At 41.0% G+C, this 60,948-nt stretch overlaps 1 protein-coding gene across 2 annotated transcripts; it reads right to left on the bottom strand.

Annotated features, from left to right (window-relative positions):
* Positions 1-319: 319 nt before the first annotated feature.
* Positions 320-49,784, bottom strand: abcc9 (ATP-binding cassette, sub-family C (CFTR/MRP), member 9). 2 transcript variants are annotated; one of them, XM_084710553.1, is made up of 41 exons: positions 49,603-49,784; positions 44,096-44,237; positions 43,735-43,856; positions 42,982-43,148; positions 42,611-42,712; positions 42,259-42,399; positions 41,970-42,161; positions 39,052-39,216; positions 37,874-38,029; positions 37,649-37,783; positions 37,387-37,549; positions 37,133-37,173; positions 36,886-37,028; positions 36,489-36,597; positions 33,290-33,397; positions 29,235-29,307; positions 27,484-27,589; positions 25,466-25,504; positions 24,106-24,144; positions 21,743-21,844; positions 21,545-21,629; positions 20,812-20,892; positions 19,601-19,738; positions 19,363-19,488; positions 18,916-19,015; positions 18,645-18,718; positions 17,925-18,152; positions 17,024-17,175; positions 16,702-16,771; positions 16,426-16,583; positions 16,051-16,143; positions 14,095-14,197; positions 13,614-13,727; positions 13,321-13,441; positions 10,986-11,116; positions 9,581-9,659; positions 5,976-6,084; positions 2,955-3,058; positions 2,731-2,864; positions 2,541-2,603; positions 320-627 (listed from the first exon to the last, which is right to left on the bottom strand). In XM_084710553.1, the coding sequence occupies exons 1-41, from the start codon at positions 49,748-49,750 to the stop codon at positions 490-492; spliced, it is 4,794 nt and encodes a 1,597-aa protein (XP_084566679.1). In that variant the 5' UTR covers positions 49,751-49,784; the 3' UTR covers positions 320-489. The 2 variants fall into 2 exon arrangements, with proteins under 2 accessions (XP_084566679.1, XP_084566680.1); XM_084710554.1 differs by lacking the exons at positions 24,106-24,144; positions 25,466-25,504 and having other exon boundaries at positions 17,024-17,178.
* Positions 49,785-60,948: the final 11,164 nt, after the last annotated feature.

Genomic DNA, 60,948 nt, shown 5'->3' with positions numbered 1-60,948 from the left:
AATAAAGCCTCATGTGTTCAGAATTCTCAGTCCAAGATCACAAGATATTTCCAGACCTAGTTTTCTCTGATGGTGTATATTCCAATTCTGTCTTTGTACTTTAAGGTATTAAAAACTTCTCTGGGTTGTTTGTAAATGTGCAAATTAAATCAAGTGACTGATGGACTTGGTAACTCTTTTATCATTTAAATTATATGTGACGTTTCTAGAAAAAAGGCAGTATTTTATTGGCTGACTGAATGATTCAAGTTTTCAAACATATCAACTGGTGACTGACGGTGTTTCTGTGTGTTTTCCATTAAATACACAGAGAAGCGTCTCGGTAAAGAAACACAGTGTATTATTGGCTTCACTGGAGTGTTGCAGTGTCACAGAGGTCTGTCGGCCTCATTAAGAAAAAACAACAACTCTACATTAAAAAAAAAAAAAAAAAGATCAACCGACTGATCAGTCTGTCAGCTGTCGGCTGCGCTGACCGCTCGCGAGTCTCTACATGTCGGCCTTGACGAACGAGGCGAACATCCCGTCCTCCTGCTCCAAAAGAGTCTCGGGTTTGTCGTACTCCAGAATGTTCCCTCGCTTCATCACAATGACCAGGTCAGCTGTCAGGATGGTGTGGACACGGTGCTGCGAACACAAAGCCATGGAAACAAGGACAGTTAGGTTCTGGAAAAGTTGTGAACTTCAGTAAAATACATTTAATTCAGCACACACATTTACGGTCGCATGATTGAGCCTCGTAGATGGACGAGTTTAAGGTTTTAAGAATTATTTTTTACACAAGACGGTGCATTATAACCTGACATCTGGATCCTAGAACCGGTGTGTGGGGAATTATTTGTTAAAGGCCAAAGGGCTGACTAAACAAAAAGTTCCTGAATCAGTAGACCTTTGGGAAGCCACTGTCGATAACTCTGTCTCTATTTCTCACATTGTCTCAAGAGAAAACGCCCAAAAGTTCCTCAGAACTGAAGCTGCCTTTAAAATATTCTGCATAGAGACTGAAACAAAGCAATCTGAGGTCTGAACGGTGGGATCTCCGTTCCGTTTCTTTGCAGATGATGTCGCTCTTTCTGTTTCATGAGACTCGGATCGCCGAAACGAGGATTAGCAACTCAAATACAGTTCCCTTCTGAAGAAAGCCTAACTTGTATTGAAGGAGAATAGCGAGGGATTCAGGTACACCAAGGTTTTACCGAAGCATAAGAAAGGTTTAGAATTCAGCCGTGTTTCTATCTAAATGTACTACAAATTTTTAAACAAATCGGCCAAAGAAAATGTGAACGAATGCTTGTGTCTTAATCAACCACGTTTTCCTTTTCCCCTCCCTTCGTTGGACGCCAGACCGAGAGACTGTTTCAACAGGGACCTTTTTCTCGTAATACTGTAGTCACCTCTGCACTGCTGCTGTAGTTGCCACCAGCCCTTTAGCTCAGTTAGCGATCCTCTTAGACTGAGACACGGTTTAACCATAAAAATATACACGTACATGCCACATTGGCCGATTCGACGGGTTGCGGCAGACCCATACGTCAACGTCGCTGCCATTTTCAGACCAACACATGCAAACAGAGAAGGTGCAATTTTTCTGCATAAAAAGTACTGTGACATTCACATTTCTCAACTACTTTCATGGATTTATGTTTTTAAAATAATTCGTTTCATTTTTTAAATTTTAGGAGATTCCTCGGTGCACCACCAGAGGGAGCTCTAGTGCCACCAGTGGTACCACAGATTGAGAATCAAGGCTCTAATTGAATATTGAAAGATTTCACTGCATGCACATGAAACTGAAAGAGCATGCAGCAGTTTGTTTTTATACCAACCAGGCTGTCAGTGGCAGTAAGGCTTCAGCAGACCCAGACTCAGCCAGGGAGAGAAGAAGAAAAAAATACAGAAGCAGGTGGAAAAATGGAAGACAGAGAGAAGGCAGAAGAGAGTCGTGCAGAGTCTGATCCGGGTCTACTTGTGAGTCCTCACTAACACACTGAAGAGGCTCTCCTCCTGTGCTAGCAGGTTGGGACCAGAGGCGCTTTCCACCAAGATCCCCGAGGAGAAGACCAACACCTGCTCGGCGTCCAAGATAGAGGACACGCGGTGCTGGCGACGGGACAGAGGGACGGAGGCAGAAGACAGGATAGAAAGGATAGAAGGAGGAGCGGTGGGTGAAAGCAGAAAAATAAAGGAGGGAAAAATAGTAAACAGGACAAGACAGCATCACAGGGACAGAAAAGATTCAGAAAAGGAAAGCAGGTGAGTAAAAGAAGTGGCTAAGAGGACTGATTTTACATTAAAGACGCTAAATGCATCTGGAACAACAACTATGTTAGATACTTTATGGAAAAACAGTTAGTGTGAAAAAGGAAAAGTCACAGGAAAAGGATGTGCGATGCATCCAGAAGGAAAATACAGTCTGACAGATGCACACGTGTGTCACATATCTGCATCTATCAGCAGAACGTAGAACCTCAGTCGGCTGCAGGACTGTGGTTTGTGTCCCAAACAACAAAATCAACGGAAGAAAAGACAGAAGGACTTACTGCGATTGTAACGACAGTTCTGTCTGCAAACGCAGTCATCACAACTTTTTGTAAGATGTTTTCCTGCAAGGAGGGAAACCATCATCATTATTCTGATTATCTGAGATGAAAAATCTTTAAAAACAAATAGAAATGTGGGCTGCTTCTTTAAAACTAAGCATTATCTGAGATAACACACACAGACACACACCGTGGCCATGTCTATGGACGCCGTGGCTTCGTCCATGATGAGGATGCTGCTCTTTCTGACGAAAGCTCGAGCCAAACAGAAGAGCTGCCTCTGACCGACGCTGAAGTTCTCTCCACCTTCTGTCACAACCGCGTCTGGACGCAAAGAGAAAAGTTTTAAATTACTTACTTTTCCCGCAATGAAAGTAATTTTTATCTCGAGATGAGGACGTTTGTTTTGCGTACCTAATCCTCCAGGCAGCGCCTTCACCATGTTCTTCAGCTGAGCGATCTCCAGCGCCTCCCAGAGTCGATCATCAGTGCATGTCCTCTCTGGATCGAGATTAAACCTGCAACAGAGGACGCAGTTTACACTTTACGAGTTAATGTGTTGGTATCATCAGAAGTCAGAGGACGCTGAGCAGGTGGATCGACCTTTTCTCTAATTAAAGTAATTAATTCATTACTGATTTAAAGCTCAAGAGAAACCTGAAATTCTGAAAACTGTTTCCATCAACTTGTGCAGATTTCTTTAGTCGCTGACAGTCAGGAGTCTGCAGGAGTTAAAACTCAGGTCAAAGAGGACATCAGTTAGGACCAAACAAACTTCAGAGACACCGTCAGTGTCAAAGACAGTTTGTGGTCGTGGCGTGAACAATTTTTAAAACAATATATTTACAGCTATTGTTATCATTCTGCTGCCGATACCTTGGCTTTAATACTGGTGTACTTTTGTACTGCGAACTATAAAATCTTGCTTGGATCCGACAAATTCCAAGTCGTGGATCTCTTCGGAAGAAAATCTAGTCCATCCACACAGATTAGAGGACATAATTTGTGCAGGAGACCCTCCTCCTGACTCACTGGGAAGGGAAATGAGGGGAGATTGTACAGGGGATTATAAAATCACCAACTGTTGATGTTTAGATGTGCACGTGTCCCTGTGTGTGTGTGTGTGTGTGTGTGTGTGTGTGTGTGTGTGTGTGTGTGTTGTTTGTGTGTGCAGGTGCATGTGTATCCCTGTATCTACATGCATAATAAATTAATTTAAAATACACATGGATATGCATGTTTGTATTTTTTCTGCATGCTGAGTATTTTTGTGTACATGCATGATATAATATGAATTAATTAAAGTTTAATTTTTAAATTAAGTTTTAATTTTTGACTCCCTCTGTAAAAATGAACGTGAGGTAACAAAAACACAACAGTTCTTTATACACTAATGAAAACACACTTACGAAAATCATCTTCCATTTCTGACATATTCTTCGATAAATCCACATAAATCTTACACTCTGGACTTTTTAACTTTTGGCTCCCTCTTTGAGATTTTGAGGAAAACCGCAGACGTAATCATGATGAGACTTTATCTGTGTGTGTGTGGCAGTCAGAGTGAGTCAGAATAAAAGAGCAGAGTCTAAAACAGTTACTGTCGACCATTCACCCCGGGCTTATGTTCACGTAAACAAGAGCCGGTGGAAAAGCCAGGACACACACTCTCACACGCACAATTATCTAGAGCACCGTATCTGTCCAAACAAACAGCACATGCTCTTTGTCTTTTATAACAAACACGGAGTCACCAAGTCTTCTAGTAACACAAACACACGGAGGCCGTGAGTGTGTGTGACAGAGGAGGAGGAAGGAGGAGACAGAAGAGGACGCAGGGTCCTTCATCCCTCCGGCGACCTCCTCAGTCCGTGACGTCTGTGACAAAAGTCAGATTAGGTCCGAGCCAGAGTTCCCACTGTGTTTTAAACCACTAACCCCACAGCTGGGACTTTGTGTCGTCATGTGACAAAAAGAAAAAGAAACTCACACTACAAGTCCTCTCATTTCAGTGAGATGAGCGTGGTTAATCGAACGGCATGATGTCCAGCTACGGCTGAGTTCAGAAATCACTTCCTCTCTTCCTCTTTTAAAATTGACCGAATTCCATTTTGGGGGATTTGAGTGGACGTTCACTCCTGTCCCACACTACTCCCAAACAATACTCCTGTCCTGTTCCATTTTATGATTCCCGCGCTGCCTGCCTCCGCTGATTTTTTCCACGTCCCGTCCCAGTCCCTTGATTAATAGTGAAACTGACTTCATGCCATGGGAATCCCGTGTCCCCAAAAAATGACTCAACTACGTTGAAGCTTTGCCGGGAGAGAAGGAACAAAGGCTATCACACTTTCCTAAAACACATCACCGCCATCGGACCGACAATTGGCACAAACGTCCACGTGAACTCAAGGATGAAAGGACTAGATTTTAGTGGCAAAAGGTCAAAGGTCACTGTAACCTCATGTCCATGCTGCTCTTGCGAACGTGGAACCTCAGGAATGTTTGGAGGGAAACTCTTGGCATTTGGTACAAACGTTCACTTGGACTCGAGGCTAAACTAAAATAAATTTCGGCAAACGTCACTGTGACATCATTCCACCCAACGTGATCTCAGGAACGTCTGGAGAGAATCTCTTCAAATTTGCAAATGTCCGCTCGGACTTTTGGAGGTCAAAGGTCACTGTGACGTCATAAAACACGTTTTTGGCCGTAAGTCAAGAATTCATAAGCTACTTAACTAAGGAGTTACATCCAGATATTGTTGTTTGGTTGCCTGGTGGAGATCTGAGGTCTCTCGTCTGGAGTTTATATTTTGATATTACTGTCACTGTGAGTCTGATGAGAGATGAAGACGGGGGGGGGGGGGGGGGGGGACATCTGCCACAGCGCACACAGAAGTGTCCCCTCGGGACTTTGCAAAGATGCTTTTTTTTTGTGCTCTAAAATCACGTGCACGTTTTTTTTTAAGTGCACGGGTTTTGACATTAAACAAAAGAAGACAGGCTCTCAAGGATTCAAGTGCTCATTTGGACAACGATTACCATGGCAACGGTAGAAACTTCAAAGCATTCGGGTCACGACCATAGTCTCTGTGACTCAATGCAAACCAGCCAGCATCTTTACAACTTTTGAAGTGTAATTTCTGCTCTCTGAAACTCTTCTCCAGCGCTGACGTTTTAAAATAATCCTAATGTTAGGCTTTATTTCATGTTGTCTTTGCCGTCGCCTCCCTTTAGCTTCAGATGGACGATCTGGAGCACAGAAAGACCCTTCTAGGTTTATTACGCTCTGAGAGTCTTGTCAACACAATTCACAAATCTTGTGTTATGGTAAATAAACAGAGGAGCCAGATCTTAAGACTCTGCATGATAATACTTCACAGTTTATTAAACAGGACGACAGACTGAAGCTTCGTTCGAGTGTGTGTTTGTGTACCTTATCGATCCGCTGAACAACACGGGATCCTGCAGGATGATGGAGAGTCGCGACCTGAGTGTCTGCAGAGGAAGTTTACAGATGTCGATCCCGTCGATGACGATCTTTCCTGCAAACAAGAAAACACATGCTCACATCTCTAATCTAAGTCACAACAGTTTATTTACTACAATTATAAATATAATGATACTGTTTGTGATGTTTTGATAAATATTCACTGTTGTTTATTGTGAGGTTGCTGTATCTTTTCCAGTATCTCTCTGTCTATCTGGTAACTTAACTTTCTTTTATTTTTTTAATGTACAAAATAAAATCAAATTCATCCCCAAAGACTTGCAGTTTGTTTAGATGATAAATGTTTCACATTGTTTAGATGTCTAACAAACAATTTAAAATTCAGAAATGTGCAGCACAACCTGAAACTGACTGTTGTCCATCTCTTCAGGGGCTCCTTTCTCTTTAAACTACAAATGACTGTAATTTAAACAACAAACTAACACGCTCTGTTATAAAACACAATGTTTTATGACAGAGATATTAAAAACACTCGATACAAATGTCCTGTGCAGAGATAATACATCACCAGGGTGAATACTTCAAGAACGCTGCTTTGGCATCGGTTCTTTTGGCGCTGCCTTCACAGCAACAGTGAGTTGTGTGTGTGTGTGTGTGTGTGTGTGTGTGTGTGTGTGTGTGTGTGTGTGTGTGTATGTGTGTGCGTGCGTGCTTGCGTGTGTGTGTGTGTGTGTGTGTGTGTGTGCACGTTCGGGTGCATAAGAGGACTCGTGTGGTTTAGAAATTGAATAACTAGAGCAAGACAGAATATTATGGTCATTTTGTCTTACTGGGTTGAAAAAAAAAAGACTGATCCTTATTTGGTATTTTTAAACTGAAATCACCCTCTTAAAGGAACAGTTCGGATTATTTGAAGTGTAGTACAGTAGATGGACAGCCTTCTTTGATGGAAAACTTTCTGTTATATAAGACAAACATCACTCTCTCCACACCAACCAAACTCCACTGGCAAAAATAGTAATTTTACCTCACAGAACACAGGAGTTGCTGTGTTGTGTTCTGCAAAATAAAATCACTGATTTTGCCAGTGGAGTCTGGTGGCTTTGGAGAGAGAGCGATATTTGGCTTAAACAACGTCAGTTTCCCACATTGCTTAACTTCCAACACCTGTACTGAATCTCCAAACTGGGGGCGTCGACCGCCATCTGCTGCAGGTAAAACACTGACTACGCATAAGTACCTTAATAAGCAACTGCTCCTTTAAAACTTTAACTCCTTCACTTGTTCACAATGACTGAACACATTTGTTCTGTTGAATACAAAGTTATATTTTTGGGCTCATAAAATCCAGAATGTTCTGTACAGTCCAGTCAGGAGAGCCATCAGCAGGACGCTGCTCTGGTTTTATTTCACTGCTTTATAAGGAAATGCTGCTGACACACACTTCTTAATTTACTGTTAAATGAAATGTCTGCCCAGCTGTGTGTGTGTGTGTGTGTGTGTGTGTGTGTGTGTGTGTGTGTGTGTGTGTGTGTGTGTATGGAAAAAGTGACTGTGTAATCTCATCTTTGTCCGAATAATCTGTCTTGGAGCGTCATCTTCATCCAGACTGAAAACAGAACGATACGATTACGCCTCACTTTCACGGTCCAGTAAATAAAAATGACAGTTTTAGGACTTTATGCCTGCTGTCCTGGAGAAATATCACCCAGAACTCGCAAATCACACCAGAAAACGGGCTGCGTCTACTGTTACGTCCTTATTTTAACCCTCTGACTGAAGAGTCTACTTCAGATCCTCACGTCAGGAATTTAAAAGTGAAACAACGCACACGAAGAACAAAAAACCTTCAGATTCTCACACCGCACAAGTGTTTAAAAAAGCTGAAACGTAAGGAGGGACAGTTAAATAAACATTTCTACAACATCAATATAAACGACTATACTACAGAGTGAATGGGATGATTTCTTTTAAGGTAATCTGGAGAATTTATTTACCTCCAGCAGAATATCTGTTCTGTTGTTTCTGCAATTAAATCATCTCAACCTACAAGTGATGGGCCTTTTCCACTGGCACTTTTGGCTGCGCAGAGTAAAAGTGAATAAGAAAACCCACGAGCCCTCGTCACATTTTCCACATGTCTAAGATTTGTGAGCACAAACCGAGAGATGTTTGCTTCTTAGATTTTAAAGGTCTGATGGCATAAAACTTTCCAGTGTTTGAAAATAAAAAGGAAAAGTTCATGGAAAAGTTTTTAAAAAATGAGTTTGAGTAGCATTTTTCTTATTTTATAATCTTTAGGGTCCACAGATCCATCTTGTGATCACTTGGGATGTCCAGAAAAAAATAAAAAATCTTAAGTACAACCAGGCTGGAGGAGTTTGTGGTGACTCAAAGCTGCGAACGTCAACACTTAAATCACAGAGTCACCGCTGTGGAATAAACATTTCAGTCTAATATCTTTTAATGTATAGGTGAGACTAAACAAATGAACGGACCACAGTCGTGCTGTGCAGCGGTGGTGAAGAGGAGCTCAGAGCGAGCAGGTTTACAAGAAGAAAAGGTTTATGATTACCACTTTAGAGAGGAACCATAAACTAAAAGGGTGATTTAGTTAGAAGGAGCGCATGTAGCTTCGTTAGATCCGTCATGATACCTGAGTCAAATGACTATAAATATTTCTGTCTCGTCCAATCTGCGCTCTTAGTTCTAGTGTTTCTGAAGATAAGAGCAGATTTCCCAGAAAAGTTCTCATCCACTTTCCTGAACAGATGGTGGAAGAACATTTTCCATCTTTCTTTTGTGAAAAGACTGAAAAACTTTTAGTGGTGCAAAAACAAACCAGCCATTCTGGTGCTGATTTAAAGCCCCGGCTGAGAGCATGGTCAAATGAGACTTAAATAGGTGGTTTAATAATAATAATTTTTGTACGGCTGGTTGTTTGGACAGGACAAGATTAAAGGCGAACTTAACTTACACCAAGACAAAAGAATACTGTACTGAAATACACATTAACCTCAATGTTTTGCAAGAGAAGTTAAGGCCTCAACATGTTTTTTACGCCTCTGCTCTGTTATGTTCTTATGCAGCGACTAGATGCCAAAAAATCTGTATCATTAAATCCTGAACATGCAGAGAAAACTGCAATACTGAAAATACTAACAAGCAGTGCAGAGAACTGTTCCACAAGCTGGTCTTCAAAGGTTTTTAAAAGGATTTATTATGATTTATTATATCATTTATACTGAAGTACATCTTCTTTAACTTATAAGTGGATCAGAGGAGAAACATGACAACATAAAGACAAAACAAGAGATCAAAATGTTGTTTTGTTTTGGGGATAAAGTCGAACTCGGGGTCAAGAGATACTCAAGACAACAACCCTGAGGGAAATCCTTCAGCGATGTTCCCAAACACGCAAGAGATCATCCGCCGCTTTAATGAGACATAAACACACTCAACCAGCGAAAGACAGGGAGACAAAGAGAGACGAGACACTGAGTGCAGGAACAGAAACCAAACTGAAAGATGAAAGAGGAGGATAAAACAGCGAGCTCCCTCTCTCTCTGTGTGACAGGAGACAGACCCACCTTCAAATATGTCCACCATGTTGAAGAAGGCCAGCGACAGGGAGGACTTCCCGCTGCCCGTGCGACCGCAGATTCCCACCTAAGAGACAGCGGAGACACAGTCAATAAGCTTCGCTGTGACACTGCTGCGAGACATCAGACACCTGCGTGAGAACAGAGTGGCGGGGACGTGCCGAGCGTGGACAGAGTTTGGTCACCAAGTGTCAGTTCACAGTTTACTGGAGGCACACGGCTGCGACTTCAAAGGAAAAGTCCACAGTCTTCTTATTAGCCTCCGACGTTTCAGACCGTAGCTGTTAGTTTAAACATTCAGGCGTTTCCCGACCAGAGGAACTTTTTTCGTAGTTCTAAGAACAGCTGAAGAACCTTTGGGCTCTCTGCAGTTAGTTTGGACTCTTTGGCGACACCATCAAACTGACGCTGACTCACATGAAAGTTTAAATAACAGGCAGAGTGCTGAATTCTGCTGACTCCTCGTCTTTGAAGAAAACTTTCTGACTCTCTGTGCGACGTGCAGCAGTAACAGGTCACAGTATTCAGTCCCTCCAGGAAGCTGCGATGTTGCGACTGCAACAATTCACGCAAATTCAACCAAACCCCGTGAATTCTGTGTGAGCTTGCAGCTTTGTCCAAACTTTGCAACTCTTCTGCAAAACTGGCATCAAACATGTTCGTCTTAATGAACGCAGCCAATGTTTTGTTTAATTATTCACTAGTTTTTTGCATTTATATTTTATTATTTTGTCACAGGCCCTGAAAAGAACAGAAGATTTGTCGCTGTTACTGACATCAACACTGACATGTGATTTGTTCTCCCTGGAACGAGTTCCCTTTGATTGATAAAAAATCGCAACTTTCTTTTGCAGTTTTCACTTGCTGCTGCAATTTCACTGAAAAAAAAAGCATAAAAGCATTGCAACATGCATCACAATTTTTTTTTAGAAAAGCTGCCGTGAAATCAGGCATTTCAGGCTGCAACAGATCCTTCTTTCTCTGCATTACAGTGAGAATTACCTGACATTTATAGCAGCTTCACTACATGGATTAATGCAAAACTGCTGGTTAAACTTCAGGTTACATAAACATCACTTGATGATGTTTGACTGCATTACTTTCTTATTTTATAACTTATCAAATCACCCTAACTTGTTCTTTACCCAAACAGCAACATTTGAACTGGTCACCATAAAATCATTCACTGATAGTAATAGATTAATAGTCTAATAGAGTAATATCCTCCACTACATTAAGAAATAAGAGATCAAAAGATATTTGAAGAAAAGATAAACAGTGAATATGACAGATGCTTGGTTCTCTCTTGGCCTTTTCGAGCTGTTATGTAACTCTTACACACAATGATCGCCTCAGACGTGCCTCGCTCTCTTCGCGGCTTCGTGTTAATTACCTTCTGGCCTGGTTCGATGTACGCGTTGACGTGTTTGAGCACCGGTTTGAGCATGGGATCGTAGCGCACACACAGGTCCTGGATCTTTATCTCACCGTTCTGGGGCCAGTTCTCGGGTACCTGAGAGGTGTCTGCGGGGAGAGAAACACTCAAGTCAGAGCCCAGTCCTCTCCGATTTTAACTCTCGCTTGACCAGACGACACCCGAACGCACCGTCTGTAGTTTGAGACCAACAAGAAACAGACGAGGAGCTGCAGGCCAGTTGTCTATGTTACAGTCCTGGCTGGTGTAAACAGAAACACACACACCATATGGAACACGTCATAACACTGCAGATAAACTGCGGGACAGTTTTCCTATTAAAGTGCTGCTGAGATTCTCCGCTGACATCACAACCATACAGAGTTTTATTAGTTTAAACTTATTATGATATGTATACCACTCCTGCTTCTCTGTCTCTGTCTTTAATCCACAGGAGAGACCACTGTATCTGTTTCTAAGCCCATGCATGCATCACTCTATTTGCACGACTCTGCATACCAATCATGCAGTATTAGTAATTATTTTCAGGTGTAATGTTATTCCACACTGTGCAATATTTCACTCAGGTGAATTCTTAATTTTTAATTCCAATCTGCATCTTCTATCAGACCTCCCACGCCCGGAAAAACATTTTGAAACCTCAGTGCCCCCAGTTTGTGACGCAGGCTTTGTCTTAAAAGTAATAAAACTAAATATAAACTGAAGTGAAGTTCCCTGCAGAGCCACAGGGGAAAATTTACAACCGCTTTCGAGGCTGATGAGTCGATCTGCCATGAAGAAACACACTGACGAGATAAGAGACTCAAAGTTAGTTTGTTCCTCCCTAACTTTGGACAGTCTTCTACTTTTATCAGTTTGCTGGAAGCTTCCATGATGTCAGAGAGGAGGAATCTTTCTGTTTTCTGTCAGTCAGAGGTTTTGGGATTGTTTTATGGTTTCGTGGCTCATTTACTGTAAAAGTCCATGAGAAGAAGAGGCAATGAGATAAATGACCTTAAATGAGACGCAGACATGGAAACCCCATTTTCTTCTCTGATATTTTAACGGAATCCGGAAAAATAGCATTTTCTTTGGTTCTTCTTTTCACCTCCTTTGATATTTCCAGCCATCCTTCAACCTCAGGAATTGTTTTTGTTATGTTTCCAGAAATAGCTGCTCTGTCTCGGTCCTTCAGGCGGATCACTGAAGGGTTTTTTTTCCTTTTTTGTTCAGGATTTGAAAAGATTTGGTTTGGTTCGATTCGATTTGGCTCGGTTAGATATTAGCTATCTCACCCTGATTAAATAAAAGTTCTGTGTTCTGATATCTGTCCTGCCAGGAACAAATTCCAGCAGCATTTGTATTTCACCATGGCAACAGCACATCCCATAAAGCCAAAACACAGCTTCTGGACTCTTGAGCAAAAGATAAAACTGCGCGCACACACACACACACGCACACACACACACACGCACACACACACACTGCTCAGTTAGATCAGGTCATTCTGTTCCATCCAATAAATCAGGACTCATCCACACATCATTATCTCTTTTCTGTTCGGGAAAACAAAATCATTCCGAGGTCAGAGGTGTCTGTAATTCTTGAAATATTAATCAACTGGAAAACAAGCGAACACGAAGTTGTTTCAGTTTTTCCCAGTGACGTCCTAACCTGCTCCGTGCACCACTGACGCTCGCCCCGGTTCTATTTTAGCAGAGTTTTGAACGCTTGCTTTGCTTCTGACCCGTTTTCTCTGGTGAGAATCGACGACTCTGACGTCCTCGATGTTTCTGTTTCCCCTCCGGTTATGGTCCTTAGCATATCTTCAAAGGTTTGGGAGGAAATCAGGGAGGAATATTTGTTTTCTAGTTTAAGACAGAGATGTCAGATAACTAGGAATAAATAAAGAAACAATTGGAAATAATAATAATTGTTCATTTTGACCCTGTAGTTGCTCAGAATGGCTACATCAAACACATTTTATGTGTGTTTCTGCATTTTTATTGTGGATTTTTTTTTAGCATTAGCTTTGGATAATACCTAATACTTATTTAGGTATGCTTGTGCAACATATGAAGAAAAATTTAATATATTTGTTTGGGTGGGTGAATTGAACCTGAGGGTCTCTGTTTTTGTTTTGTTTTTGTATTCTGTATATTGGTAAAATCCTAAATAAAATATATATATTAAGAAAAAAGAAATGTGGTTCAGATGTGGTTCTCCTCTTGGACTCATCAGGGTCTGTATGATGATGTCAAAACACAGTGAGATGTTGTAGTGTTGATCAACTGAACTACAAGAACTCAGTTACCCATCGATCCCTCGTAGTTCTCTGACTCTGTGCCGAGGAAGCTGTTGACCTTCTTCACAGCCGCCATCTGGACCTCCAGGTCTGCCAGGTTCCTCACAACCCAGTTCAGGTAGTTGGTGACCTGCAGGACACAAGGCAGCTCGATCATGTGACTACTGTACAGCCAATCACGCTTTAGCAGCACTTTGAGAACCGCTGCTTTAGTAGATAAGCAGACCGACTGATTGAAAAGAGAGTGCAATGGTGTGATAGAACGTTACACATGAGAACCGCAAAACAAAGAGAAAACTCACGGTGAGGGCGTACGTGAGCCCGAGGCCCACCAGACCCGAAGAATGCAGACCGTATCGTAAACTCCATATGGAGGCTCCTGCTGCTGTCAGAACTATCACCGCTCCGAGGTAATCCTGCACAGAGAAGAAGAAGAGAAGAAGAAATGTTCACTCGCAAAAACAAAGAGCATTTCGTTTATTATTTTTTTTAGCCACTGCTGCTGTTGTCGCCATGTTTTTGTCCATCTAAACTAAAACATGTAGTAACTTACTAACCAGGTTTCCGTCCAAATGCATCGCAAATTTTACTGAACTTACAGCAAGTCGACAAAAGAAGACGAGAGCATAAATCAAAAAAACTTTGTTATAACGGCAATAACATCAGGTAGTCATGACAGACCCCAGTGCACACTAGTCTTAACATGTACGAACATTACCCGTCTATTCTTCAAGTTATTATTCATTTAACTGAATAGTTAGAGAGAATATAATGATTCCTCACCGTTCGGACCTCCAGCCAGCGGTTTGCAGCAGACAGAAACAAGTAGGCTGTGTTGTTGGTGTCCGTCAGCTCCAGCATTCGCTGTTTGAAACGAGCCTCGTGTCTGAAACAAACACACACAGCAAAACATCGAAGCGAAATTGAAGAATAAAGGTAAGACAAAATATTTAAGTTGTCTAAATCAGATCTTAAAGTGCTAATAAATCTAGCTCACGTTAGATTAAAAAGCCGAGCAAAACAATTAGTTGCTGAATCTCTTCATTAAAATACGATGTTGGTGTTTGGCTGTTCTTTCTCCTGTTGCTATGGCACCTGAGAAAACGGTCCACAGAAGACAGAAATATCAATAAACAAAATTTCAAATAAAAGAATAAAATAGTCCTCCTGATATTCAATCTTTATCTAATCTGAAGGTTTTATAATCATCTGTGTTCAGGAGTAAATCACTGCCATCGAAAACCAGACTTGGTTTGGAGGGAGACCAGAGGATAATGATAATGGGAACTATCCAATGAGTGCCAAGAATCTGTCGCAACACCAGATTCACTGTTTCTGTGTGTGTGTGTGTGTGTGTGTGTGTGTGTGTGTGTGTGTGTGTCAGTGTTTGTATATTTGTGTGTGTGTGTGAGGAAGAGGAAGTCCTCGGGGAGGACAGGAGAAAAAAGCGTGAGAGCTGTTTAATGTTGGATTAAACCGACGATGGGAAAAAGAGAGTGAAGACAGAAATACAAGACGAAACTCCTGCTGATAAAACTACAACTCAAGTTTCTGTCACTGCGTCTTTGAGGAAAACCACAGCTGCTAACACTAGTTTGAAAAGTGGACCAGTAGCCTGGCATCGGCAAAACAACTCACAAGTGTAAATTAATCCGGATCTTCTCTGTTCATTCTACATTTATGAGTGGTGTTACTGTCGGATGCAAACCAAAATGCCTCTGGTTGCAACAGGAGAGATCTACAACCAATCAGAGCGATGAAACGTAGGGACGTAGCATCACACTTTTCAGCTGTCCACCCACGATAGCTTAGATTAAACACCGGTGGGCCTTTTCTACCAGTGATTTTGGCCGCGTCGAACCAAACCGCACCGTGCCGAACTGCATTTCCATGATCACTCTCTCTGCTCTGAGGATTCTCCCATTTTTTCCCCTGTGAAAAAGATATTCAGGGAGTTTTTACTGTCTCTTTTGAGGGTTTACATGACAGGGGGTGTTGCATACTGTAAAGACTGTAAGCCCCTTGAGGCACATTGTGATTTTGGCCTATATAAATAAAATCTGACATGACTTGACTTATAGTTACATTGTGGGGACTCAATGTAGAGAGCAGAGGAAGCTGTGATGAGGTTATTTTAGGGTTAAGACTTTGTTTACAGTAAGAATTAAGCTTTGATTGAATTTGGGGTAAGGGTTGAGGTTAGGCATGCAGAGGTCACTCTTGTGGCGGGAGAAGCCTCCAGGGACTGAATGAAACAACTTGTCAAGTTATTTCCAGTGTAGTTACAAATGTAAGGTGGAAGAAAAGAGACAGAGAGCATTTAAAAAATCGCTTTTTGTCAAATGTGAGTAGATTTTCCACTTGGCGAATAAATCCCAGAAGGCTGTTGGCCACACTGGCTAGTAAATGTTTGCACAAGGGGCGAGGACTCTATGGTGCATTCAGTTGCACCCCATAAACTCTAAATCTACATTGCTTTGTACAGCAGAATACATGGGCTCTGACAGGGATGTCGTGGTGCATTCAATTGCACCTCGTAAACTCAGAAATCTATGAAAGGTGTTTAAAACAGGAAAGTTTCTATTTTTATTTATAATTTTTCTTCACTGAAATACATCGGCCTATCTAACTTTGGGATAGTTCTTAATCTTTTATACTTATAGTTAATATATCAATGAGTGTGTGTGTGTGTGTGTGTGTGTGTGTGTGTGTGTGTGTGTTTGTGTGTGTGTGTTGTACCTGAATGCTCTAATAGTGGTGAGACCTTCAGCGGTCTCAGAGAAGTGACAGAGCAGAGGAAGCTGTGTGGAGTCATCAAGGTCCTGAAGGTCCCTGAGAGACAGAAAATATTCACAGTATGTGGTTTACAGCAGTTTCTTATGAATAAATGTGTATTTTGAAGTTATTCCAGTGTGGATCTACATGCATTATACGCCCAGTGATATTATAATTGTCTGATGTGCGAGATTTAATGTGTGCATAAATCCAGAACTTGATGTTTCCTGTTTCCTGATGCCGTTCAATCAAACTAAATTCCCAGATAAGTCTGACCACAAAAACATAATAAATAATAATGCACTCTGTCTACAACAAATCTACACACTGTGGACTCACTTGGAGGCCACCCGGAAGTACTTCTGGATGAAGTAGAAAGCCACCGCCAGGGGGACTAAGGCGACGATAAAAGCCGGAGTGATGGAAGAAATGACCCCGATGGCTGACAAGCAGAGCAACGTGGATCTCGTCAAGGACTCCAGCGTTGGAGGAATATGCTGAGAGAGGAAGAGACAAAGAAGTCAGAGTTTAGATTGCAGATAAAAGTATTAAAATGCTACAACGCCGCTGCAAATATTTGATGTCATGCTAATGATCCCGAGATTATGAACTTACCTGGTCTATGATGTTGGTATCAGCTGAGAATCTGTTGAGGATCTGACCCAGAGGAGTGATGTCAAAGAACCTGAGGAGGGAAGAAACAAACATATCAAATAATACCTAAAACATTTTAGATGTTTGTTCCTGCTCTGACATTTGAACAAAGGTCATCTGACGTTTCCTCCCCACCAGAAAGAAAAGGGGAGACAGACAGAGAAACCACACCGTTGTTGTACAATCAAAAAGTACAATCATAAGATACAGAGACAAACGATGAGCACAGCAGAGAGAGTCTTCTTACGTCCAGCGCAGACACCTGACTTGTCCCAGTTGTTACCTGATGGGGGCGTGGATGATCTTGTTGAGCAGGTTGTGGTGCAGGTTTGTGGCTGCAGAGAGACCCAGAAACTCCACAGTCAGAGAGGTGATGAGACACAACGTGATTCCAGCTGCACACAGGATGATAAACACCGGCAGATAGTAGGAGTCCTGCTGTGGGTCACAGACACACACACACACACACACACACACACACACACACAAAAACAAGCATGTGAAACCTGCTGTGGAGGTGGCAGGCAGTGGGAGAGACGGGTGGCTTTAGCGGCTTAAATAGACCGCCAGAATGGAAGGGTGCGTTTGGTTTGTACTACAGAGTGTGAGGCGCGTCACGTGTGATTGCGGTGCAGCTCGCGGTGACTTCCTGAACGAGCTCGCAGGCCTCGCTACGTTTTATGACTGTTTTCATTACATCACATAAAACTATCATATGTGGTTGGTTTTGACATTGGCTGTTTTGGGAATATTAAAAGTGCATCATGAATATTTTCCTTGGACTCGTCATAAAGATGTCATTAAGTTTTATTACACTGTCAAATGCTTTTATAACATGAATAATTCAGCTCGACCTCAAGCTGAAAGATCTCCTGCAAAAAATGTTGTTAAATGTTCAAAGTTAAGGTGATTTACAGAGTTTCCTAATGGACAGACTGCTGGTTTACTTGTTTCTAAAGTAGGCTATCTGCGATGTGCTGCTAACTGTTGCTGGTGTTAGCTAGTTTGCTCAGCTAGCCAGCTGACTCAGCCGCCGGGCCGCCACGAGTCAATCCCAGCGAGAAAATCACCTCGGTACCGTATTCCCCGGTGAAGCTGGCCACCATTTCAACAAAGCTGTGAATTTCTAATCATAAAGACTGAAAATACCTCAGAAAAAACCCTTGTGAGAAATCTTTTACCACATCCTCCGCAGCAGTAGCAGCGGCGGGCGCTGTGGCGTTGACGCTGTAGGACAGACTGGTTCCATTGGACACGTCCGTTCCTCTTCCTGCGGTCTGGTTGATTTTGGAGGACGTCCAGATGGCCAACCAGTAGTCGATGGCAACAATGACAGAGTGCTTGAGAAGTTTAGAGGAGACCATGAGGAAGACCATGAAGAAGCCACCAGAGGACAGGTAACACCAGCACACCTGAGGATTAAATCAGAAAAAATCACAATCAAAATTCATATTTCACAAACCATCTATGATGCTGGTAATAATTTGAATTAGAGGTGAACATTCATATCACCGATGCAAACTGAAACGTCTACCCATATCATCATCTGTGAGATATGCCTTTATTTTGAAAGTCTTTCTGTTCAAATGCACCTCCTTCCTAAAAAATTCAATCAAGGGAAGCAGCCAAGAAAAAGACAAGAATATTTAGTCCGTAAATCAGCAGGTGAGAAAATATATGGGAACAAAACTGTTAGGGGATAAAATACTAAAGAAAGATCACCTGTCAATCATCTACCGTGATACCATGTAGCGGCACGTCCATCAAGCGTCCGAGGCCGAGACGCGCCGGGACACGAGTGGATATAATGTCACACTGTGATAAAACTTGTGATTGACACCCCTACTATTTTTGGAGAACAGCTCTATAGAAAATCTTGTGTGCAGCTGCATCGATGGATTTACCCTCCATGGGATCTTTGATCTTCTGTTAGTGGTTGTGGACATGTTGTCATCATCTTCCTCCTCCTCTTCTTCCTCTGATAGGATGAAAATCACGTTTTACATTCGATTCAATCAAATAAAAAACTACAAAACAAGCTGAAACACCGATGCTGTTGAAGGAGCGTGAACCACCAGAGAGTTTTTATGAAGAAGAAAGCCAAAAAAAGTTATATTTAAGTCATGAAATCAGCCTCGAGGAATGTCTTTAAAAAAAAAACAGTGAGTCCATTACCTTCGTCCTCGTCGTCTATCTGGTTCTTGGCCTCTCGGGAGTAAAAAGCTCTCCTCAGTGTTTTCCTCTCTAGTGTGGTTTGACTGTCCTGCTGTGTGTCCTGCAAATAGAGACACAGTGATTACTGAAGAGATGTCACATTAGACAAAATAACATTTTGAAGAGTTAAAAATTAAAATACGAAATGTAACCAACAGAGAGACTAATCTTTTCTATAAAGATGCAAAAGGAAAAATTTAAGGGAATGTGGTCAGAATGGGTTTGATTTCATTGGGAGACGTGACGTAACTGATGTTCAACAATAGATTTTGATAAGGCTTAATGCAATTACTTAAGTCATGTCTGTATTACTGTATTTATGTAACTGTGATTCATGAACTCAAATGTCTTGCAAACCTGGACTGTGAATGACCTCCCTGGTAAAAAATAAAATTAGTGTCACTCTACCTTCTCCAGCTCCTGGTCCTGTCTGTTCATCAGCGTCTTCCAGTGATCGTAAAGCTCGATGTCGTGGGTCTGAATGTCCTTCAGGGTCCCCTCTCTCAGCACAGACCCGTCCTTCATGGCGATGATCTGGACAAAACGGACAAAAAACCAAAAATGATTCTGATTCTGTAGAAGCTCCACGGAACAGTACTGTCATTTATTTTGCGTGTTGTGATATACATAAGTTCAGGCTTCGTACCCAGTCTGCGTGTATGAGGTACTGCAGTTTGTGTGTGACCAGGACGACCGTCCGCTTATCGTCCTGCAGGAACTTGAGGATTCCTTCCTGCATCAGGTGATCACTGAGGTGGATGTCCAGCGCTGAGAAGGGATCGTCCTGTGAGACAAATGAGGTTCAAAGAACATTAGGCACGGACTGTTCGACTCAGCTGGACTGCCTGTGGTTTACTGACTGTTTGGATCCACATTTGTTGTTAACTCAGCAACAGCTACACAAAGAACAAACTGCAAACTGCTCTACAGATTTTTTGGGGGAAGTCTGGAACATTTAGGGACTAATTTGTCACAGAAATCAGTCTCTGCCTGTTCGGCCTCTCTTACTGTCACAGGTTTATTACTGGGATCATTTCCTCTTCTTATTCGATCTTTCTTGTGAACACATATATCTGTCCATTAAAGTTTATCTTCCTGGGCGGGTCGGTACAACAGAGTGTTCGCTATAGAGTGCTAATGGAGTTCTGGCTCTCATTAATTTATGTATTTCATAATGAGCGTCCATGATGACGCATATTTCAATCCAGAGATCAGATATGAGAAGCCCAAGCAGCTGCACTTTTCACAGTGAAATAACGTTAATTAAATAAAGAAAAACAGTCCCTCCTCATTTCACGTTACCACGTTTTACCACTGCAGACGTGACAGAGTGTTAAAAGTGTGATGCGTGTGTGAAAGAATGACACCGAAAGCTTTTTAATGGGGAACGTCTGCTCGATAACCGAGTGAAACCTGCGGTGGCAACAGGAAATTATGCAACCACTCAGAAAGATAAACACATGACAGCATGACGGAGAGAGAGGTGAGGAAGAACCGGACTCCTCCTCCTCCTCCTCCTCCTCCTCCTCCTCCTCCCAGAGGTCATGTGTTGTATAATACAATCAATCAATCATAAAGAAATGTAAGGTTAGGATAAACTAATCAGTCAGTGAAGAAATGGGGGCACTTTCTGTTGGACATCGATGTAATTCAGCTATAGACAGTAAAACTGGAGTATTACAGAAAGTATTCGACGTTAAAATGTTTTTAGAAGAAGTTAATGGCTGATAGAAATTAGCCTCAATATAAACACCTTAATCATTATATAATAATGAGTCTTTCTGATGTGTTATTGAAGATGCATTAGAGAAACAGCCACTGATATCTCCAGTCTTTCGTGCGGCCTTGTGAGCTCACCAGGAAGACGATGTTGGTGTTCTGGTAAAGCGCTCTGGCCACACAGATTCTCTGTCTCTGACCTCCACTCAGGTTGATGCCCTGAATCACAGCAGCACATGGTGAGAAAAGACATCAATGCAGCATCAAAAATAAAACCTCTGATGGATCGTAAATGTCCTGTATTTGCAGAATATTCAGGGTTTACTTGAAAGCAAATTAAAGGTGCGATATGTAAGAATTGGCCACCTGTCGAGGTCATACTGCAAAACAAATAGGAGGCAGCGCATCACCACGGTAGCTAACCGCTGCTAACTGTACCAAATGAGCCCTACAACCGCAGCTGGATGTGCGGGCAGCAGAACTGGGATCAGCAGCCTCCCAGTGAACACTGCAAGACCAGGACCAAACACAAGCTCCGAGATCTCAGTGCTGTTGGTCAGAGGACAGACTGGACTGTGACTTTCTGTCGCCTCTTGAGGTACAAAGTGGTCTTACGTGACACAACAGGCTGAAGCTAGCTGGTTAGCATGCTAACTTCAGTAGAGATCTCTGCAACACAACACATAGATGTCTTTTACACAACATCAAAACTGTCATTTCTACACATTTGGTTTTTAATTAAACTTAATTTTTCGAATGTTTTGAAATAATTTTCTTACACATTGCACCTTTAAAAGACTCATCCTAACCATGGAAGTAGTGGCAAATTATAATAAATATCTCTAAAATAATAAATGACACATTTGTGTACCCGCTCTCCAATCTCAGTCTGATCTCCAAAAGGCAGCAGGTCGATGTCTGGCTGCAGAGAGCAGGCGTCAATCACTGCCTTGTACCTGAAACATACAACATAAATATAACATAAATACAACATAAATACAACATAAAAATCCTATTAGAAAAGAAATAAAGAGAACAGCCGTCCAGAAACGGCTGTAAATGTTTTTACCTCTGTTTACTGAAAGGGCTGCCAAAGGTGATGTTTTCCTCCACTGTAGCGTTGAGCAGCCAGGACTTCTGGGTAGCGTAGGCCACAGAGTATCTGTTCTTGCTGGGTGCATCATGGGAAACGGAGGCAAAACGGACAGGTGAGAACTACAAGTCCTGTGTTTATAAAGCTTTAAAGAACAGGAGCACTGATCTGCTGTCAGTGGTCAGTTTCACCTGCGATTTTTATTTTCTACTGTCAAATTACAACACAAGATGGCATCAGTATTTTCCTTCTTTTTGGTGAATAACTGAGCCACAATTTAACTTTTTTTGTGCACAATACAGCCTTTATATAAACAGATAATCAGCAGGATCTATTTTTGATAAGATCTACTTGATGAAGCTTTAAATTGGATAACAAGACTATAATGAGATATCAAGATTCAGCACGCTGGAGATGCAAAAAAACGACTGTCGCTAGGAAACAACTGATGTGACTTTTTGCTGAAAATGAAGCCCAAAACTGTTAAGATGTCAAGTTCATATCAGATCAGTGCTCCTGTTCTCACCAGCTTTATAAATGTAACATCATAAACATAAATAAAAGAGGACGAGGGGGAGGATTATGTTTCAAACTCCACCGCAACATGAAAAAATATTATATCAGACATAAGAGAGAAATATGGATGGTGGGTCGGGTTAATGATGAAGCTGCAAATCATCAACAACGGCAGCAACAACAACAACAATAAAAATCAACAGTAACTCCAGCTACAGCAACACAAATATAAATAAAAACATCAACAAGTACACGACACATGTAGCACTTTGCTGGGAGTCTGATCTGAGTTTGAGATATTCTGCTCCAATCACATCAAGAAAATAGTTTTGTAGTGACAGTTTTTGGTATTTTGTCTCTGAAATACTGCAGATTGCAGATGACAAAGTACTGATCCTCCTACTATAACAAACACAGAAGTATGTAATATAAATGTGTATAGCAGACAATATGACATATAAACTCTTTTTTACAGCCTCATTATCTCAAATATAGCACAGTGAGGACAGATTTAGACATTGCTAAAAAGACATTTTCTGAGTATGATACATGTTCTTAAATCGACATGCCTGCATGTATCATGTGTGTAAATATTTGGTCCTCCAGCCCAAATTTATCCAAATCTTAAAGAATGAAACGGCTGTCTGGTTTATGATAATGACTCCCAGCATTAAAAGCACAAACCACACCAGGACCAAATGGCACCAAACCACTTATCAACTCAATGGGAGAGGAGCAACTCGACGAGGAGAAGATAGTACACTCTGAAGGCTGATGCAGTTGTTCCTGAACACACACATAAGAACGTAAAGCTGCTGCAGACGAAGGATTACAGACGCAGAACTTTGAATGACAGCTGTCCTGTTTACGTGATAAAGGCACTGCAGCATTAACTGCTACGACAGCAGAGCGTCTAAAATATGAGTTTAACTTTGCAGCTTTAATGTGTTAATGTGACGTAAAAGATTCATAAATAAATAGCTCAATTATACACCAAGACCCCGAGGAACACCACAGAAAAAGTCATGCTGCAATTTGGTTTAAAAAACTTTTGGAGATTTCTGTAAGAACTGCATTTTTTTTTTTTTTTTTTGGGTGATTGGATTCGTTCAGGACTTCAGTTTGTGACGTTAAAGTTTCATAAGGCTGTGATTATCCTAGAGGTCACTATAGGTCATTTCAGACCCAATTTATGCATTTCAGTACTGTTTAGAGACTCTGGGTATATTTGCAGGAATATTTCAAAGAAAAGTACTTAAATGCAATGAAAAAACAGCAAGGATTTTACCCCAAAATGGCATAAACATAACAGGATTATGCATAGCATGGTTGGTACCGCTCCTTAGGTCATTTAGTTTCATATGATACCAGTATTTTTACACTAACTTTACCCGCTACAGCCTCTATGAGAAGTAATATCAGCTGAGGACAAGCTGTAGTTTGTGTGGTAGAAATAAAGTTTAATATATTACTTATAAATGTATTTTACAGAGAGAGATTATTATAAAGCAAAAGGCTAAAAACATTATTTACTGTAAAAAAGGAAGTCTTAAACCTTAACTGAAGTATAATAATGCAGCACACTACACTGACAATGACAACTATATCAACGAATACTAATTAATAAACTAATAAAAACGATTGCAGCCTTTATGTTTGTGTTCATGAACAGCCGCCTGAGTTCTGTGGAAAACAACAGTACTTTCTTCTTAAAGATGCAGAACAAAGAGATAGAAAATGGAGTTAAATTAGATGAAATGAGGGGTCAGAGGGTCACTTCACATCTGAAACGGGGAGCAGGAGACGGGAAGAAGAACGTATACCTCCTGATGTCTTCTTCAGACTCCTCTGTCTCTGACCAACTGTCAAAGTCACGTCAGTCTGTTAGAATGAACCTACCGCAATCAAACGTCTGTACATTTGTGTTTGTGAGTGGAAATGTGTGATGAAAGACAAGGAAGCAAACGGAGAAAGACAAGAGAGAGAGAGAGAGACAGCAAGGAGAGACAAAGTTCTCTCCTGTTGAAGGAGGTGAGGACACATGGAAAGACAAACCAGAGGGAGGAAGAACGACAGAGAAACGGACAGAAAAAACGGACGAGACGGACGTGTTTTCATGCCAAACCCTGATAATGAAGACATGATGTTCGCCTGCTGGCCGTTAATTGAATTAACCTTCCCACCCAGAAAAGAAGAGCCATGTAAGTGATGCGGTCATTGTCTGTCTGTGATAATTAGGTTTTGTGGCTTCTTCGAGACAATGTCTCATATTTTATGAGCATGAGGGTGTGAGTGAGATAACTACGTCCAGGGTTAAAAGATTATGGAAATTCAGTAGGACTTTACAGAACGACAGACTACAGTTGTTTTTCGTGAAATGAACTTCACCTGTAGATCACAGCTGACATAACAAACGTATTCGGTGTGCAGCTCTGATGGTCTCTGGCAAATAAACTCGTCTTTCAGTGACCAGAAAAATATCAACCCTGCCTTTACAAAAGAAGCGTGAGCCGTCTTTTCAAATAATGCCTTCAGAGTGCATGGATTTGGTCAAAAATGTCCAGACACTGGTTGAAAAGTGACAATACCTTGTTAAAAGTAGGTCCGAGCTACACTTTGAAATACCGGTGAGACAGCACTTAAAATCTCAGTATCTGCAGAGGACCTGCCCTCCTCCTGTATTTTCTTGCTGTGCTGTGTTCAGCGTGCTTCTGGGTGTCAACCTTTGGGCTTTGGGGATGCAGCCCCCAGCCAATAACAGGTCCCAGATTATAAGCATGCTCCCTGTAAGATGCATCTTCATTTTTCTGGTCACTGTAGACACATGGTATTTTTTGTCTGACTTGTCTGTCCAACGTATCCTTAAAGATCTGCAGCTACTGAACCACATATATTGCACTGTGGAGGTCTGCGTTTTCATCACTTACCGGCTACATCTACCACCAGGTCAATGTGTCAGAACTTCTGGGCATTCCTGACTATTAAAACGTCTGGAGGACTATTAAACCCTCAACAGTTTCCGCTCTGGGCTATCATGCTGCATTTCACTGAAGAAAATACAGGTGGTCTTAGTCTGATATAAATCACTGTAAATTAGACTAAATGGATGTTAAAGTAAACGTGGGTGTTTATGGTGTGTGTAAATGATTATGTTCCAGAAAGAAGAGACCAGAGAGAAAGTACCTGATGATCCCCTCGTGGGCCATCTCACAATCAGGAGGCCTGATATGGCAAGAAGGCAGGAGGTAAAGAGAAAGAAACCACACACACAGACTCACACACACATCCGTGTATACATGCAATCACATGAACAGAGACGCTGATGTGCAAACAAACGGTACGCACACACCACCACAGGGGTCAGTGTGCAGCCCTGGAGGCTACAGATTCTCTCATGATACAGATGTGCATCTATAACCTACAGGTATTAGTCTATTGCTCTTTTATTTTTAAGCGTGGAATGTAAACTGCACACAAAGCAGATATGACTAATAGAAATTCGGACTTGCTGTAAGAAAAAAAATGCATCAGAAGATGGAATTCCAGGAGGAAAACTTTCTGAGATCCAGTTATGTCCTAAATAAAAACGTTTTTTAGTTTTATCAGTGCATATAAAGTTTCTTGCACTGTATTCAGCTGAAAACGATTTGCAAATCATTTCACTCAGTTTTTATTTTCGTTTTTGGTCTTTAGTTTTGATAGTTCTCCAGTTAAGCCAATCAGTCTGTCTCATTTTTGTTATTATTTCTGTCCATTACAAAATGAATTTGATGGTGGAGCTGTATTTGCCCACTTAGTTTCAAAAGCCAGAAATTAGTAGATATATTACTGTGTGCTGATTTAAAGGGATTTTAGACGCCTCATTGCTTTCAGATTATCTTTGTGGGAATATTATCATATGTTTTCATTATTCCTAAGCCAATATATTGATTTAATGACTAATAAACTGTTACTGTGTGGCTGTAAGTAATCTGACAGTTAATTTGTTGCAATGGAAACAAACACATTATGATACTGACAATGACGCTAATATAAGTCACTTCACAATAAAAGCCTCTTTAGCATAATTCAATTATACTGAACAGCAGCTACATTCACCTGAGATCACATTCCTTTAAAATGTCATGAAATATAACCACGGATGAGTTTTCCATCAGTCGTTTCATAAATGAAAATCTTTTCAGTGAGGAAGCCAATAACATTAAATAATCCAGACAGCCATTTAATTTTATTACAACCACGAGAGCAGAAAATTAAATCATACTGGAAACTGATCTTGGACACTTGATCTAATGGACAAATAATTTGTTCCTGTCAGTTTCTCTCAAACCACAACTCTTTCACTCTGTGCACAAACTAGATCATATTCATTTTGATCCAAGTAACGTCGTATTAGATATACAGTTATTATAACTAAGCTTTGATGTTTATCTAATGATTACTTCAAAATATAAAAGATGTAATCGGATGTGTGATGAATGTAATGAAGTGTATCCCTGTAAACACAAAAATAAAGATGGTGTGAAATTAAATTAAGTTGTTTGTATATTGTATTCCATCATATTCTATTCTTATTTACAACTTTGTTTAAAGAATTAAACATAAAAAGATCATTTTATTTTGTAGTGACCTGTAGAAAAGTTGGTGTTAATGTTTGAAAAGAACAGAAGTGAACAGAAAGATATGAAAAGTGGAAACACAAACAGCTCGATGGGCCGCTGAACAGGAGGAGAGATGAGTTTATGTTTATGATTTTAATGCAAGGCCTTGGCCAACGTTAGACTACAGAGTAATGGACATTAATTAATCTGATGCGTTGTAAAAAGGCTGCAGACGTGAATGTCTGCACTAAACTATGTTGAACAGGACAAGATGGGCTCAGAGAAACGCTGAACGTAAGGGTCGACTGTTTTTTAGAAACGTTAGAGACTACAGAGCAGAAACTACATGAAGAGGCTGCATCAGAGTCAAAGCAGCACATTTTTAAATCAATTTATTTTATCAGCAATCATATGGAGCCAAAAACCAGTCGATCCATAGTTAAAAGTGTCGGCAAATCCTCGCTTGTTTTGACTTTGGGTTGTGACTGGAAATGGAAAGTTTTATCCACAACTGGTTTGTGTCCTGATGCACCGAAGAGAATTCTCGCATACAACATTAGATTCTGTTCTGTAAAGTACTGCTGTGCAGAAACGTCTTACTTGCTCCAGTAGACTCTTCCGTCGATGGTCTGCATCTCGCCAAGCATCGCCAGCAGCAGGGAGGATTTCCCACAACCCACCTGGCCGACGACCATCGTCAGCTGACCTGAACAGAGTCGAGGAAGTTTGAGAAAGTTTGAGAAAGTTTTTGTCATCGTTGTCCTGAAATATAATGAACAAGACGAGATTTGAATTTATTGTATTTCATTGAATTTCATATATTTTTACTCCTAACCAGTTAACCAGTTGAGTAATTTTTTGAAGGGAAAAAAAGCTTCTTAAATGTGAATATTTTGTGGTAACCTGAATATCTTTGACCAAAAACTTGTGAGCAAAACAAAATATTTGAGGACGTAAATTTAGGTTTTGGGAAACACTATTTGCCATTTTTTTTTGCCATTTTTTTTTACATTTTAAACGAACAACCATTAATCAATTAATCAAGAAAATATTCGACAAACTAGTTTCAGGTGACAGAAAAGTCCTTTTTCCACTTCACACACACACCAGCTAAGCTCTGACACACACACAGACAAATCCTTGAAATTCTACCCCTCCAATGACTTCATTCATTCCTCATTTTCCTAAATTTAATCATCAACACTGCCTCTAAAGTCAACCCTAAACCTGAGCCTCCTCTCGAGACGTGCGGACCAGTCAAAATGTCCTCGCTATGCAAGATTCACACACACTACAGTAACTATATATAACATTACACCAGCACTTGGCAGAATAACAAATCCAGTTTGTTCTAGTAGTAACATAACTGGAATAGCAGGAAAGTCACTTCCCAGGGGGAGAAGGAAGTGTGTGTGTGTGTGTGTGTGTGTGTGTGTGTGTGTGTGTGTGTGTGTGTGTGTGTCCTCCTCAACATGACCTGGTCTCTTGACACTTGATATTTCGGTGACATCGCTGCAGCACTGAGCATGAAGTTCACCTTCTAACCCACTGAGAGAGTAAAAAACTGAATTTCTAACATCTACAGTGGCTTATAACCTTTAAAACTCGTTTTCAAAACTTAAATAAAATGCTCTAATTCAACTACTGGTATACAGAGAGGAATTATTCGCACATCACGTATCAGAAACAGTATATAAATATGCTATTTACCACAGCTGGAAGGTGCTGGAAAAGAGCTTGAATTTGACTTTGGAAAAGGAGGATGAATTGTGATTTTAGTCGACACGTGCAAATCTGATTTTGACGACCTCAGAGCAGACAAAGTCTTGGAGACCTCCTCTGATTTCTGGCGGCCCCATAAGGGGCACCTGGACCCCAGGTTAGGAACCGATGGCTTAGTCGACCAACAGAAAAATAATCACCAACTATTTCTGATAATCGATTGATCATTGGGGTCATTTTCATGCAAACATGGTGGAAAATTCTGTTTCAGGCTCTCAAATGCTTTATATAACATTAGGTTGAATATATTTGGGTTTTGGACTGACAAAAGAAGACATTTAAAGACATCAGCTTGGACGTTTAGAAATTGGGAGGGGCATTTTTCACTATTCACTGATGATTACTTGAATAATATAGAGAATAATCGGCAGATTTGTCAAATGAAACACTTGTTGAACATTCTCCAAAATATTTTCTAGACTGCATTTTGGCATCATTTGCATTTACTTTACTTATTTGCATTCTCTGAATTTCTCTGCAATCGTACTGGATAAGGTGGAATTCTGATGTATTTCTGAACCTCAGCTTGGCTTTGAGTGATTTATTAGGTGATTTCAGGTTAGTCCTACCTGTAGGGATGCGGATGTTGATGTCTGACAGAGTGGACAGGTTGCTTCCCCAGGTGAAGAATCCATTGGACACCTGAACAAAAACGGAAGAAAGGATGAAGAGGAATGCTCCACAGGATAAAACACAGGAAAAATAAAATTAAAAGTATTTATTTAGTCTTTGCAATAGACGTCTCACAGAAAATGTCCATTGTGCAACACATGACTACGTGCTGTTTTCTTGTTATGATGAGACCCACCAGAGTAAAGCACATGACCCATGTGAAGTCCTGACCCGGCCCAGAGTTTAAGAAACACGAACTTTGGGTTCACTGGTGTGAAAGCTGTTGATGACTGTATTACACAATGAAGGGCGCATGCTGTGCTCATGGTATGTGGGACTGGTGACAAAAATCCTGTGACGCACTTCTCAGGTTCTGGAGAGTTCATCTGAATGCAGGCTGACAAATAACACGCCATTACACAAGAGGGCAGGTGCAGTCATTTAACTTTTTGTTTTTGTGAGGAGAGGCTGTCTGAGGAGCTCAGCCAAAGCCCTGAACCCTGCGAGGAAAATACCCCAAAGAATAGGCATAAAAACACCCTCCATCTTTAGCCCCTTTCCAGCTCAATGTTGATGTTTTAAAACTTTCCATGTTAAATAAAACTGTGTTAAGGTTTAAAACAATGAGAATAGTGAGATTCTATTGTTAACCGAATGTAAAAATCAATTTTTACACTGATGACGCCCAGATTTATATTTACATCCACTGTATTGAGACACTGTGTTTCGTAGCGTTGGGTATATAGTTTAAAAAATCACCAGCACTCTTGGGGGCATACCGATAAAAAACTTAATCTGAAACCTATTTTCTCTACTTCATTTAATACCCATCATGCACCTATGATGCGTGCAGACGTGGACTTTAATTCTGGCTAATTCTGTTCCCGTGGTGACAAGTTTAAATACATTAGTTAACTGTAACTGACTACATTATCAACTATCAGACTGACTTGATGAACAGTTGTATCATGCTGAGTCTGTCCCCATGAGAGCCGAGGCAGACGGCAAATGAGAAACGCACCTGAGCCGCTCGCAGTCGAGACACCGGGTTAGTGGAAAAAAAAGTGTACAGCGTATACAGTCAATGTGAAAGCTGCAGACGGCGGCACGGACCATCTCTATGAGCCAACAGCAGAGAAACACACACAAGGCCTTCATGTCTAATCCCTGTTCAGTGATCTATCACCCTGCTTCCTGCTCAGACCCTGTTTACATTCCTCCCATCTGTTGCATTTATTTGTTTATTTTATGCTTATTTTATCTGACAATCCCTCCAGCCTTTCCTCCACTGTTCCCTTCTCCCCACGACACTGATCCCAAAAGGCATCTTGGAAATAAAAACATCTTTGTTCTTTTGTAAGCAAATATTAAATTAGAACTTACTTAGAACTCATAATTCTTTTTTTTTTTTCCAGGGGACGAGAGAAGATGACATAACTTTCAAAGTTCTTTTAGTGAGTGAATAAATAACAACTAAAACCCTCTAGTAAAACCAATAGATGAGCATCGGCATCGTGATTAAATCAACTGATAAACAAACATGTCGGAAATCACAAATCAAATCGGTGCTGTGGCTTCTGAGAAAAAACAGTGAAGTTTATCAAAAGCAGAATGAAGCAGGAAAAGGGAAAAAAAAGACGTAATCAAAAAGAAGACAGAGAAGGGAGGAGAGCGGAAGTGGAGAGGAGATACGTAGAGATGGGGAGTGAATCATAAAAATGTGGAAATATGGGGATTACATGTGGGGTCACGGCTGGATAATCAAAGAACCACTGAACGCAAGACGCTGCAGGAAATGATCCTGAACAGTTGTTTCTACACGTCAACGCTCCCAGGTCAGTTCATCAGTACATGTCATCATTACATTTGTACATGTAATGCATGAGAAAAATGTTTAGTTTTTTTTTCAGAGCTGATAAATCGTACACGACGAGTCAACCAGGCGTCAGCGTGTTCCACTGCTCTCTCTCTGTCTCTGTCCCTCTTTAATTAGCGGACCACCGCCTGGTCGGTAGCATCGCTCCGCAGGGATGAGGCAGGAAGAGCAGCCTTCACAGAGGGGCTGAGAAAATGCTGGACATAATCAAAAGCCCCTGTGAGGGGCAACAAATTCTCGTGTGAATTCTAGACTTCCTGAGAAGACAGCGAGCACACACACACACACACGTCACATGTATGATTCCACGCACCCACAAATGACCCGTGGACGTACAAACAGTGAAGATATGAAACAGCTGTTGATAGAGTTAAATAAATGATGGCATTAGGGAGCAGCTCTGTGTGTGTTCTGATGAGCTCCTACATGAATGACACACTTGATGCAAGAGGTGGTTTTATAATAAATACAGAAACATCAGAAGAGCAAATGATCTGTACTGTCATATCAATACCAGTCCACTTTGTTTGTGTTGTATTGTCTCAGCTTTAAAACATTTTTAAAATTGTTGCACTTTACATCAATGTATGTCAACTACATGTATGTAGTGAAAACTCTGAAGAAACTTTAAATCTTTTGAATATAAAATGTCATCATTTTATCCTTGTAGACTTTTGAAATGTGGTCATAATTAGCACATGACTTCACAAGTTATGACCAAAATGATCTTTTGTGAGGTCACAGTGACTTTTGACCTTGAGTCCAAGTGGACATTTGTACCAGATTTGAATTAATTCCCTTCAGGTGCTCCTGAAGTATCACGTTCACCAGAATGAGACAAACAAGAGGTCACAGCGACCTTAACTTTGACAACCAAATTCAAATTTTTGAGTCCAAGTGGACGCTTGAGACAAGTTTGAAGAAATTTGGTCAAAGCATTCTTAAGATATCACATTTACAAGAATGTGACAGACAGAAGCATAGTAACATCTAATTTGTTCTATAGACCCTTTTACGGTAATCTTCTATCTCCAATTCTATTGAACTGGACCTCATCCCTCTGTACCTAAATTCGTCCATCCCCCAAGGTCTCCTTACACTTAATGACTAAGAGCGTCATATAAAAGTACCAGGCAGCGGTTTGGAAAGCTCAGTTCATTGCCCCTGAATGTGCCACCTCGAATCCCCTCTCTCCATGTCTCACACAGAAAACCTTCACGGATGTCAAGTAAGACAAAGTTTTCCACTGAAACATGTCAAGTAGGGATGAATATTTTCCCAAAAATGAGTTTTTCTACCCCAGAAAAAGAAGCCAATTTTCCAGAGCATCCCGGGAAATAACCTTTTTTTTTTCATTTCAGATAAAAACTGGTCATTTCAAGCAACAAGAAGCAGCGAGAATTATGAAACGCCAAATTTACTGTCTGTGATTTGTCTTCTGAGAATAACAACCTCATGAAAGTGATATTTTACAAACCTTTATTATATAAACCTGCGAAATTCATTAAAGCAAGTCATTTGGTGTTTTCTACGGTTGCTCCACTGGTGCGAGCCGAGGCTGCGAGTGCGAGCTACCTGCAACAGATGAATTACCGTATTAACTACAGTACTGGTGCAATCACAAGAGGTCAGCCTGCAGCAGAATGAATCTGACGGGTCAAACGGTGTTACTGTACTACCTGCATGCATGTGCTTTTTTATCATAGTGCTTTGTGATAATTAATAGGCTGTTGTGTTATGTTTTACCGGCACTCAACGAGCGCACACTGTTTCCTGGGATTAAACCCTCAAGTCAAAGTCCTTGTCCATAAAGACCAACAAGCTGCATCTGACACCACCAACAGTATCAAGCTAAAAAAAAACAAACAACTTTTTTCTGGAAAGTCCTTCATTCTGTAAGACGTCTCCACTGCAGCTGACAGACCACTGAACATCCTGTTAACGGGACTCTCTCTGGCAGTTTCTTTTCTTAATCTTTAACAAAACACTTAAGACTAAAAAGTCTAAAACCGCTTCCTTTGAACCGTTAACTTTTAACACTAGTGATTATGTCCTTGGTGTCTTTGAGAGTTCACACTCTTTTTCTGTCCTCACCCCACATCATTTATTCCCCAACATGTGAACTTTGACCCTGACCTTTACAGCCACATCCTCTGTCTCCGTGGGTCTCATCTGTCGCCTAGTCGGCTGCTCGTAGTTGTCCATCTGGTAGCGTATCGGCTGCTTCCTGTTGATGGCTTTGGTCTTGAGGGGGACATAAAGAGAGAGTAGTTTATTAACTAATAAACTCATGACTTTCTGCATCCGCTTTAGTTCCTAAGGGAGAAGAGGACGTGCCAGGGGTCCCACTGATATGAGCCTGGAGCGTTCAGTCCCACTGCTACTGCAGCACATTACCCTCCTCTTTTTATTCAGACACACTATACATACAAACACAATGTGCATCGCTGTTTTTGTACATCTTGTGATCTTTGCACAGACTTTAATGTTCAGCACAATAAATATCTGCACCAGCATCACCAAGAATCCCTGTACTTTTGCCGTGTAAGTAGCAAGACTTAAGGTCACACTGGCTACGTCACGTAGCATCGTGCCACAAGTCATCTGTCGCCTGAAGCGTGCGTCTGAGGAGGCAGTCACGGTACGGTAGGCAGGATGTGCATCAACAAGTGTCATAAAAACGCTCCTTTTCTGGAGCACTGAGGCATTTTAATGCTGGAAAAAAGGACAGATGAGAATCCTGATGAGGCTTTAAGCTGCAATGACAGAAGTGCCGATGCATTTTGTATATCGTACTGAGGAACAAACAACATGCCGATGATTTTGCTGCAGTTAAAGTCTAATCAACTGCAGGGCTAAAATATCCAGCATCCACTGGACAGCATGAATATACTTTTAAAAAATTATGATAATCTTAAGATTTTTCTTGAGTGCAGGTGGAAAGCTGTGGCCTTATAAAGTCACACTCTAAAGGAAAGATCAAAGAGGAGCTAAAGACATTTGAATCGATCCCATGAAGACCACAACTGTCACAGAAATCTGTCCATTACTTTTCAAGTCACCTTGTTCAGTAATCTCTGCTGAACAGATATCTGCATGTGAATGCAGGAGCTGCAGGGGACAAGATTTTGGCATCGAAAGCATTCTGATTTATTGAACACAACAGCGACTCAACCTGCAGAATCTTCAGTATACGACATCCTGCTGTTGAGAACAACCTGCCTCTAAAGGCTCTTTCTTTACAGAGGAAGTCGTGCTTTTACATTTCCACTTGATTTTGGGATGGATGGATGAATTGCGTGCCAGTACTAATAGCTGAGCATTATGTTAGAGAAACTCACTCATTGTTTGATTGATTTGATCATGGATTATGGAAAGAACAGTCCAATAAAAGCACAGAAGTGGCCACTTAGCTGCCAGATATCCTGGTACAGTTCTTGCATTTACCACTTTGAGTTTGTAATGGCTTCATAAAAGGGACATAATGCAGCTGCTACAAAATGGCTGTAAATGTGGCTCTTTACATTAAGTGAAAGTAACAAAATAATGACAACCAAAAAGGCTGGAAAAGTTAGTTTGAGCCCAGTATTACTGTTTGCATTAACTCTTATGTTGCTGTTTAATATTCATTTCAAAGAAATATTCCATTATAAATGGACATGTTGTGTTTACAATCTGAAAACCATTAAACCTGTAAAGAGTTCTGTGAGTCACTCAGCTCTGTGGTCTGATTTTAGACAAACAGTGATAATCCCACTGCAACATAATAGTCACCATGTGACCGACGGTCGCCTGAAACCTCAGACAGCCAAAAGATTAAAGTCTGGGCTGCAGGTCGCCGTGTGGTTTCATTCTGAAAGACCCCACATGACCTCAGAAACATAACAATTAATCCTGAGGAAATAACACGACATATGATATGGGTTAAGTAACATTCTTTATGACCACATGTTCTAGCTGGCAGAAATAATATTTTTGATGATGGATGACTTCTGCCACTTTGCCCCGCCACGTATGACTGTGTTTGTTGCCTGAAGCTCGAAAATATAATCGTGTTTTTTGTGTTCTGCATTTTGCTGCAGCAGCTCAACGAGCCAATCACAGGCTCCCCTGACCAAAACTTTCTCTTTTTTGGACCTTTCTCTGTAAACCCTAAAGACGGTTGTGTGTGAAAATCCCAGTAGATGATAATAAACTAATAAAGTGGCCAGTGAACAGTGAGTGTATCATTAAAACGTTCATTGCCAAAGATAATTATTTGCACATTCTCTGGTCGTGGCTGGAAAAAGTAGAAACACTTTAAGTTTAAAGGAAACTCAAATTTGATACAAACAAAAAAAAATCAACTGTTTTACTTAATACAGACGTTATTTGTCATTTTAATCTGTTTCCTTTTTCTCATTTTTCAAAATTGATTTGTATGAACCTGATGACCTGCTGCTCGTCGCTCATTAGGACCACGTCTGAGCAGGAATCTTAGCCGACATCACAAAATGTTCCTCAGCGCCCTGTGAAAGCAACCTTTCTCCAAAATGGAAAAGGACAGAAGTTACCTGCAGTAACATGGAAGGAATGTGCGCCGCGTGTCGTCTGGCTCACCTCATTGATCCAAACCCTGTCTGTCCATCTATTAAATTTAGCACATTAAAGTGATTTCTTGGCACCTTCGGTGTGCTTTGTTAAGGCCATCTGTTTTAAATAGGGGATAAATGTTTGGATTTTTTACAGTGTGAAGGTCTTCATTACCCAGAAGCCTTTTGATGTGACGTCTGTAAATTGACTGAGACCTAAAATGAAGACAGCGAGGAAAAAAAAATCTGTGTCAGGTTGAACCGCTGACTTCAGGTTCAGTCATGTGCAACATGTTGGAAATGAAGTTTGACTTTTATAGGCTTTAGAGCACCGTGATTTTTAGCTCCATTAAAGGAAAATTTGAGTTTTTAGATCAGTTATGCTCAAACTGTGATCATCAGGTTAGGGTTAGAGTTAGTGGACATTTAACTTAAATGCACCTTAAGTGTGCAATGTCAATATATAAAAATTTTGGAAGAAATTTGGACAAACTTTCAGCTACCATACTTTCTTTCATGCAATACAAAGCAACCAAGGATTGTACAGAAATTTAAGGTGTTTTCATCTTTATTTTGACGTGCAACCTGGTCGATATTCTGTCTGAACTACAAAATAGCTGCAGATAATAGTGCTGAACATGGCTAAAACAACAAAAATACCACCCAGAATGTAAGAAAAAAACTCTCTAAAATAAAACCCGATGTTACGTTTTTCCCTGCCGACGCTCAGATTTGTTGATCGATCGCTTTTGATCGACACTCACCCCCCCCAGGTGTTTCTTTCCAGCTTCGAAGGAAATGGGCATGTCTCCATTTCTCCAGCTGTCGTCTCCAATTTCGTCACTCTGAAGAAACTCACCGAGCTTCTGGACACTGTGAACACACACACACACACACACACACACACAGACACACATCCAGGCCATGAATAAGTGTGATTGTGACGATACCAGTAATCTCTCAGGAGTTTAGAGTTTCTCCTCGCCGCTGTCAGGTTTCCTCCGTGTTCCTTTAATTAGATTTACCACTGAAATCACATCCAGTTTGTGACACAGCATCTCCAGTTTGTCTTCCTTGTTTAGTCATGTCTGCATCCCCTTTATCTCCCCAGCCAAAACAGCACAACATTTTTATTGTACACTATCACACACACACGCTCACCTGACCAGAGCTTTGACAGCGAATCTGACGACGGTGGAGAGCAGGAAGAGAGGAGTGACCAGGATGTGGAACAACGCCAGAGCTGCGAAGGCCTCTGAAGGACTGGGACCGGTTTTATTGAGGAAGTGATGCATCACAAACGTCTGCAGGACAAGAATTTAAAACTCGACATCTCCTCACTAACCCTTGATTAACAATTGATATTATGGTTGAAGAAAGCAGGAAAAAAATGGTAAAACTGTCTTACCGCAAGAACAGCAGCAATTGGAATAGCAGCGTTCATGAAAACTGCACAGAGAGAGAAAATAATTATGATATAACTTTTGGGTTGTGAGGGTTTTGAGGGTTTGACCACATGGTTTACTTCCTACCCATGTGAATAATGATGCATGAAGGAAAAATGTGGTAATCGTATCCTGGTGAAGATCCGCTCTCTGCAGTGACGTACAAACGAAACTGACATCATTCAAACTCGGGTGACAGATTAAGTTTTCGTCTTACTGGACATGGACGTGTAGAAAGCGAAGGTCTTGAGGCTGGTGAGCTCTTTGCCTCTGGTCTCCTCCACGCTGTCACAGAAGATGTTCTCCCAGGCGTACAGCTTCAGCAGCTTGATGCCCTTTAAGATCTCCGAGGTCTTTTTCAGACGATCTGTTGAGTGTTCCTGAAAGAGATCATCTGTGTGTTAATTCATCCCACATTTTATGACAAATAAACTGTTGTAAAATACTAGAATTATATAATTGTTTACTGGTGAGCTTACTAGTGAGCTTTTCTGCGTGTCTGCCAGCTTTGTAGCTATGAGGTACTGGACAGGAGCCAGCAGGACTATGACAGATGCTCCAACGAACGCGCTCCACCCCAACAGATAGTAGAGCAGGATCACACCCATCACAATCTGCACAGAAACAAAGAGACGTCTTCCCTGAAACATCACCACATCAGACTAAAAATGAGCAGAAATGTGTGGCGTTTACGCTCAGCCCACCTGCACAGGCATGGCCCACAGGTTGGGACAGAGGAAGAGGAACCACATCAGCTGATTCGTCTCTATAGCGACCAGGTTGTTGATCTGCCCCAGTGTCATCTCTCCCATAGACATGTTGGAGGTGGACAGACGCAGGATTTTGTTGTAGATCATCGCCTGGTTGACGAAACGGATTTGTAAATATGTATAATTACTCTTAATGTTAAAGCAGCGTATCTGCCTTTGTTAACTAGTCTCACAAAAATGTTTTTAAAATATTTTTTATGCCAAAACTACACCCACTGCTCCAAGAGCCAGAGCCACGTCAGTGTGGAGGCAACTGATACTTCACAGATCAGTTTTGAAATTAATAAACTACTTTTAAACAATAAAAACTAAAGTGAAATAAGCAAACACACTCTGGAAATTAACTGAAACTGAACTGAATTGAAAATAAAACTAAAAACTATAATAACTCAGGGTACAGGACACACACACTGCATGCAGCCGTGAACGCCACACACACGCCACACAAGTTTCTGGTAATCTAGCAGAAATGTGCACTTCTCTTTGACATGTGCACTACTGACTTTTCCTGCGTGACGACATCTTTTTGCTGCAGCCTTTACGTCAGCGCCCTGCTCAGAGGTCCCGTTCAAATTAATAAAAGACCTGCCTGTGTTTTTTCATGCAGTCCTGTTGTCTGTCTGAATGCGGGTTAATGCTGCAGATTACGTGTCAGTTTCTATTAATACACTCAGTAGTAGCAGCAGTAGTATCCTGGGGTTTAGTGGATTGTTTAAGTCCCACAGTTTAAATTCCAGAGGATTTTCTGCCCCGCTGAGTGATTCGTTTTAATAAATTTATGACTGACACAATTATGCAGAAATAAAGTGCTGCATATGTACAGCAACATTTCATAAGTTATTGACTCCTCTGTCATGTTTTCTTCAAATATCAGTTGGATGATTTCAAACTGCACAACTTGAAGCACTTTAAATCCTCTTTGTTGCTGCTCCCTCTGCATTTTAAATGATCTGCTGTCAACTCAGGTGGAAAACGTTTGCGTGCAGAGAAAATATATTCGTATCAGCAAAATGAAACATCAGGGAGGTGACTCGTTTCAGCCTTTTCAAAGCGACACCTCAGTGTGGAAACAAAACGTCTACGCTTAAAAATTTCCATGATGTTTCACTCACCAGCAGCGCTCCCCGCAGGTTGATGCCTGTTTCTATGGTGACGTAGTAGGAGGCCTGCAGGAAGGTCCGCTGCAGGATCAGCGCCAGGAAGAGAAGCACAGCCAGGACTGAAGTGTTCTGCAGCAGCTCAGTGGAAGACATGAAGTACACGCCGAAATATCTCTCCTACAGCAGAGCAGACACATGATCATCAGTTTGTTATTTAAATAACCCTCACTTACAATGTTGCTGAGACACAGACTAAAAGTCACCAAGAAAGCCTGAAGAATACATGGCTAAGACAGGGTCAAATTAATTATGTTATTAGGTCAAAGTCCATGACTGAGCAACAAGACAAATAAATAAATAAAAAGAGCAATTAAACCATGGTATCGCACAGTTAATTATTTCACTTTATTATTTTCATTTTATTTTATAAAATGCTACTGACTTCTGCTTTGTTTTCATCCATCTGACTGCGACAAATCAAACTTTCGTGGCGGGTGATTCCAAACTTTTGAACTGCATTATCGATACTACATGCATGAATAAAACAATGAAATAATACACACACACGCTGTAGCTACAAAAAGCTCAGCGTGATGCTCAGCAGACCTTCCCCTCTGTATTAAACTGAGAGTGTGAGGTGAGTGGGAAATTTTCCATGTCACTCAGAAATGCAGCCGTGCTCTGCTCTCTATCTCTGCTGCCCATTATACCCACTTTAACGGGCAGCCGCCGACCCGACAATGGCGCACATTCGCCATCAACTATAACAACAACGTGCGGCGAAATGGACTGAATGAAAATACGCTGTCATTACAGAGGCGTCTGTTCTGCCTCTCCCAACAGCTCTGTCGCTGTTATGACCTTTGGAAGAAGCTGGCATGGATTTAAGAGGAGTCGATGTCTGTGATCGGCTCTGCCTGCGTCTCTTCAAATGGAGCGTCTGTAACACCGTCTGCTTCCTCTCTGTCTGCTAAATGTTACTGATTTCTGTTATTGTCGTGTGATGTAGCTGATTTATGAAATATCTGAAATGAAAAACTGTAAACTTTTGTGTAGTTATTCAGTGCAGTAGAAGAATGATTGATTTATCCATCAACAACACGTTTCATCACTGAATTAGAATGAAGTTACTCAACAAACATGAGGATCAGGTGATTTTCTTCTGTGTTACAGGATTGTGAATTTAATACCTTTAGATTTGGACCAGATCTGGACAATTGCTAAACTGTGAATCATGATTTTTCTCCCGACAGTAAGAATGATTCACTGGATCACGACTTGGTCACACGATTCTTATTTTTTCAACAAAAACTATTATTGCTCCAGTAAACAAAATGCATCTGAGGCGCTTCCTGTCTAGACAGCCTTTATGAGACATCAGGAACAAAACGTCACAGACATGACGGCAGCTGGCCTCATCAACAAGACCAGAGGTCCCAACTGACCCCGGTTCTCACACCCCAACGTCCCACTCTCTACACATTACATAACATTATTGTACGTATCTATGCATCACATTAACACACATCTACTCTTGCATATTCCCTGTCAAAACTGTCTGATTCCAGCTTCTCCAACGTGAATATTTTCTAGTTTCTTGACTTCTCTCTGGACGAAACAAGACGCTTGGGGACGTCGTCTTGGACTTTGATCAATATTTTTCACCATCCTCTGACTTTTTATAAACCAAACAACTATTAACTGAGAAAATATTTGTTAATTGCAGCCCCAGTTAAGACTTGGTTAAAGTTAAACTTGAAGATAAAAGTTAGAATTGGGCATGTAGTTGTCATGGTTACAGTTAGCTTTAGGGAAGACAACACAAATGCGAATGTTTTCGCGCGCGTGCGTGTGTGTGTGTGTGTGTACGCAAGACTGTCAACTGTGTGTGTTTGAGTAATCACTGAGTAATCAGTAATCATGTCATTTCAGCTCCAGCACACTCTGAGCTTACAGACACACGATCACGTCAGACACAGCGTCGTTCACACACTTCACAGACACACACGTACTGGTGGTGACATGATGACTGCGAACAACGCCTCGCTGACATCACTCCGAGAATGAGTCATTCATTGGTCGGCTGGACCACCCAACATCACTGACAGGCAGAGACGACCCACGATGCTGCAGTAATTTGCACTTAACCTCTAATAAAATGACTGAATGTAAACACTCTTAAACCAGACGCCGGTCCCGTTGACGGTTTCAGTAACATCAGCCGTGCCCAAACATGGGTTTAAATTTACAGAGTGATTTCTCTGAAGGGAAATTTAATGATGTTCAACTTTTCACACCGTCGTCGCAGTCACAGTCTGTTCAAATGTGACTCTGCTGCGGCGCTGGGTTCATCGATTTCTGCACCACTTTTCAAGTCAAAGCAGTAATTTTAGATCTCACAGCTGTCAGGGTCAGAAGGAGACGTCCAGCGGTGAAGAACCCCACGGTTATTTACTCCAGCATGCACTGCAACATATACCGACGCCATATGTAGCAGCTATATTAGGTGCACCTAATGCATGTCACAATTCATCAAAGGGCCTGAGCTCGACTCGAGCGCAGGCCACAGCAGTAAGTCTTAATACACGGTTCCCCTCTACCAGGTGAGCTTCAGGGACGCTCCATCTTTTATTTCTCAGAAAGAAGACCTCATGACCATTTCACTGCAGCAGGAAGGTTTTTCTGCAGGTTTCAAGTTAAATTTTCAACCCTTTTTAAGTATGTTAATTACAGGTACAATGTATGATTTGTCCATGCTGTTCGTTAACACGCCTGAGAGATGCGAGGGCATTTTAAAATATTTTAAGGCCTGAAAGAACCTGCAGAAACTCTGCATGAAAGCCGTTCACCTGTGGCCCAACAGGTCACCTTTCTGGCACACACACACACACACACACACACACACATGCAGGCTCACACATGACACCCACCTTGTACTTGTCTGGCGATGTATTATCACCGTCATTGTCCAGGTACTTTACGATGCCAGAGATGCAGAGCGGCCCGGCGAAACCTAGCAGGTCAGCCAGGTAGCGGAAGGTGCTGCTGAGCAGGATGGGACGACCAAACGCTCGGTACATGGAGCGCCAGATAGACGGGGCTCGATCCGGATCCTCGGGTGTCTGTGTGGAGTTGATAGAAGGTTAATAGTTAAAAAAAAAATAATAATACAGCTGGAACATCACGTGTTAAATCAGGCGAGGCTGTCCATCTGCTCACCCTCTGATCTTCATAGGCGTCTTTGAGCCGCAGGTAGTTGGTGAGGGCTCTCATGGCGATGGGCAGCTTGCCGATCTTCTTCAGCTCTATCGGCCTCTTATGAGCTCCCATGATGAGAGGATTCATCCACCAATATGTTGCCTAAAAATGTGCCAAGAATTTGTACCATTCACTGTGCTCTGCTGCCAACTGATGCTCCAATAACACCTGATACTGATTATGAGACCTGAACATAAAGTTTAGCTGTTAAATGATGTGAAGCTGAAACTGAGACACTTTTTAACATATTAGTTGTCTAGATATTCATATTTCAGATTGTACTGATGATTTCAATCATTGTTTTGGACCTAACCTTGGACAGCAGGTTGACAAACGGCTGCAGAAAGCGGACTCCCAAATCCTGTAAATCCTCCGGTGGTTTCACCTTTTGAGGGCTGGCAAAGAACACATATTTCTACAGGGAGAGAAAAGGACAAAATTAATCGTCAAAGTAACAGAGAGAAAAATAAGACGACAAAAAGACAATAAAACTGAGGGAAATTTCTCAGTCATGAAATGCGAGGGACCACTTTTAATTTTGGGAAAGTAGTTATTTGCTTGTTTAATTTGCTTGCTGGATTACAGACAGACAGTACAGACACTCGCTACACAGACAAACTTTGTCCAAAACCAACATCAGCCGGTTATTTATTTAGTGATGTTGGGAGGAAGATAATCTCTCACCCTGACTCTGATGACGTTGATCTCCACGGCCATCAGCAGGCCGTACAGGATCACTAACAGGGCCGTGATGCAGAACCTCAGGTGCTGCGGTCCAACATTGTACTCTGCAAACTTCCACAGCTTAATGGACTTTGTGATGAACGCCAGCACCCAGTAGATGAACAGGACTGAGTGGGGAGAGAAAAGATGATGATGGAGCGTAACATTAATAGCCTGTTACATTGCTTTGATGTGATGGTACAAAAAGCATTTGCTCTTTAAAATACATATTGCATGAGCCCATTGAGTTTTTTACTGGCCGCCTGTCAAATTTATACTCCAAACAAATAAGGGGAAGCATATGAGCAGAGTAACCGCTAACAACAAGGTTAAAAAAGCGGCTTTCACTGGATGGGCTCTTAAAGGCTTCATGGCGCGGCTGCAGCCAGAGCTGATGGTTCTACACAATGCCTGTGCCTCCGCTTGTCACAGAGGCGGCTCTCGGCTCCAAAAGCTTGCCGAGTCTATTTCTGTCGTCAGTTGGCACAGAGCAAACTGAGCAGGCAGGAAGTCAGACACAGAAAAAACAAAGAGATCAATTAAATTCCACGGTTGAAGCACAAAAAGCAAAGAAAGAGGAGCAAATCAATAAAAACTGAGTGTGGAGGACAGATCAAAACCGTGGCACAGACACGATAATCAACGTCCGAGGTCTGATAAATGTCCTCAAGTGATGTCACGAAAGGTTTCTGCAGGATAGATTAGGAGTCTTACCGAGCAGCAGTTTGGGGAAGTTGGACGTCTCGATGTTGTGGTAATAAACCACTGACGTCGTGGCCGCGACGAAACCCATGAAGGCTGGCATGAAGAGATGGAGGTGGTTGGTCTCCATCACCCTACAGTGAGAGGCAGACAGAAAATACAATTAATGTGGAAAATTAACTCATTAATTAACTAACTCTGCTCATGTTTCATGAATCCCACGCAGGATTTTCATATTTTCCTCATACTACTTTGTTTAAGAACAAATATAAGAGATAAGTAAGAAAACATTCATGCATGAGGCTCATTATTTGTATAACTTTGCTGGTATTTTGTGAGATAAATTTGGTAAAATATCTCTGTGAGGTCTCACTTGTTGGAGACGATGCCCTCTGCGAACTCGCAGACGTGAACAAAGAGCAGCGAGAAGGTGAGGATCCATCTCAGGTTGTGGCCGGGGAAATGAAGCCACGTGTTGTGATGGATCTGGACCTTGGAGCTCTGGCTGCCCCAACCTGACAGACACACAGAGTGAAGGATCATATGATGAGTCTGAACATGACGTCTGGGAAAAGTTCAACCTGTACGGAGAAGAGAAACAGGGAGGAAAACCAGCAAAACGAGGACGGTGGCACAGCGACTGGTTTATAATCCAGGTCGGTGGGTCTCAACTGCTGATAATTTCTAAGGATCACTGATGGTTGTGAAGAATAAAATAAAATAATATATTGTGGCAAGCAGCACAGAATGAGAGCCAGGAAGCAGCTCTCAGTGGCATCAGCCCCTAAAAGATGAACAAAAAGACAAAAATGTGTAGAAGAGTTGAAGTGGAAGACATTAATGCAACTTCAGTTTATTAGTAAAAATTAAAAAAAAAGGCGACGCTATGAGAGCTCAGGGTTTTATTTGTGCTGACAGTGATTGTTATTAGGTTTTTTCTGCTCTTAACTAAATGGACCGCAGCCATTTTGAAAGCTCAGGGGACAGAGACCATAAAAAACCAGAACCAGGAAGCATCAATTAGTGAGTCCTCAGGGAACCGACTGAGGGCTTCTGGTCAGAACTATTCCCATAAACTACTGCGCGCACACACACACACACACACACACACACACACACACACACACACACACACACAAAACATTTAACCAACTATACAGTCAGTGAATGTTATTCTCTGCACAGTGACACAGGACATTTTACAGGCCAAACAACTAATCGACTGATTAACTGACATAGAAAATTAAAGTTAGGTGACTTTTAAGAAGAATCCTCTGCAGCTGCTGCGGTTTGATTCCAGCCTGTGGCCCTTCGCTGTGTAAAACCCCCCCTCAGTCCCCCCCCCTTTCCACGTCAATCTTCAGCTGTCCTGTCCAACGGCACAAAAAGCGCCCGAGAAATACTGTATTTATTGCAGTGTTTGTTTTACTGTTTCCTGTAGAAACTGTCCTGTCTTCACTGGATCACTGAACTGTTCTAATCTTTTCTGCACTTCAAAGCTGCTTAATGTTCACACTATGGACAAGGAAGTGTCTCGAACTGAGTGTGTGTGTGTGTGTGTGTTTTAATATCATTGACACATCTGCTCTGCCCGCCAGATGACACTGAGTGACACTCAGATTATTGTAACACAGCTCAGTGGGAAGTTTTCCTCCTTCAGTCCCGATGGTCGGAGCTGTTTTTACACTTTGTCCCCTGACTTTCTCTTAACAGCCGCGTCAGTAAAACTCAACAGAAATGTCCTGGTCATAACTGGCACTGAGGTTTGATAGCTTTTTATCGAATCTGAATCATTTTGAACATTCAAATCTGTTTACATGCAAATTTCAACACAGTAATACAGCGATTGATAGCTTATATTGATCAAAAATCTCACCTGTACAAATGCTGTGTAGGTAATTTGTATATAGTGCTAAAAAAATGTTCATTTTGTGACTTTTCATGCATGCAACATATGCAAAACCAGTCTAAAACTATAGTAACTATTATCAATGTTTGAGTGAAATGAGAAGCATTAGGTATGACATGTTAATTAAATATACATGTCTGACTTGGTGCATTAACAGCTGTAGCTTTTTTGCAGCCCACATTTTGCACAAGCTGCCCAAAAATTCAACCTCTGGATGTCCAAGCAATAAAGTATTAAAATAAAGCTCCATCTACTGTATATTAAAGCAGGGCGAAGTCAGCCTTCTTGTACAGATATGAAGGTACTGAGAGACAAAAACTGATATGAAAATGATAGAGATATTCCATAAGAGATGCATGAGAAGACTTTATAGCATCTCCTGGCCTTAAAACAAGACCCCAACTCAGAAAAAGCAAAAGCAGTCGCAATAAAATCGCAACTTGGCCAAATGCAATATCCAAATCACAGAACCAGAACCAAATGAGAATTATTTTTTTAACAAAAACATGCAGCCCTACAGGTATGGTCTGTGTGCATCAGGAGCCTGAAGGCTGCACTGAGATGGACTCCAAGCAAAAGAAAACTTGGAGTAGCAGAACTGGCTTTGGGCAGACAGACTTCATCCAAGATGGCGCCTGTGTGTTTGTGCCGTTTCTGTCACTTGTTACTCCTAATGTCGACTCTCTCAAACACTGATGGATCTTCGACTTTCTACCCAGGATCTGGTGAAGTTGGATGATGCTCGACGTAAAACTTTGACCCCGTTTTTACCGGGGATCCCAGCTCACCTTTGCGCGCCCTAGCTCCGCCTCTGCGACGTCAGTGACGTGAACGCAGCGGTCAGCTGGTGAGGCTGAAGCCCAGCATGGCGCGTCTTTCTACGGCTTCCTGGTCCCCGTTTGGAGCGATGCCTCGCATGTTGACTTCTCGGCGCCCGCTGGACTCTGTGGACCCCCGGCTGGTACCTGTTGTCGGCCCGGATGAAAGGTTCCAGCCCCGCGGCCCCTGCGCTCTCCGTTCCCGCCGGCGCGGAGTGAATCTGTGTAACATGCGGCCTCTGAGTCGGGCTCCCCGGACAGCTGACGCCGCGGAGCCGCCGGTTCCTGTCAGGATCGGCCTGGTAAACTCTAGATCGCTGGCGAATAAAACTTTTGTTCAAGGATTTCTTCACGTCCCGAGGACTGGACTTCCATTGTGTAACTGGGACCTGGACCTGGACCTGGGTGTTGGTGAGTCCAGATCTTTTATGATATTTTGATATTTTAACTTCTTGTCTGTGATCCAGTTAAAGTTCGCGCTGCTGCCGACGTTATTAACTCTTCCACTGCCGTTCAGTTCTCAGTCAGACTCATAACTGTCCCTGAGTGTTTGGACAAAGATACGGAGGAACTGAGTTGAATCAGTTAAAGCCCTCAGGTTCTCTGAATCTCAAAAATCCTCCAGAAGATAGTTTGCAGACAATTAATGTTTTTTTCTGGAAGAGCACAAAATTCTTGATTCTTCCAGTCTGGTTTTAAAACCTTGCACAGCACAGAATCGGCTCTTTTCAGAGTTTTTACTGATATCTTTTTAGCTCCAGACTCTGGTGACTCTTGAAACAGTGGGTGGGTATCAGGGGCGCAGCACTGGACGGGTTCAGGTCCAGGTCGTACTCAGCTGATCGAACTTTTTGTGTTTGAGTCTGTGTCGTCCTCTGCTCGTCTCTCATGTGGGGTCCCACAGGGCTCAGGTTTAGTTCCTCTTCTCTTCTCTCTCTTCTTGCTTCCACTTGGTTCCATACTGAGGAAACATGGTGTCTCCTTCCACTGTTACGTGGATGACAGTCAGATTTTTGTCCCTGGATTTTTTTTTGGACTCAAGACTTGGGCTGGGTTAAAAAAAAAAACAACCTGTTTAATCTATTCAAATAGATTTTCCTTTGCACGGTCCGATATCAATTCCTAAAACCCGAAACTGATCTTTTAATATATGTCTTTTTTCCTGCCAGTTTAGTCTGCAGTGATCAGCCTTTGGTGTGAGATCTCATGTCATTTTAGTGTGTTGGTCAGGTCATTAAAGGTTTAATGAAAAAAATGTAACTACTTTGGGGTCAATTCTTAATGTAAACATTAATATTTTTAGTAACGCACCAGGTTAGAAGGTTCTTTGTACAATTTACAGTGTTCGCTTTCTGAGAATCTCTTTCATATTCAAGCAAAACAGGTATTTTAACTGAAACATCCCAAACCACATCATCGGTTGAGATACACATTTTATTTGATGAAATACTGAAACTTTGTTTGTTTTTTTATTTGGTGTATAGGCTGCTCATATTTACAACTGGAGAATGTAAGAAAATGTTAGAAAAACAAACCATTATTCATTTATTTTTAATTTATTGTCAAAGCCACTGGAGAGGAGCGAAACAGAGCTGCAGGTTGCAAAACCTTCACTGGATGAATGTGAGGTTGTTCTTGACGCAGCTTCTATTGTTGATTCTACTTGGTACGACCTCGGTCTCCTAGGAGACAGAGGAGTAGCAGCTCAGCCTTTACCTTTAGCCTACAGAAAGAAAACATCCTTCACAGTACTGAAATAATACATCAGATCACATAAACTGCGATGGAGGATTTTATCCAGAATGCCGACTCTTACGTCCATATATCCTTTCATTTTCTAAACCTCTTATCCTGTTCAGGGTCACATGGTGCACTTGGCGAGGGGCCGTACACCGTGAACAGGTGACGAGTCCATCACAGCGCTATAACACGACAAAACAAGCATGTTTACTTCTGCAGGCCTCCTATAATCACATGTAATAAACAAAATACTGTCTGTATCAAAGAATTTTGAACAAGATCAAACTGATTCTGCTCCAGTAATCCTCACAGGATTAGTTCTGTCCCGACAGCTGCAGGGATCTCTGAGACTTTCCAGCAGAAAAGGTGAAACTTTAAGAGGCTTAAGCAGGAAACACTTAAAAACATCTGTCAGAATACACATAACACAGACGGCAGGCACCACTTGTGACTTTTTCTGCAGGAGCGCAGAAACTCTAGATGACTTTGTCCCAAAACTTCTAAATATTTACTCCTGAAAATGTTTATTTTTTTAATACTGCCTTCAAAATAATTTCAGCAGTGGAATCTGTTAAGCAGCCAGTATACACAGGGAATAAATATCATTATGAAGTGTGTGTGTCCAACATACTGTTATAGCAGGCGGGCTGACCATGCATACAGCAGGTCTGTCAGGGTTAAAGGGATAGTTCAGATTATTTAAAGTTAGGTTACCTACAGTAGATGGCTTTTGGCAGCACAGAAGCTCAACAACAAAACATATTTTAGACATTGAAACAGGTCCACCTAAAAAAAAAATAAATCTAATTTCAAGTGTACACTATGTTTAGAATATTTTTACTGCTTTACGTTGCTGTCACACAGCTTTTTCTGATCAGAAACAGATGTTATATAAGCCAAATATCATGCCAACCAAACTCCATGGGAAATATTAGTAATTTTACCTTACAGAACACATAAGTTGCTGGTCCACTGCTGCCTCGATCTGTTAGTTTGTTCGTGTTATTATGTGATTTCTGTGTTTTACAGGATTTGTTCAAATTCACCAAAGCCACAAAATAACGAAAGTAAACAAACAAAATGAGGCAGCGGTTGACCAGCAACTCCTGTGTTCTGCAAGATAAAATTACTGATTTTGCCTATGAAGTTTGGTTCGTTAGGAGAGAGCACCATTTGGCTTATATAATGGAGGTTTCTTGTCAGAAAAAGTTGTCTGACAGCGAGGTAAAACAGTGAAAAACACTATAAATTATAATTAATATAGAAATTATATTGAATTTTTTTATTGAAACATTTTTAGGTGGCTAAAATACTTAATACAAACCCCCTTAAAATAATCAGAACCTTCCCTGTAATACTTTTTTGTGTAAATGCTGCATTCATGTCGCGTTTGTTTCCGTTCGATTCACCTACCGATGAAGAGGATGGGGAAGGTGATGAAGAGCAGGAAGACATGAGGAACCAGGTTGAGAGCATCCACGAAGCAGCCATTGTTCAGCACGCCTTCCGTCACGCTGTAGGCATTGATACCATTTTCGTTGCCGCAAAACGACAGGGCCATGCCACCACCCAGCTGCTCCACACAGACCTCGAGTCAATCTGTGAACAACAACAACAAAAAAAACCCATGAGGAAAAGATCTGTTCACGCAACACAAATCAAAGTCATATTTTAGACGTTTACGAAGCCAAAATCTGTGAATACGAACTGTATTTTGTGTTACACAATCCATGAGTCTTAAACAGTTGGTCGTCTGTGTCACTCTGGCTTGAACTTTGGAGACTCGGTCAGACATTCTGGTGGCATGTCACACGTTCAAGTGCACACACACTCACAGACAAACACAAACGCAGGCCAGCGTCAAGCACGAGAGCTATTTCAGGGGCACCGTCCAGCTACATGCCCCCCGGCTTATGGTGCATTAATTCTAAATGAATGTAAAGTGCTGGAGAGGCTACATACCGACAGCGTCATTAAAAGCTGTCATAATTATTTTCTCAATTAAACAATGAATTCATCCTGTCATTCACACGCAGAGCACGTGGTTATTTTCACTATCGATCAATCTGTCGATCATTTTCTCCACCAATCAATTAGTTGTTCGGCCCATAAAATATCAGAAAATGTTGATCGGTGTTTCCAAATGTCTAAGATGACGTCTTCAGATGTCTTGTTTTGCCCACAACCCAAAGATATTCAGTTTACTGTCAGAGAGAGTAAAGAAACCAGCAAAAATGTACATTTAAGCTGTTCTTTCTTAAAAGAAATGAATCAAAGCACTTAACTAATTATTAAAATGCTTGATAATAAATAATAAATAATAGTGATTTGGGGGGGCTTTCCCTTTAAATTCAAAGTAAGGTAATTAAATTCACAATAAGAGTGGTTAAATTATATATTTTCAATTATATTAATACAATAAGTTTGCTTTTGATACCCCCCATTTGTTGGAGTGAGGAGTTTTATCACTTTTACACAATAAGAAAATTGTGCCTCCAGATTATTATCCATTCCAGATTAATAACAAAAATGGCCACCAAAAGCTGCAGCGGCCATTTTTGTTTGTAGGAGAAATGAATGTAGAGAAACCGGTGACGCACTGGACTCATGGTCATTCCTAACACAGGTGTTACGAATGAGGTCCCGTTCCATTTCGAGCAGCGGGGCCTTCCTAGCGCCAATCAGAATCAGAATCGGTTTTACTGACAAGCAGGTTTTCACACTGGAGGAGTTTTCAGTGGCATGTTGGTGCGTAAGAACAAACATAATACTAAAAAATATAGATAAAGGTTAAGGCAAGTGCTGTCGGTTTAAACAGCATAAAAATAATTTAAAAAAAGAAATAGAAAATACATATTAACATACACAAAAAAAAAAAACACTGACTCTTTTTCACCTTAATGGAACACAACCTTGATTAGTATCAATGGTAACATCTGTATTTACTATAAAATCTAATGTCAAAATTGCTGCTGTGAGAAGTTTTGATACTTTTATCAAATATTAAAACTTTAAATTAAGCACAGCTCCTGTCCTCCACAGCGGGAAGTTTCAGAGATTTGTCCCCAAATGGTCGCATCCGTTTGTCTGAGCACCTTAGATACAGTGCTCAGATTATCAGGTTAAATAATAAATAAATTAACCCCCAACTTTTACCAAAAACAACACCTGCGTTAGACTAAATTTTATTACAGTTTATCCAACCAAATCATTTTGAAAGACTAAATGTCATTCAGAAAGCTCATTTACGCACCAGAGAGTTTGCTGCGTTATTAAATTAAGCCAGTTTAACAATAAAGACCGCAGTTAAAGTGTCTTACCTCCGAGAAAAGTTAATAATCCTCACTGACTCCGTTTCATTCCTGACGCCTGGATTAAAAAAAAAAAAAGAAAAGGCAGAAAACAGACAGAAGAAAAGAAGAAGAGGAAAAGAAACAAAATACAGTGAGAGCTGGAGAGAAAAAAGTTGATTATTTTTAGCTCCGCAAGAGCATCAGCTGCTCTGCATAGTTACTGCCGCCTGGCTCTGAGGACGGTGTCAAGTTCAAACAAGTACGGCACCAAGCTTCCGGTGCTATCCTTCAAAATAAAAGACTCAAATTTAGAATTTAAAATGCTATAATTTATTTTACTTGGAGTTCAGGAATAATAAATATGTAAAGTTTATCCGTTTTTACATGTCACAGAGTATGCTTTAATTATTACTATTTATCTTTATTGTTTTTTAATTCAATTTGTGTATTATTCCTGGTTCAATCACTGTGTAACTTTGTTTTGAAAAGTGCTGTATTATAAAATTTATATTATTATTTTTAGTAGTGCTGTTGTTGTTGTTGTTGTTGTTGTAGGGCTGCATGCCCATTCTGAGCCACCTGTTTCATCAGCTTAGTAGTAGTAGTAAGTTGATTAAATGTAAATAAATTTGAATTCATTTAAATAGCCACTAAAAACATTTGACACAGACAAGGTTTCAAGACTATACATCTTTAGGGCTGTAACTAATTATTTTCATTATTGCTTAATCTGCCAATGATTTTCATGACAAATCATTTATTCTATAAAATGTCACAAAATTGTGAAAAATGCTCATCACAGTTTCCCAGTGACGTCCCAATGTGACGTCCTCAAACGCTTCTTTTGTCCAACCAACAGTCCAAAACCAAAAGATTCTTCATTTACTGTCATAAACGGCAAAGAAAAACAACAAATCCTTGCATTTAAAGCGCTAGTATCAGCAAATATTTGACTTTTCTACTTGAAAAATGACTGACACCATTAACTGATTATCAAAATAGTTGTTGACTAAATTATTTTTAATCAGCTAATCTAATAATCGATTAATTGTTGCAGTGCTACATGTCCCCTTGAAACCATTTCTTTTTAAGTTTACATTAATAATTAAACAAAGGACCTTAAACTAATTGCCCCCACAGGGAGACTGAGGGCTCTGAGCCCCTGATTGATCAGGGACTCGTCTGTAATTGCCTCGGCCTGTTTTTGACCTGTGTGGTCTCACATATTTTGCACATTCTGGCACAATAAGTTCATGCCTTATTTCATTACATTGCATCATATTCTCACTTATAAAGGAGTATTTTAGAATTGTTCATGTCCATTCTTAAAGTGGATGTTTGACTGTCATGCATTACATTTTTTTTTAGTTGGATTTTGCTTCTTTGCTTCTATAGTTATCATTTTCAAAGAGAACACTATTTTTTTACGCTTTTACTCAGGTTTTATTTTGAAGGCATAAACTTTGTAAATTCGAGTACAAGTGTAGTTAACTTTGGCGAACTTGACACCACGTCCCCTGCTATCAGATTTCCAAACTTGAACCGGTTCAGTGGTGAGAAGGGGGTTTATTAAAGGGCTTCTTCAACAGCCAACTGACATGTCAGTGACACACACAGACTTCATCTGGTTACAGTTTTGGAATACAGCCTTAGTTATTTGTAACCTAATATTTCATCATTTGCAAAGAAAACTTTTTTTTGTATATTTTACCACTGGAAAATTAATTTATTATTAATTTTGCTGGGGTAGCACAGCCAGAAATCAAACATTTTTTCTCTTTTATTAAATAATATTACTAAATAAATCTGGTCATGAAACCGTAGAAATATTTTGAGAGTATAAACACTGCTAACATGTTATAAAGGTGATGATGATTTACAATCTCAAATCTATAATTTAATCTCTGGATCCATAATCTAAAGCCTCCCTGAATCTGAGCGGATGCAGCAGGATTCACGCACGTGAACCCGCTTTGCTTCGGCACTGAGACTGAAGACCTTGGATGGGGTCAGCTGAGCGCACTGGAGCGAACAGTCCCTCTCTGCTGACGCCTGTATTGTCAGTTATTCATGTGAACAGCTGCAATTCCTGCACGCTGCTATCACAAAAATATCAATGAAGCACTGAGAACCATTGTGATGTCTTTCACGTATCAGACAACATAACAAGAGAAATCAAACATCCCCTCTCTGAGATAACCAAACTCCATTCAGAAATCCTCCAATTTATGGTTTTTACGCGTATCCATAAACATCAGTATGATTGAAACATGAATTAATGTGTTTTTCTGAATCATCCGCTATCATTCTTGTATTCGGCATTAATCAAAATAATGTAGGCAGAATTATCTTTATACAACCTTTAATTTTTTGAACCGTGTCACCTGTAATTCCCTCAGCCCCCTTCTACTAAAAGCATCATGAGCAGCAATGAGCCCAGCGTGATATATTGCTGAAATATGTGATTGATGGATTATATGGCTTCCGAAATTAAGGACTGCCTACCAATGATTCATCTAACCAATCTGGTGTGTTTCACGTATAGTGCAGATTTCCCTACAATGAGATTCAGTTATCCCTCCTATGAGAGTACCAAATCTCCATTCAGAAATTTAGCAATTAAAGGGTTTTATGCGTGTACATAAATATTAATAAACGAAAACGTGATTTAATGTCTTTTTCTAAATCATCCCGATCCACTCCTATATTCGGCATTAATTAAAACAGCGTAGGACGATTTGTATTGATAAAACTTTTAACTGTTTTGAACTGTCCCGCTTAGAACTCCCGCTGCCCCTTCCTCCAAAAGTACCCTGAACAGAAACGGAGCACAGCGTGATTCAAGATCATATTTTGCTGAAAAAATTGTGATTCATGGATTATATTGATGCCGAATTAAAGATTCATCTCCTAGTGATACATATATTACATTTACTGTCATTTGTAACATACATGTTGCTGTTGAGAGCCAGGATGACTTAAAATTGTTGAATTGTTCAATGGAGTCTGGTGTGAGTTAAATGGTTTTCTCATTAAGAGAACGCGCAGGGATCCGTGTAAACTGAAGACACCATGCTGAGGATGCTGATGCCTTGTTGTGAATGACAGAAGAAAAAAATAGAAATCCCCTTCCCTAACACTTACCGGCCTCTGACGCAGGTTTGCGGGCTCTCACTCGGGTCACAGCGTCCCTTCCCGGATCTTAATTCCCGTGTGTGCGGAGTCTTATGATATTGCGGTTTATACTGAAGGCACGGGGACAGGAAATGCCTATATATTACATTTACTGTCGTGTCCGCTCTCTTACGGTATTATGGCACTCAGGCAGCGCAGCGAAGACGCGCACGGTCCCAGATATGGTGGCTGCTGGCTTTTTTTTTTCTCCGCAGAAATTCTCAGAATGCACGACAATAATGAAGCAGATGTAGGTCAAATTAAAGCCGAATGAGCTGAGTCGACTGTCTGTTGTCAAAGATGCTGTTTTTAATCTTGCAGTTATGTAAATGGAGCGTGTTGTCATTAAATAACCTTAACTGATAGTAAAGATTAGTCGAGGCTCTGAATAGGGGCTTTAAATGGAGAAAAGCTTTCTGTGACAGGGTGGGTTCGAGAAAATATACATATATTGATTATATATCAGTACGAGCTGGGTGATACAAAGTCTCAGGTTGTGATATTAAAGATTTCCTCTCAAATTCTGAAACAAGACTGTAATTCTCTCACACGTTACATCCATTAAGACTGTCAGTCTGTCCACCTGCGCTGCATTTTATTTTGAAATGATTTTTCTTTGCAGCACATGGCAGCTAGAGGGCGCTGTTCGTTTAAAACCATCAGTGGCAGGTGGTGGATGGAAACGTTAACTGAAGTCTTGTTCACTTATGACATATTTATAAACGAAAAACAAAGAGAGAAAACGGTTGACAGTGAAGGAACATTATTTTTGTAGAGAACAAAAACTTCCTGGAACTCTTCTGCATTATTTGGAAACTTTTTCCAATCATTATTATGTTTCTGCCTGTTTCTACTGGCCATTTCTTATTGCATCATTATTGTCTTTTACACCAGGAATCCCTACACTTTGTGTTTCAGTACAAATCGAGGTTATTATAGTTAAATAAAACTAAAAAATAAAATAAAATAAAAAAAATAAAGCTGGGTGTGATAAAACGTTTAGTTAACTAAAACAAAAATAAAAACTAGACTTTATGAGGAAAAAAAATGAAACTATATTGTGTACTTACAAATTAAAATAAAAATATAGGAGACAGTTTTAGTTGCAAAAAGTTGATACCATCTAAAGAATACCTGAAGTGAGTGACGGTGTCACTTTGGGTCACTGTGACAGCATTTTCAATTATTTTCTGAATTTTAGAAAAAAGAAAATAGGCAGCAGATTATTCCATCATAATGTAATTTGTGACCCCGGGTCAGGAGCCGTGGATCTGCAGCCTCCAGCAGCATCACTGGGACATGTTACAGAAAGGTTATGGATGTTGGATGAGGAGCCTGGGACTCTGTTTGCTGCCGTCTCCCAGCTGAGAGGACACAGCCTGGAGGCAGCAGTCCAACCGGAGGGGGGGGGGGGGGGGGGGGGGGGGCAGAGGTGTGTGTGTGTGTGTGTGTGTGTGTGGATGTGAGGGTGTGTGTGGGAGGATTTATGATCAGAGAGATCAAGAAACACGACTGTGTGTGTGTTTACATCACGGTTAGGGACAGTGTGAGGAGTTCCCATCCACCAGTGTTTCCCAAGGAACTATCAAGGGAAGAACTTGACCTCCACACACACACACACACACGCACACATACATAAACACACATTAAGTGCCGTACCCTTACAGCCCTTTATCTCCCCCAGGGTCTGACAAAACCTCCCACTCACCCTCTCTTCCTCCGTTTCTGCATGCACACTCACATTCATACAGTAGAAAGAAATAAAACCAAGCAGCTGTTCAACTTTGACCTCTGACCTTCATGTCACCGGAGGAGGAAGTCGCACTTGTGACTCATCAGGAGGACCGACAGCGGCACCCAGGGAGGGACGATGCAGATTACTGTACAGTAAATAACCTTTCTGAATAAATGAAAGAACAAGTCGTGGTTCAGAATCGTGACACAGTTGGAATTCTCTGTTTTCTCAACTTTTCCGGCCATAAATGTGTTTTTTATGTATCCTGCTTCCATGTGATGACTGTGTGTGTGTGTGTGTGTGTGTGTGTGTGTGTGTGTGTGTGTGTGTGTGTGTGGTGTTCTACACTACAGCGTGAGAAAGCTTTCTCCTGAGGGAAGTGTTTGACCGACACGCTGCCCCTGAACAGGAAGTGGGGACCATTCCCCCTCGACAACACACACACGCACACACACATTTGTATTGCGCCTTAGTGACGACCCTTATTGTGATAATCAATTTAAGAAAACAAACGTTTTTTGAGCACAAACACACTCAGTACACGAAACAACTTAAATCATTAGATTTCAGTAGAACCTTTAATTTTTTTTCCCCATCACCAACAGTTCTTAACAGAATCTTGGAAAAGTCACCCAACAATGATCAACACATGGCCTCTAAAATGTAGGTTTTAATGAGGAGCAAAGAGCAAAAATCAGCAGCATCTCTATTTGTTTAAAACCTGCATAAAATCTGCAGAAATGTTCCTGTTTCCTCTGACATTAAAATTAAAGACAAATTTTATCAGTTTTCATGTTAATGTCCTGTCACAAGTGACCAGTGGCAAACTTTCTGAACATTTTCCTTATTTCTAAAATGTTCTAATTGTAGAAAAATTGCTTTTACTTTCTCAAAAACATCCCCCCTTTTCAAAAATGTCCTTTCTAAAAAGGTTTTCACTTTTCAAAATGTCCTCACTCTGCAAAATTATTCTTACTTTGCTAAACATTGCAAAAATGTCCTAACCCTGCTGAACAATAATAACAATAACAATCATTTATTAAAGTGACAGAACTTTCCAACAGATCACTACTGTTCCTAAAATCTTAAATATTCTTACTTGTCAAAATGTCCTAAGTGTGTGGCTCTAAAACTCAAATGGACCCTTCAAAGACAGAAGTTAAAACACACACACACACACACACACACACACACGCACACACACACACACACACACACACACACACACACACACACACACACACACACAGATTAGATTAGCTGTTAGCCTGTGCTGCCACCTTTTGGGAACTTGCTGACACTGATTTCAAACGGTTGCTGACCTGCTCAACCTGCAGCAACAAAGCAATAAATCAAACTTCAAATTGAAAGATTAATAAACTCAGGAGGAGTAAAATCCAGTCGTCATCCTCTGCAGTTTTCATCATCATCATCATCATCATCATCACAGTGCAGCATTTTCTCTGACACTTGAAGGTTATCAGAGAGACAGCAGAGTTATCAGGAGGCAGGAAAGGTTTATTACACATTCAGAACTTTGTTATTGGATTGTTGTGCTCGGTGGAGCCTGTTATTCGACGGCAGCCAGCCGTTAAAGTCCGTAATGAAAGGACGCCAATCTGAGCGCGACGTGATTCCTGCGGATTAAAGGAAATTAGTTCCATTTTTAATCATTAACACAAACAGATGTGACAGAGGCAGCTGGATGAGAGAAGAAAACAAAGTGTCTGACAGCTACGATGCTGCCGTGGTAACAGGACACAACCTGAGACTGTGGAACATCAGGAACGTACGCTCCATCCGAAAGGGTTCTTCATGAAGGGATGAGGTTCTACCCAGGACTGTTTGTTTCTGAAGAAACCTTTGATAAAGGAAATGTTTATCAAGGATCTTACAAAGAACAAAGAACCCTTTTTGGAAGAAAGAGTTCTTCAAGGATTGTTGAAATCCTCTTTTGTCAAAGGTTCTTTGTACCGTAATATAAATGGGCTCCTGGTAGAACCCCCTGGATAGGTTCTAGATAGAAGCCTTGGTATATAAGAGGGTTCTCAGGAGAACCCTCTATGTGAGTTCTAGATGAAACCCCACTTTTTAATGACAGAACGTCATGGTGAGATGTAGAAAATCAGAGTAAGAGGCATAAAAATCATCTAATAAACATGACTTTGTTTGTTTTTTGTTTACTTCGTATCACAAACATCATCTCATCTGTGTGTAACAACATTACACAGTTAAATACATGAGAGTCACACATCTGATACGCTTCAGTCAGAACTGGTTTGGCTTGTCAGAACTCATGGATATCAAAAACACAATTGTTGTTCCTGTCAGATACATTTATTGTTCCAGTCTTACTGGTCATTTTTTCTTTCCCTGCGTTCGTCTATGCTACATGTGCAGAAGTATGTGGAGCCCCAGACATTAAGTGACTGTTAAACATCTGATTCCCAGACCAATAAAGTCCAGTGAAGTGACTCCTATCTGGAGCTAGAGGACCTAGAGCCCAAACCAGTGGTGGACTCTGGCTGTCTGAGGACCAGGGGCGAGGAGGGGCACCAGCACGCTGAAAGGTCTGATGCAATTTATCAGATTTACCACATACTGTCTATAGGAGGGGCTCAACCGGGCACATTTTGTCAACTGAAAAAGCACTATAGAGGGCACTTTATCACACCTTATCTACTGGAAGGGCACTCAAAAGGGCCTTTTTACCATATTTTGTCTGCGGGAAGGGCACTATAAAGGGCACTTTATCACATTTTGTCCACTGGAAGTGACATCAAAGACATTTTTTTTCTATCTACTCATAGCAGATTTATACATGACTGTACTGTTTAAGCAGGTGCAATCAAACCTCATCCTCATCCTACTTCTACTGATTTCTCTTGTTTTCCATCGATTGCTGTTTTTGTATCGGCCCTCATTTCCTCTGTCTCACTCTTCTGTTTGATGATTGTGTGTTTGAAAGATTTAGATCTGATTTCATATTCTTTTTCTGTTCTCTCTCATATGTGACCTACTATGAGAAGCTCACATTAAAAAAAAAAAGACTTTGACCACTAGAGAGCATCCTTGCCTCAATTTATTCCGCTGGAAAGGCTGCAGAACAGTGCAGGACAATTTTAAGCCCCTTTTGCAGCTGTGTTGTCAAATTTGAGGGCAGTTCCCTCAGCCACACAGAACCACAGAGCCAAACTTATAGAATAACCTCACAGTATCATATAAAACATGGGATTCAAATGATATTCCATATATGATACAATTCTTGATCTCAAGGACAGTTTTTCATTCAGGTGGTGTATGTCTCCATTTTCCCAGTTCAGTCTGCAGCCTGTGAGGTGAAATGAAATGATGGCAGAAATATATAATTCTCAGGTGATCTGCAGAATAGGAAATATTTAAACTCTGTAAATGGATTTACTGCATTTACTGTGTGATACTGTGAGTCCATATGCAGCAGCTGTTCTGCCATATTCCAGGTTCCAAGGTCACTTATTAGCCTGGTAATTATACCTTAATGTTGACTCTTGTTCCATGCAATTAAACCCAACTTTCTTGTGACTTAAAGTAATAAATCAAAAGAGCAGGGAAACGTGGGAGGATGGTTGATTTAAGAGTTTTGTGGATTACAGTATCAGGGCAATCTCTTAAATTTGAACCATTGTTGTATTTCTGTATGACCAGGAGGATTATTGTGGCACCATCACCTTATTTCAACAGATTAAATGCTAAGATATTAGTACAGCAGCAAACAAGAACATCACCCTAATTCTAATCCTACTTTTTACACATATTTCACTAATATAAATTTTCATTAGTGCTTTATAAGCTCATATAATGTCATCAGAATATATAACATGTCACTACAACACAAACAACAGCTTTAAGAGGCTCTAAGAATATAGTTTTCTGTATTCTTCAGTTCTCTTTTTCCATTCTTCTTGTTTGTACTGTTATCATGCTGTGAGGCCCAGAGGCCAGAGAAGAGTTTTTACAGTTCATTTTAATTTAGCCTTTTTCTTTAACTAACCAGAAACAAACAGCGTTGTTTCTTTTTCTGTCTGAAGAACGCCTTCGAACACCTTCCTTTTGATTTATGGCGTCAGTGTGTTTTATCCTGCCCAGCTCAAAGGACAGGTCACAGACGAAAGCAGCATCCATACTGTATACTGTAACATCATACATGCAGTTATTTATTTCCGTAGGAAAAAAAAAAACACTGCTGAGCCGGCTTCTCGTTTTTCAGCTAAAAACTCGCGGCAGCCTTGGGCAAAAAGCCAGAGACTGCAGGACGTTCTGCGTCCACGCTGGTGGCACACGGTGTTCAGGTCAGCCTTCATCAAGGGCGGAGGGGTGTTGGGAGCAGCGATTAGAGAGGTTTGTGCTCATATCCAAGCTTTATTCACAGTTAGAGCCAGAGAACCACGGAAGGCCAGAATAAAAATAGAGAATCACAGTTTGGAAACAACATTCAGTCCTTGAATTGACACCCGACATTGACCTCAGGCTGACAGCACAATAAAATACAACTTTATTGTCACCACAGACCTTTGCAGA

The sequence above is a fragment of the Lutjanus erythropterus genome, chromosome 22 (genome assembly GCF_056507025.1).
Source record: "Lutjanus erythropterus isolate fLutEry1 chromosome 22, fLutEry1.hap2, whole genome shotgun sequence".
In the NCBI taxonomy this organism is placed as follows: domain Eukaryota; kingdom Metazoa; phylum Chordata; class Actinopteri; order Lutjaniformes; family Lutjanidae; genus Lutjanus; species Lutjanus erythropterus.
This window is presented reverse-complemented; position numbering and strand designations above follow the sequence as displayed.

Bases quoted from the DNA above. Each gene is read 5' to 3' on its own strand.
- abcc9 (XM_084710553.1), bottom strand. From the start codon at position 49,750: ATGGCCCTGTCGTTTTGCGGCAACGAAAATGGTATCAATGCCTACAGC. The intron at 37,174-37,386 runs GTAAGACGAAAA...CTCTCTGTGCAG, and splicing joins TTTCTACACGTCCATGTCCA to TTTTCATGAACGCTGCTATT. The intron at 19,016-19,362 runs GTAGAGTGACAC...CTCTATTTGCAG, and splicing joins AGGACCAGGAGCTGGAGAAG to GACACACAGCAGGACAGTCA.